We start from the raw sequence: 72,089 nt of genomic DNA on the forward strand, positions 1-72,089 counted from the left end.
ATGAAAATTCACCAACTGTAGTCCAGTGGGTCTTTTGAGCACTTTTGAGCATTGCTGCTTAAAATCATATTGATTACAACCATTGCCTTCGACGAAGTCTATTTTTCCACTGAAATTTGGAAATTTTGGCTATTTTTAAGCACTTCTCGGCATAAAAAATAATCCATCATTGGTGACCACGGGATAGGGCGACTCAGCCCATCCAATCCCATGAACAGATCTGCACATAAACACAATCACAAAGAGCATCAAGTTGATACAAAATAGATACACAACAAAACACATCACAACTCTTACCCTACCCCCTATCAAAACCAAGGCATGATTCCACGAGGACTAGATCTAGCATAATCTGGTAGAAAACCCAAGCGAGTCGCTAACCGACTGCTGCAACATAGCCAAGCTAAAAAGAACTATCAAAGAGGTCATCCTAAAGTGGTGGTCTGAACTACCTACCTAACTAAGGACAACTCAACTAGGAGCTTCTACTAGGCGAAGACTCCTATAGCCTGATCAAAAAATATTATATTTTAGCACATTGTACTTTAGCCTCTCATTTTCCATACTCGGGCATGTAAAAAGGAGGGAGCTGAGCGTAGTGACCCAAGGAGAACAAGGCATCCGCCTCATGTACAGTCTCGGTACCCAAGAACCTACTAGGCCCTTGCAAGGCGACACTGAATCCTTTTCTAATGCTCACTTTTATTTTCACTCCAACCTTCTTGTATTCCTTGTTTTTCTAGCTAGAAGCCACCCCTAGGAAGACAAGGCATTGGCCATGGGTCTTGTCTTGTCCCCAAGAACCTATCAGGCCTTCATGAGGCGATAAACAACAACTCAAGGATTTTCCTTTCTTTCCTTTTTCTATTTTTATAGGGGTTAGAACCCCATTTTACACACCTCCGTATATTCATATATTGTCTTTCTGATATTTAGGGTTTTGCCTGTTTTCCATCATTATTTTAGTAGGCTTCTCTAACTGCCTCACAACTAATAAGAACTCCTAAGACGGCCACCTAGCAGGTTAGCAAAACAGGGTCACTAGAATTGCCTTCTAAAATAGGTCTTTCAATGCTTGACAATACCTTTGCAGGAGGCAATGACTACTCAGATCTCCCCCAGACATACAGAGCCTAAACCTTGGACTTCATGTCTCGAGTGCCGGTTCCCAACAAACAAAAGAAAGTAACCCTTACATGCACATATATCATTACTTGCTTAAGGAAAAAGACTCGGAAGGGTACGAAACCACATGGAATGGCCACAAGAAGCTCCTCCGCAGCAAAGGCTTCCTCTAGCAACTTCGTCAACCTGTATGATGCAATCACTACAACAAAAAACCATTAACTATACCTGCATCAAACAAACATGGGGCCCTCTTGGACTAAAGAAATAGCATATTTCAGTGCAAACTAGTTGGCCCTCTTGGCCTAAAGAAATTAAACATGACACGACGAAACTAATTGGCCCTCCTGGCCTAAGGAAATAGATCATTAAAACCTTAAAATAATTGGCCCTCTTGGCCTAAAGAAATCAAACAAACCAGCTCATATAGATCCCTCCTTGAAAGAAGGCAGATATACGAAAATACACTCCATTCCAAGGGAAAAAATAGGGCTCTCACCCCTAAACTAAATGCATCAAGTTGTGACCCATACCTCCTATATATATAGCAAGAGGTATACACATAACATGTCGTCTGATCAGCCTATGGATCTAGGATAATAATGGTAGATGGGTCTTGGCCACTCTTTGTATTACCCATATCAACCATCACCTGCCATATAATTCGTGGTCTGATAACATTTCCCACAAGCGACCAGGTCCTGTCTCATTATCAAGAGTGACATCCGGACTAGGACCACAGCTGAAGAAGATGTCCTCTTTATAAGAGAAATTAGCTAAGGAATTCGCAAACTGATTCCAATAACATGGAATGAGCTGAAGAGATACGCTCTCAAATTCATCAAGTAAGGTTATAGCAGTTTGATGATACATACAAAGGATGGGATTCCATACTATATATGTCTCATTAAGTTGATTTAAGATCAGTTGGGAATCCCCCTTTACCAACAACCATTGAATACCACCTTTCCTAGCAATATTCAGTTCCATAATCAAGACTTTATACTATGTCATGTTGTTAGTGAATCCTACCTCGAGATAAACTACTAATTTCATTGCAACCCTACGTCAGGGATCTCGGATAACTACTCCAACACTCCCTTTTTTATTAGGCCCCCGAGATGCTCCATCAAAATATAACGTATACGCCCATAGTGGGTTTACATAGCCAACCATCAAGAACTCCCCTATTTGTAATTATGATAGCCAAAATTCAATATATTTAGAGGATGAACTAACGACTCCATCCCACCTTCTTCATTAAACTTAACAGGGTTGCTTGTCAAAATTTGTAAACAGTGATGGCAAAAAACTTTGATCTCCCACACAAAGGCACCGTCTTATTGCTCAATCACTTTGTATCCCTTGCTTCACCAGATAAGCTTCCCCTGATGGTATCTTTGCTCGAGATATGGGTGCTCCAAATAAGGGATTAACTATCCCATCAACTAGTTTAAGCTCTCCTGCAGGTCTCAAATCAACCCCAGCATTGACCTGCAATGCATTTAGCGCGTTAGCATATTCAGAAATAATAAGGTTTAATCTTATTAAGATTAACCTTATTCTTATATTCCACTCCCTGTAGATCAACTAATAAAGACGTGGACTTATTTTTACCTAACTGAACTATCTTGTAAGGGCCATCCCATCTAGGTTCTAGCTTTCCTAGAAATAGCTCCCTACGCGCATCGTAGCATAGAACTAACTGCTCTTTCTTAAAAGTATATTTCTTCAATTTTAGATCATATAACCACTTCATCCGATGTTTAATCACCTCCTAGTGCAACAGACTCTGCAATTTAAGTTCATCCAAGTGGGCTATAGTTGTAAACCGCTCAAATAGGACATCTTCATCACATAAAGAATGATTGATTGTGAATCTAATGGTCAGAAACTCAATTTCTAAGGGCAAGACACACTCCTCCCCATAAACTAATTTGAATGGGGTGTGACCAATGGATCTCTTAAATGTCGTGTTATACGCCCAAACCGCCACATATAATTTTGTATCTCAGTCCCGCTTATTTTCGGAGACTATTTTGGATAGGATACCCAGAAGCTGCTTATTGATACTTTCAACTTATCCATTGGCTTGCGGATTATAGAGGGTCGTCTTATTATGCTTAATTTTCCATGCTTCAGTTAGACTTTTAATTATATTGTTCAAAAAATGGGTTCTACGGTCCGATATTATTTCCTTTTGGTGGACCAAAACGGCAGATGATCTGCTCAAGTAGGAAATTGCCAGTCTCTTTTGCATTGTCCTGCCTCATCACTCGTGCTTTTGACCACTTTGTGAAGTAATCAGTTGCTACTATAATGAATCTTTTCTGAGTAGTAGACGACAGGGTAATAGGTCCCACAAAATTGATGCCCCACTTCTCAAATGGAAGGGTAGCCATAATCGACATAAGTGGGCGCTTCCTATTCTCTCTATTGTCATGTCTTTGCCATGTATCACATCTCTTGACATAGTCAAATGAATCCTGGAAGATGGACGACCACGAATACCTAGCTCTTAAAGCCTTCTATGCTGTGAACCGCCCAGCAAAGTGCCCTCCACAAGCGGAGTCATGGAACTCTTCCAGTATAAATGGAACCTTGTTAGGCATCACACATCGGTGATAGATATCATCAACACCCTACCAATATAGTGTTCCTGCGATCAAGGAAATTTTTAATGCCTACTATTTAATTTTCCTCTTCTCCAATTTTGATAAAGTAACTCCAGTCTCTCCCGTACAAAGATAGTGCGTTATAGCAGCATACCATGAGGGAATAGACGCCGTATCAATCTTGAACAAAGTTTCCATATCACTTCCTTTATCCGAGACCTCTTTTGGCTCTCTGAAATTCACAAGACACTCTACAATGCCCTGAAGCTTTGGTGGCTTGCTCTTAATCTCGTAATCAAATTCCTACAAAGTGATTAACCACTTTACTAAACGATCAGGCAGCTGTAACTTATTCAACAATAATCGAAGTCCTTCCGCCTTCGTATAAAAAACCATTTTCTCATAAAGAATGTAGTGCCTGAACTTTTTGGTTGAAAATACCATCACAAGGCACAACTTCTCCATATAGGTGTAGTTAATTTCCAATATGCCCAACTTTTGACTAGGAAAAACTATAAGATAGTACCACTTCTCCTTCCAAATTTGGGATAAACAGCAACTGATACTATACATGGTTACTCCTAAAAATATATAGAACTTGGCAAGCTCTTGCTTCACATCATCAAAAGATACTTTGCAAGCATCATTCCATGCAAACTAATAGTTAAAGGACAATAGGTTCATCAGTGGCAATGTTCTTTCTACCAAGGCATTGATACACCTCCGATAATACCCTATCGATGACAGAAAGCTATGCACTTCCTTTGGAGTATGTGGCGGACTCATGGCGACTATGAACTTGATCTTTTCAGGGTCGTCGCAATCCCTACGGAACTGACCACATGGCCTAACAATAGCCTATAAGGCACTCCAAAGATGCACTTCCACGAGTTGTTGAGAGCTATGCAAAATTATCTGCAATGCTCGAAATGTTGAGATATCGAGCTCCACTCGTGATATGCCAAGGTGACCGTTGTGCATTTATGTCATCGACTTGTTAGTTGCAAATGCGGTTGGTACACCGCCCATGAATAATAGCTAGATGACAGCTATCCTTATCTACTCTAGTTCGTGGCTCAATTAGTATTCCACCTTAGTTAGTTGAGTTTGGTTTGAGACCCATATATAGGGTTCTTCTATTTCTATGTACTTGAGTTATTTTTGGCTTACACAACTAAGAAGAGGAAAACTGTTTTTAGCCTCTATCTTTGTGTGTATTCCCCCATTGTGCAAGCAAGAACGCTACAAGTGAGACTCCTTCCTTCTCTCCCACAATCTTGACATGGTATCAGAGCCTTGTTCCTGGTAAGGAGCTCAAGAAAGCAAACCAAGTTCACGGTATTCTGGTAAGAGGACCAGTGTTGCTTTCATTTTTCTATTTTGGGAGCAAGTCTCTGCAGGTAGCACATCCGGAAAGTGCAAGAGTGCATTGTCTCAGATTGAGACGCCCTTCGCGGTGTAGCAAGAGGGCAGTATATGCTACGAGAATGGGGTTTTGCCCTCGGTTGCTCTGTTTTTTTTATTTGAGGCCATTTCGGGGCTTGTTTTGAAGGGGGAAGTTTTCTGGACGCACTCAGGAAAATGCCTTGTTTTATGCTGTGCGACCACTGTTCTACAGGTTGGTGAAAAGTTACTATAGAAATTGCATCATATGCCTGTGCGCAGAGACATTGAGAGTTACAGAATCATCCTTGTTGCCTGTTGATGCAAAATCGTCACTAGGAAGTGACTGTGTGGTCAAATACCACTTTCGTCAGTTTTGCAGATTTGCCCTTGTGAGGCTGAAGCTGTGTTCTTTGTAGTGACAGAATTTTTTGCAGTATTCTGTAATGGCATCTGATTCTCTTTCACAGATTGTCACTGAAAATCTTGACAAGAACAACTTCCAAGCATGGAAGTTCAGAATGACGAATTTCCTTATGGGAAAAGGATATTGGGAATTCGTTGCAGGAAATGAAGAAGAACCAGTTCTTCCTGATGTTCCCAATCAACAGCAAATGCGGGCAGTTAAAGCATGGCATGAGAGAGCCAGGAAAGTTATGTACTGGCTGTCTATCAGCATTTCAGACTCTATGATTGTGCATATTCAAGATGCAAGTACGCCAAAGGAGGCATGGGATACTTTGTCAAAAATGTATAGCACAAATATGCAAGCCAGGAAAATGCAGCTCAAGCAAGAGTTGCACAATGTGCAAAGAGAAAGTATGAGCATCAATGACTACCACATGAAGGTGAAGAAGATTGCAGATGCACTTGCTTCCATTGGGTCACTAGTGGAAGATGATGATTTAGTTTCTATGACCTTGAATGGTCTAGGAAAGGATTATGCACAGTTCCGAACATCCATTTCCGTCCGTGAAAGATTTCCTGATTTTGAGGAGTTGATTGCTCTTCTAATTTCTGAGGAGCACAGAAATGGTGGTGCATCTTCTTCAGGAGGAACTTCAAAAGAAGTTGTCTTCTACTCAAATGTTGGAAGAGGTAGAGGAGGCCGATCTAGAGGTCGTGGTAGAAATCAAAATATGCAGCAAACTTAAGAAAACCAGTCCTATGGAGGATGACGTGGTAACTCTAGAGGCAGGGGGAGCCAAAGAGGTCGTCGTGGATGGCAAAGATGCCAAAATGTAAACAGCAATGTTGAATGCTACTACCGTGGTAAAATGGGTCATATGGCTAAAGACTGCTATAAAAAGCAGAATGACATCATGAATGGAAAATTGCAACAAGGAAATTATGCATATTCTAGTAGACAGGGTGATGACAGAAATGAGCATTTGTTTATGGTGTAAAACATGACCAATTCTGTGACAAGTGCAGAAGAAAGCAACGATGTGTGGTATGTTGACTCAAGTGCATCAAACCACATGACAGGTCATGTAGAATGGATACAGGATGCAAGGAAAATGGAAAAACCAGGATTTGTGGAGACTGGTGATGATACGGCACATCCTATTGTGCAGATTGGAAAATTTCCTTTGTCTATGCAGGATGGGAAAAAGAAATACCCGTCGGATGTATTTCATGTTCCGAATATCACCAAGAACCTAGTTTCTGTTGGTCAAATGGTTGAGCAGGGCTTGCAGGTCATATTTAATTCTCATGGATGCTTTGTTGAGGATATGAAAAATAAAGGTCACTTGATAGCAAAAGGAAAGAAGAAGGGCAGAATAATACGTTGGATGTAGACATGCCTGAATTGAATGCAGCAATGTTTGCACATGGGACCGGTGTAGTTGCAGATATTGATATCTGGCATAAACTCATTGGTCATGTTAATGTACAGCGACTTAAATCAATGCAAGCCCAAAATATTGTTGCAGGATTGCCTAAATTCAAGGTTGCAGAAATGCATAAGGTATGTGAAGCCTGTCAATTTGGAAAACAGGCAAGGAAACCATTTCCTAGACATGTTCAAGAGAGTAAGAAGCCATTGGAATTAATCCACTCTGATGTGTGGACTACTAAAGCTGCATCTCTTGGAGGCTATCATTATTTTGTCACTTCTATTGATGACTATAGCAGAAAAGTTTGGGTGTATTTTATGAAAAAGAAAAGTGAAGTTTTTGGGCATTTTAAAACTCTTAAAGGTATGGTTGAAAAAGAAACAGGCCTGCAAATAAAATGCCTAAGGTCAGATAGAGGGGGAGAGTACCTCTCAAATGAGTTTGCAAGGTTCCTGCAGGAGCATGGCATAAAGCAGCAATATTCATGCAGTCATACCCCACAACAAAATGGAATTGCAGAAAGGAAAAATAGGCATATTGGAGAGGTATCTCGTGCCATGCTCAATGAAAAAGACCTGCCATATTTTTATTGGGTTGAGGCAGTTGCTACAGTAGTCTACATAATGAACAGGACTCCCACTGCAGCAATACATGGGATGACTCCAGAGGAGAGGTATACTGGTAGGAAACCAGATATTTCTCATTTGAAAATTTTTTGGTTGCATTGCCTATGTTCATGTGCCAGATGAATTGAGATCCAAGTTGGATCCAAAAGCTAAGAAGTGCATATTTATTGGTTACTCTTTGCAGCAGAAAGGGTATAGATGCTATAACCCTTCTACTCGTAAGTTTACAGTGAGCAGAGATGTTGTTTTTGATGAGATGAGTAGCTAGTATAAACCAGTAAATGTGATTGATAGTGTAGATGCACAAAATGGTAATGCTGCAAAGAATTCACAACAGCAGTCACAAGATATTAGTGGACCTGGAGCGTCCTCTAGCAGTGGTTCACATTCTTCGCCATGGACAGGCAGATTGAGATCAGGAGAATCTTCTCAAAGCAATGCAGATAGTGGTATGCAAGTATCACGAAAAGGAAAAGAGAAGGTAGATTAGTCCATGTTTGATGTGAATGCAGGTCACTCTTATGTGGATGGTGAATCCAGTGGCTCAGAACAGAGCATCGATGATGAGTTGGGTATTCCTTCTATTGCTACACCTGGAGTAAGGAAGACCATGTATATTTTGAGAGCACCTGTGGGTAAACCTACTTTGCACAGGTCTACCAGAGCTAGGTATCCTGTGGATAGGCTAAAATATGATGGATTTATAGCCATTCACTATGCATATATGGTCAAGGTGATACAGAAACTAGAACCCACTTCTTTTGAGCAAGTCATGGGAAAAGAAAAATGGGAGAAAGCCATGGATGAAGAAATGGATGCCTTGGACGGTTTATAAGGTGAAACACAATGCAGATGGTTCTGTGAATAGATACAAGGCAAGATTAGTAGTCAAGGGATATGCACAAACATATGGCATTGATTATAAAGAAACATTCAGTCCGGTTGCAAGGATGGCAACCGTAAGAGCAGTCGTTGCTATGGATGCATCAAAGGGATGGTATTTACATCAGATGGATGTAAAGAATGCCTTCTTGCATGGTGATTTGCAAGAAGAGGTCTATATGGAGCAGCCACCAGGTTATGTGTATGCTGTTCATCCTGAGTTTGTTTGCAGGTTGAAGGAAGCCTTGTATGGCTTGAAGCAAGCACCTAGAACATGGTCTGACAAGATAGGACAGTATCTTGTCACTATTGGCTTTCAGATTTCCAAGGTAGATTTCTCACTTTATGTGAGAAAAACAGAGAAAGGTATTATGCTACTTGTCATTTATGTTGATGATTTGATTATGATAGGTGACAGTGATGAAGATATCCTTCATGTGAAAATGCTATTGAAGCAGAAGTTTGAGATGAAGGATTTGGGAGAGCTGCGTTATTTCTTGGGCATTGAGGTGATTAGATCACCAAGTGGGATATGGCTCTTGCAGAGGCAGTATGGATTGGATATGCTGTCCAAATATGGGATGATAGGCTGTAAGCTTATTTCAGTTCCTTTGGAGCAGAATGTGAAGCTAAGCACAGATGCAGGTGAGCTTCTGGAAGACCCTACTATGTACAGACGCATAGTGGGAAGTTTGATTTATATGACTATTACCAGGCCAGATTTGAGCTATGCTATTGGATTGGTAAGTCAGTTTATGCACGCTCCAAGGAAACCGCATTTAGATGCGGCTAGACGCATACTCAGGTATGTGAAGTCCACATTGCAGTATGGACTATTTTATGAGACTGGGGTTTAGATACAGTTGCATGGATACACTGATGCTGATTGGGCTGGTAGTATTTTTTATAGACGATCTATCAGTGGATATGTGTTCTCTTTTGGGAGTGCTGCAGTCACTTGGAGCAGCAAGAAACAGCCTACAGTTGCCTTGTCGAGCACAGAGGCTGAGTACAGGGGCACAGCAATGACTGCATGTGAGGTAGCTTGGTTGCATAAGCTACTTTATGATATGCATCAGCCTACAGATGGGCCAGTTGTCATTTATTGTGACAACATGAGTAGTATACACTTGGCAAATAACCCAGTCTATCATGCTAGAACAAAGCACGTTGAGGTGCATTATCACTATGTGCGGAGAGGGTAGGTCTTATTGATCTAGTTTATGTCAGCACAGAGGATCAGATAGCTGACATATTCACAAAGGCATTGGGCACAGAGAAGTTGCGCAAGTTCAGAGACCTGCTTGGTGTGCAGGAATTGGGATTGAGGTCGAGGGGGAGTGTTGAGATATCGAGCTCCACTCGTGATATGCCAGGGTGACCGTTATGCATTTATGTCACCGACTTGTTAGTTGCAGATGTGGTTGGTACACCGCCCATGAATAATAGCTAGATGACAGCTATCCTTATCTACTCTAGTTCGTGGCTCAGTTAGTATGCCACCTTAGTTAGTTGAGTTTGGTTTGAGACCCATATATAGGGCTCTTCTATTTCTATGTACTTCAGTTCTTTTTGGCTTACAAAACTAAGAAGAGGAAAATCGTTTTCAGCCTCCACCTTTGTATGTATTCCCCCATTGTGCAAGCAAGAAAGCTACAAGTGAGACTCCTTCCTTCTCTCCCACAATCTTGACACGAAACACTTCCACAAAATAATCAACGTCCTTTCTCTTATGGTGACTGCCCCTAGGTCATCAATGAATACTTTCAACTCCTCTGGGGAGATGTCACCAAAGGTCTTATCCCGCTGATCTTTGCCACGAACCAGGTGCATTACATAACCCAAATGCCATCACATGGTATGCAAAGGTACCAAAGATAATGATAAATGTCATTTTCAGCTTGTCTTGCTCAGCAATCACCATTTGGTTATACCCTACAAAGCAATCCATGAACGAATATATTTCCATACCCGCCAATTGATCCAAAATTTGGTCAATAAACGGCAATGGATAGTAATCTTTAATAGTCTATTTATTTAGCTCTCTAAAGTCTACACAAAGACAAATTTGATTATTATTCTTCTTTTTTATCACAACTGGTGAACACCATTCAGTATATTGAACTGGGAAGATCAAACCCGCCTTCCACAACTTCTGAAGCTCTTCAAACAGCTCGTCTCTTAGTTCAAAAGGCATACGCCTTACTTTCTAACGTACAGGGCGGGTACATACCTATAATAAAGGCTCAAAGAAGAATCCCTTCACTTTTGCAGCATCCCTCCCTTTTCTTCCTCACACCCCTCTCCTCCTTCTTTGTGGATGGTGGCAAGGGTGGCTCTCTCTCTCTCTCTCTCTCTCTCTCTCTCTCTCTCTCTCTCTCTCTCTCTCTCTCTCTCTCTCTCTCTCTCTCAGCTTTGAGCTCTCTCCCACTCTCTTTCATTTTCTTTCACTCATCTACTCTCAAAATGTCACACTCAAATTTTCACCATTTTTTTTCTCAGTACGTCATCACTATTAGCATCGAATAGTGACACTATTTGCAACTCTGTCAATTTGCATAAAAAACACATGATATATCTTCGTTTCCTTGTAGTGAAAGAGTGAGAGGGTATATGAGAGAGTATATGTGTATTTGAGGGAGAGGAGAGAAAGGGTAAGAAAGAGAGACGAGGAGGATAGGAATGAAAAAAGAGAGTAAGGGATAGAGAGAGAAAGAGAAGGAAAGGGGGAGAGGAATAGAGAGAAAGGGATAGTAAAGAGAAAAAGAGAGAGGAGGGAGATGGATAGGAAGAGAGAGAGAGAGGAAAGGTTACACAGAAAGAAAGATAGAGAGACTATGAAAGAGAGAGAGAGAGAGAGAGAGAGAGAGAGAGAGGAGCAAAAGAGAGAGGAGAGGGAGAGGGAGAGGAAGGAAGGGTGAGAGAGAGGAAGAGTAAGAGAGAATGAAAGAGAGAGAGAGTGAAAGAGAGGAAATGTTAACCCCAACACGAAGAAAGCAAAAGGAAATAAAAAAGACGCAGGGCAAAGGCGGAAAAAAGGTAGCCTGACTGAAGAAAGAATAGGAGAAAAGGCCAGAAGCGCAAGGGCAACCTTAAAAGTCCAAGGCAAATGCAAAAGGGGAAAGGTGCATTTTAAAATACAAAGGCGCTCCATGAGATCTTGTAAAAAAGTGCCAGGCGGTGGAAAATCCAGAAAGCCAAAACAGAAGATAAAGACAAAGGCCAAGGCAAAGAGAAACGGAAGACAAAGTGCACGAGGAAAAGCGCAAGTCAAACATCATTGAGAGGTACTCTCCCCCTCCATCTGACCTTAGACATTTTATTTGTAGGCCTGTTTCTTTTTCAACCATAGCTTTAAGAGTTTTGAAATGCCCAAAAACTTCACTTTTCTTTTTCATAAAATACACCCAAACTTTTCTGCTATAGTCATCAATAAAAGTGACAAAATAATGATAGCCTCCAATAGATGCAGCTTTAGTAGTCCACACATCAGAGTGGATTAATTCCAATGGCTTCTTACTCTCTTGAGGATGTCTAGGAAATGGTTTTCTTGCCTGTTTTCCAAATTGACAGGCTTCACATACCTTATGCATTTCTGCAACCTTGAATTTAGGCAATCCTGCAACAATATTTTGGGCTTGCATTGATTTAAGTCGTTGTACATTAACATGACCAATGCGTTTATGCCAGATATTAATATCTGCAACTACACCGGTCCCATATGCAAACATTGCTGCACTCAATTCAGGCATGTCTGCATCCAACATAAACATTCTGCCCTTCTTTTTTCCTTTTGCTATCAAGCAACTTTTATTTTTCATATCCTCAACAAAGCATCCATGAGAATTAAATATGACCTGCAAGCCCTGCTCAACCATTTGACCAACAGAAACCAGGTTCTTGGTGATATTCGGGACATGAAATACATCCGACAAGTATTTCTTTTTCCCATCCTGCATAGACAAAGGAAATTTTCCAATCTGTACAATAGAATGTGCAGTATCATCACCAGTCTCCACAAATTCTGGTTTTTCCATTTTCCTTGCATCGTGCATCCATTTTGCATGACCTATCATGTGGTTTGATGCACTTGAGTCAACATACCACACATCGTTGCTTTCTTCTGCACTTGTCACAGAATTGGTCATATTTTGCACCATAAACAAATGCTCATTTCTGTCATCACCCTGTCTACTAGAAGATGCATAATTTCCTTGTTGCAATTTTCCATTCATGATGTCATTTTGCTTTTTATAGCAATCTTTAGCCATATGACCTATTTTACCACAGTAGTAGCATTCAACATTGCTGTTTGCATTTTGGCCTCTTTGCCATCCACCACGACCTCTTTGGCTCCCCCTGCCTCTAGAGTTACCACGTCCTCCTCCATAGGAGTGGTTTTCTTGAGTTTGCTGCATATTCTGATTTCTACCACGGCCTCCAGATCGGCCTCCTCTACCTCTGCCTCTACCTCTTCCAGCATTTGAGTAGAAGACAGCTTCTTTTGAAGTTCCTCCTGAAGAAGATGCACCACCATTTCTCTGCTCCTTAGAAATTAGAAGAGCAATCAACTCCTCAAAATCAGGAAATATTTCACGGACAGAAATGGATGTTCGGAACTGTGCATGTGTGTGTGTGTGTGTGTGTGTGTGTGTGTGTGTGTGTGTGTGTGTGTGTGTGTGTGTGTGTGTGTGTGTGTGTGTGTGTGTGTGTGTGTGTGTGTGTGTGTGTGTGTGTGTGTTACTAGTGATGTCATAAAAAGAATTTCATAGATTACTATCTTCTTGTCATTACTGATTATATATCACAATTTTAAGAATAAGAATTCTTAAAACATTATGCATCTTTCGTATGAGTGCCCCTTAGACAAAGAATTTTCTATCTTGCTTAGATCCACATACTAAACTACTTGCATTTAATCTTTCTCCACCAAATTTAAAGTTTTAATCGCATTGAACTAGGGGTAATAACTCACCTACTATCATGATTATTATGTTACCCAAAGCCAAGTAAAATTTTTGAGTATTTCATTTATCATCACCATCATCACTCAACATAGGAAGTCAAGAGTACATGTCCAAGACCTCTTCAACAACAACTATAAGAGTACCTCATCATCACTTAACATAGGATGTCAAGAGTACATGCCCAAGACCTCTTCAACAACAACAACTATATGTATCATCTTAAACAAAGCATCATCTTATCATGAACATCATAAGAGCATAAATCTATCTAGATATGTACATCAAAACCAAAAGAGCTAAATATAAGCCTCAATAATAGCTCCAACTACAATCACTACACCCTCTTTGCACATCTAGAAGAAGGACCTAGCAACTCTTGCTATTTAGGACAACAATATCCTATGGCCTGCAAGCATAGATGTAGGTGGTGCTCCTCATATCTAGCTTGGTAGCCAGTTATTAAATGCAAGAAAATAGCCCGATGATACCGAAGAGAATAGTGTGGCGTGGTAGTTTGTCTCCTTTGTATCAAGCTCTAAGTCCCAATTTAGGGCATGGTCATGCTTGTTAGCTCCCTTATGCGACACTTGCTGAGGGGACATTGATGAAACATCACCCAGTGTTCATCTAAATTTGGTCATAGGCATCCCATACGAACAAATAACTCCTCTTAATTTTCATTTAGATGCAGACTCAGGTGGCATCAATAATTTTATATGATGGCAAGGGCCCTTTTTTAACTCTCAACAGAAGGAAGAGTAGGATTGGTATACAAGCACGTGCCCAAACACATAACACTAATGTGATACACATCCATAAACACAAATATTATATTATTCTTAGATTCAATGTAAAGAAAATCATAAACCAAATTCACTATTTACTAGCTCTCTAAATATTTAATCACCCATAATTATATAATGACAATACAAGAGGCTACATTTGACATTGACCAAAAACTACATTCACCTCTTGTTCTCTCACACATCACTTCGATGAGGAGGAAAAGCCCAATCTCTCACACTAATACCCATCAGATGGGTACCTTCTTGACCCTCATGCTTTCCTATCCAAAACGTGCTTTCATTGATGAGCAATGTGCTCTAGGAATGAATGCAATGATGTCAATCTTACTACTATATTATTTTGGTTGTAGGTTCAAAAAGCCCCGATCCTCCAAAGGGCTTTTTGAACTTTACCCCTTCCCAAACCTCCCCTTTTAAATTAAAGCCCCCTTTTTCTCACGTTTAATCACACACTCTCTCTTCCCTCTCCCCTTTTTAATTAAACCCCCTTCTCTCTAAAGTGTAGGTCCTCTCTTGCTCTTTTCCCTCTCCCTGTTTAAATTAAATCAAACTTTTCACAAAACATATCTTTCTTCCTCTTTTTAAATCAAAAGTTTCTCTCTCTTCTCCTCCTCTTTTAGTTAGATTAAAATTTTTAGTTTAAACTTCACTCTCGTTTTTCCTCCTCTTTTAATTAAATATTTTTAAAAGCTTTTTTGAAAAGTCATTTCTTTTTTAACTAAACGCTTTTGAAAGCCATACTTTGAGAGGGGGAAGGAAGAGAGAGAAGAAGAAGAAGAAGAAGAAGAAGAAGAAGAAGAAGAAGGAGAGAGAGAGAGAGAGAGAGGAAATATAAAATTTGAAAGAGAGAGAATAAAAATGAAAAAAGAGGAGAGATAAAGAGAGAGAGAGAGAGAAAGAAAAGAGAGGAGAGAGGGGGCAAAAGAAAGGGGGAGAGAGAAAGAGAGAGAAATAGAATTATAGAGATAGAAAATATAAAAACTTAAAGAGAGAATGAGGAGAGAGAGAGAGAGAGAGAAGCAAAACAAGAAAAAGAGGAGAGAAAGAGAGAGAAAAGGAAAAGAGTGGAGAGAGGGGGGAGAATAAAAGGGGGGAGAGAGAGAGAGAGAGAGAGAGAGAGAGAAGAAGAAGAAGAAGAGAGAATTATAGAGAGAGGGGGTGATAAAATTTAAAAGAGAGAAAATAAAAAATTTCAAAGAGAGAATGAAGAGATATAGAGAAGAAGAAAAAAAAAAGGGAAAAAAAGAACAGGGAGAGAGAAGGAAAAGAGAGGAGGGAGAAGAAAAGGGGGGAGAGAGGGAGGGAGTTAAAAAAGGAAAAAAGAGGAGACAAAGAGAGAGAGAGAGAGAGAGAAGGAAAAGAGAAGAGAGAAGGGGGCAAGAGAGAGGGAGAGAGAAGAAAATCAGAGAGAGAATGGGGAAAAAAAAGGAAAAAAGAGGAGAGGAAGCATGTTTAATCACTCTCTCTCTCTCTTCCCTCTCCCCTTTTTAATTAAACTCCCCTCTCTCTCACGTATAAGTGATTTCTCTCTCTCTCTCTTCCCTCTCCCTTCTTTAATTAAATCAAACTTTTCACAAACATCTCTTTCTCCCCCTCTTTTAGTTAGATTAAACTTTTTAATTTAATATTTTCTCTCTTTTTTTCTTTTTTCCTCCTCTTTTAATGAAATATTTTCCTCCTCATTTTTTTTCTTTCTCCCCCTCTTTTAGTTAGATTAAACTTTTTAATTATTGTCCTCCTCTTTTAATTAAATATTTTTAAAAACCTTTTTAAAAATTTATTTCCTATGCATATGTCAAGCAAGTAAGAACATAAGTTGCAAGTACATATGAGTTTCTTGCAATTTAATCTCTTTTATAATCTCTCTCTCTCTCTCTCTCTCTCTCTCTCTCTCTCTCTCTCTCTCTCTCTCTCTCTCTCTCTCTCTCTCTCTCTCTCTCTCTCTCTCTCTCTCTCTCTCTCATTATATACTATGTGTATCATTTTAAAGACCACATGTATAATATATTACAATGCTACAACCAACTAAACATCACTTCCTCCACAACAAAGGACTCCACTTATAATTTTCATACTCTATCACATGCTTAAGGGCATTATTATTACCATAAATGATAGAATGAACACCTCCTAGTACAACTACTTTTAGACCAAATTTAAATTATACACAATAGTAGAATGATGTCAATGAAGTTCTTGGTATGGGTCCAATGAAGAAAGCTAGCCTCATTTTTTATCATTTATGCTATCAAGTAGCATAAAGAGGTTTATCTTACAATATTTTGATATTGATGTGTGTGAATACACTTGGGATTGTTTGTACACTTTTTTCCCTCTTTAGGAGGTCTTTTTTCCTCAATCTTATATATATACCTATCTACTTTTAGGGCACACTTAGTCTTGTAAAATCTTCTCTATTGATACCTCTCAATATACTTTGAGTTGTGCTCTCTCAAGATTCTTCTTCTCCAAGTTGTGTACTTGCATTCCTACAACCCTAGACCCAACAATTTGTATCAAAGTAGGCTTTGACCTCTAGGGAAAAGTCATTAACACCCTTTGCTTGATTTTCTCGTATTCAAATGAAATTTAAGGAGCTTTCACAAGTTAATAAATAGTATGGATAGAATCATAAGGGCTTGGCATTGCCAGATGTTTGATTTGGGTTCATATTTGCCTCTAGAGATTTGCACTATTATCGATATTGCATAGGCTATTTCATCCTTCTATGAAAATTTTAGAAATCAATCATTTTTGTAGATAAGAGACCTTAATTATGGTATCCTTATACTGTACTACATAGCATAGGTTGGTCTTGTGCTTTCTTCTATAGAGAAACTTTTGTATCAAGTACAGTTAATGGCCATAATTAGAAACAATAATATATTCTATATATTGGCTATTGAGGATAAGTTGGATGGAACCAACTATTCACAATGGCCTTATATAATATGTCATGCGTTGATTGCAAAGGGGCTTTCAAACATTGTGCATACAATTCAAAGACATTTTGGTGGTGTTTCAAAAGCTACAAGTGCAACAAAAGCGACAGAAAGAGGTGATGTTGAGGATGCTTCATGTCTAAGTTTTACTCCAATTGATGCTAAAGTGCAACCATGCCTACTCCTGAGCCAATTCATTGAGAAGGTAGAGATGCAAAATCTCGTGTTTTGATTGTATTGTTTGCGAAAATACACCACGATTCCATATATTCAATTATGTAAGATAACTAAGGGTGCTTGGGATACTCTTGCACATTTAAATGGAAGAAATGAGACTCGTGTTGCTTACTTGTGTAAGCAATTGGAAATAGAATATATGGATGAAGGTGACTCCATGGATAATTTTTTTATAAAGATCAAAGATCTTAAGGAGCAATTGATTGCTACCTATGGAACTTTTTCAAACAGTTCACTTGCGTAGACTATTCTCAATGGTCTTCTTGATTTTTATCAGAGTTTTGTATCTACCCTTCATTTGATAATGAAAGTCAATCTGAATGCTTTGTCATTTGATGAGTTGGTTTTTGTTTTTTTGCAAGAAGAAAAATTTAGATAAAAATAGATCTATTATGCGTATTGCATACCAAGCTTTTGTGGCTAGTCAAAGAGGTAAAGCAAAAGCTTCCTTTTTTGTTAGTTAGCAAAAATCTACAAATATCGTTAAGATAAAAAGGGCTAATAAGGATGAGAAGAAAAAAAAGAGTGTGATGTTTTGTAGGTATTGTAAGGTAAAAGATCATAAAGGACTGTATTAAATTGGATACAAAAGAGGCTAGTATGGTTATTGCAAATACCTCTCCTTCTAAGTTTGAATCTACAAATGTTGTATAGAATACAGAATGGGCATTTAGTGGGCAATGTAGTTATGATTATTCTTTACATGATTCTTGCAAGTTTATTGTGGATTCAAATGTATGATACTTTGATATTGGTGCCATGAAGTATATGACTTTCTCTATGTTGTTATGAGGCTACAAGTTTAGTGAAGGAAAAGCAAGAAAAAGACATCCATACACATATTTTGGATCTCTACTTATGGGATACATAAACATGATCTTTATAGGATTTTTAAGGAGCAAAACTGGTAAGCCAAAATAGTCTAAATTTCTAATATTAAGTTCTAATGACTTAATGAGAAGTTTAGATGGATCCGAATATATATAAGGACCTATCTTGAATAGTACAACATGTCCAATATAAAAAATATAAAAAAACAATGTGTTTTACCAAAAGTATCTTTTTTGAATTATCTGAGAGAATTTTTGCAAGTTTACCCACATTTTCCTACATACCAAGGTCGTTCTAATCATTTTGAGTACCTAAATGACTATATTCAGAGTTTGTATGACAAAGTTATAGCTAAAACAAGTTACAACTAGACTTAGGGCCTATAAAAAAACAAAAACAAAAAAAGTAAAAAGTGAAGTCCATGAGAAGTCAAAAGCAAGCTTTTGTGTTAGTTTGTAAATAAGGGATAGAATTGTATAAATGTAAGCATGGAAGAAGAAGAATGTATGAGCAAATTGGGATTTGAATTATTGAAGTGGGTCTTATAAACCAGCATTAGAGAAATGCTAGCCAGGTGCCTTGGCCTAGAAAGGCTCGCTCAACAATGACTTAAATTGGATTATTTTGTTTGGGTTTCTTTGTATGCTCTTTGTATTGTTGCAGTAGAGAATTGGGATTCACAAGTGGATGGACTTTGTGCCATCAAGAGTTGAGCTCAAGCTAATAACCTGATACATAGTTCATGATTTACAAGAGATATTTTGCAGTGTACGAAGATTGTATATGGTTTATTAATTCAATACAATACATGGGGTTCTTATTTTTTACATCTTATCTTTTGTCTTGTTTATTCTCAAGAATCCTCGGGGTTAGGGGCTTGACATAACCTCCTTGTGATGAAGTTGACGTGAAAGCCATGTCATTATTCAGCAAGATAAGAAACATCGATCATGAAGTGGAATCTATCAAAAATAGGAAATACAATAGAGGAAATGTCTTCAATAGGAATTTCAATGCTACATATATTCATATGACTCATGAGATCCATGACTTTATATGGACTTATAAATACATAAAGCATAAGAAAGCCATGTCTAAGGCTCTATAGGCTATTATTAAGGAGACAAAGTGGTTTGATGGCATGAACATCTCTAGATTTTTGTGGGTTTATCAAGATAAGCTAAAGTTTGTAAGTGTGGCAGTCAATAAGATGCTAGGGTATTTTAGCAGAGCTGTAACTTATAAGCAACAAAATCGCATCTAGACTTTGTACAAAAAATTATGGTTTAACATGGGTTGGCTTCAAAAAGACTCTAAAAGATTATTTTTTCTTAGATGCAAATCATGTAACAAAACAATCATTCTTGGAGTGAATCATGAAGCATGGTAAAGGAATTTTAATGCTACAAAGCTATAGTAGGATTTTCAATAAAGATGTGACTAGCTTAGTGCCATTGAGTAGGTACTTCTACTTCCTGAAAAGGTTTTGCTTTTTCTACACTGTACGGATCCTTCATTGCAGTTAGAGCTAGAGAAGTTTTTAGAAGATAATTCCATGAAGAATGGGCTGAAGGGAGATTGGACTGATGTATAGGAAGCACTTTCAAAGTTGGTAAAGGGACAATGAAGACATGAGCAATTGATGGCTCCACAACCTATGATTCCTCCTTTGCGACATGTACCTCCACCTAGATCTTAGTGTTATGTACAAGCTCCTACATAAGGTAAGGATGATATTATTGATAAACTTGTAAAAGACATGAGAGATTTGAAGATTAAGATGTCTTTGAAAGATTTTTGAGTTGGTTCTTCTCAGGCACCACCTAGGAGAGACTATGTACGTAGATGCATGTGGTGTGATAGCACATATTATAAAAGAAAGGATTGTGAAGCCTTTCAAGACACTATGAGGAGGAATTTGATATTCTAGAAATATGGAAGGATTTGTGCAAACATAACATGAATGCCCATTTGTACAAACTTTGGGAAATGAGATATGAATAAACTTTTAGAAGATTTGTATGTATAAACAACTTATGTAGCCATAAATGCAACAGCATATGGGTTGCAAATAAAGAGAAAGAACGTGGAAGCAAAGAAGATAGAACTATGGTCATTTGACAAGCAATATGTTTGGAGGAAAGAGAAAGAGTTGAGAAGAGATAGCTTATTATAGGATAACAATGGGTTGTCATGTATAGACACTATTGTAGATATTTCACCTATGCTAAAAGTAGAATTATAGAGAGGTTCCAGGTTTGTGCAAGTTCATTCTGTGAATACGTACCATGAGATTATTGATTCTATGCAATAAAAAGAAAACCGAGCTGAATTATTTCAACCAAAAGAGTTACAGAGGGCTTATGTATTTTAGCCAAAAGGGTCAAAAGTTAGTTCAACTTAGCAAAAAGAATTCAAGGTTGCTTTTATACAACAAAAAGGGAAGAAGACTGAATTATTTTAGCCAAATGCATTATAGGGAGTTGCTTTATTTTAGCCAAAAGAGTTGAAGGTTGATTCAGATAAGTGAAAAGAGTGGTCTACTAGTTTATTTTAGCAAATAAGGAACAAAGCTAATTTACTACAGTCAAAAGAGTTGAGTGTGATGATCATTCACTACAAAATGAGTTGTCTCTAATAGCAGAAGACATGACATATCTTAACAGAAGAGGATGGTTTGCTTAAGGAGCATATGCTAGCCACTGATGTTTTGCTTAAAGAGGCCACTAAGATTCTTAAGGCGGAGTCGAGAGAAGAATAGAAGAGTGGAAAGAGGAGTAAGAAGAGCAAGGACATGCCACTTTGAATGCATATCATACCTCATTTGAGGTTGTCCATATGCAAGATGTAGAAGAGTTGGATTATGTAGAGTTTGTGGATATAGATGCTATAGAGTTTGCGAATGCAAATAATATGCTAGTAGAGAGTTTACATGATACTTGTGTCCTATTCGATGTTTTACTAGTGTAAGTAGAGATTATAGTGAATCAAGATGAAAAAGAAGAGAATGTAGATGACATAAAAGAGTACAAAGAAGACATTGAGTAAACGTCTCTACTTATGCTTGTGCCAAAGACTTTCGAAGGTGTCTTTTCTAAATCAAACATAAAGATATATACTATGAATTTTAGTGCAGATTGCAAAGCTAGAGGAGGTGTCATTACTCTACCTATGTTACAGACTTGGATATTGGACTAAGCATAAGTATGCTTTTATGTATGTGCTAAAAGATTATATGGATTACAAGAATTTGAGCATATTACCAAAATGATATTGAAAATCTCACAATCATCTTATGATCTAAGGGGATCTACAAGGTATGACATGTTTGATAGGTTACATCTACCATTTGATCCAAGAGGACCTATGGATTCCACTAGAGTAGGATGCATGTGGATACATGTTACTTAGACTTGATCTTTTGATGCCATATGACCCAAGAGGATTTATAGGGATTGGAATGCTATAATTGATAAGTTATCATTACTAGGCCTGGATGTAGAGATCTACATGCTAGTTGGGATAATTGAGATATTGATACCTTATGATCCAGGTGGAGGTGTTGTATTAGATACATGATTGTGAGGATGATAGGTGTTTAGATTTTTGACCCCAATAGCAAGATGATTGTGTGCATGATATTGTGGGAAACACATATGTGGTCTTTCAATCAAGGTGGATTATACTATATGGCCCATTTTGAAGGATGCGTAGGTTTAAAGAGGGTGGATATTGTGCGGCTATAGGTTCAATGAATGAAAAGTAAGAAAAAGACATCCATACAAGTATTTTGGATAGGTGCTTATATGATATATTGTCTTCATTGCCTACTCTTGAGGCACTTAGAAAATGCATTTGCGAAGGATGCTATTGGGTAAAATGTAACATGCTTGATTTTCAAAAGATGGATTAATGAGATTATTGGCAAACTATAGCTTATACAAGTGTTTGTGGTCCAATGTAAACATCTTATAGTGACTACATGCACTTCGTGACTTTCATTAATGACTACTTTAGATATGCATGGGTATATAGTGTAAAAGCTAAGGCCAAAGTATTTTGTGCTTCAAGTAGTTTGTTAGAATGGCTAAAAATTTCTCAAAATGAAAAGCACTCTCCGATTCAATCGAGAGGGAGAGTATATATCTAAGGAATTGAATGCATATTGGGTTGAACATGTGATAAAAGACCAATGTACAATGCCAACCACAAGAGAATTGTATAGCAACTGAGAGGAAAAACATATCACTCATGGAGATTGCATAATGTATAATGAAGAGTCAAGCTTTGCCACATAGTTTCTATCTTGAAGCTATTTTGTATGGAGCCTATGTACTTAATATGTGTTCCACTAAGGCTTTGCCATCTATCACTCCCTATGATGCTTGGTATGGTAAAAAAAACCATTTGTGACTCACTTGTATGTTTTTTATTTCTTAGCTCATGCTTAATTCTAGTGTTTTTTTAAAAAAAATAATGACCAAGCTATAAAATGTATTTTTGTTAGGTGTAGTAATGAAAGCAAATGCTATAAATTATACCATCCACAAAGTAAGCATCATGGTTGGGCATAATGTTGTATTTTTGGACGATGCTACTCAATCTCATTTATTTTCATGTGTGAAAAAGATTTATGTATGTTCAAAGGATCCCCATTACACTTTGTTGTCTCTTTTCAAGGTGGATGTGCAATCACATACAATACTAAATGATACAATTATTTGGCCTACACAAGTCTCTCATAATAATGTAGATCAAATAAACAAATGAAAAGGTATAGATTGAGCAATCTAGGACTATGCCAAGAATGGCTGGTGTAAACATTGCATGACAATTAGTTGGATACACAGTTTAGTCATACTCATTAGGGATCTCTTAGTGCCTCTTATGCATCAGATTGTTATGCGTTGGTTATTTCTAGTTTATGTGATGAGAATGAACCTGACTTTTGAAGGCACAAAATTTAGAAAATTGAATGGCTGCTATTCAATCTGAGTATAACAGTACTATAAAAATGATACTTGATTCTTATGTGTTTTGATGCTGACAAGAAAGCCATTGGTGGAAGTGGATTTGCAAGTTAAAATGCAAGCTAGATGGTAGTGTTGATTGGTACAAAGCTTGACTTGTGGCAAAGGATTACACTCACTAGAAGGTCATTGATTTTGATGAGACCTTTGCTTCCACTTGCCATATGATAACTATTCATAGTATTTACGTAATGGTTGGAATGTCTGTTAGTGAAATATTAAAATTGCATTTTTGAATGGTGATTTACATGAGGAAGTGTATGGTTTTCAACCTTGCGGTTTTTTGCAGAAGGGGCAAGAAAACAAAGTGTCTAAACTAAAAGAGGCTTTGTATAGTCTAAAGTAAGCACCTTGGGCCTGGTATGAGAAGATACATACATATTTTACTGCACATGGTTTTTAGAATAGTCCTAATAGGAGCACATTATATGTTAGACCACACCTTTAGGAATCTTGCTATCCAATGGCTTGCTAGGTGAAAATACAAAGTGTGCTGAACAATTACCTCTTCTTCAAGAATCTAGCCATTTAGCACGTCTTAAAATCTTGCGAACATGAGCCAAAGGTGCAACCGCTAGGCAATCGCCTTTGTCCCGACCATCATCTTTGGGACAAACCATGTGGGCTTTAGCTTTATCGTGTACGCGTATATCAGGCTGCTAATTTTCCGTCTTTTTGCTTGTGCTACGGCGACATCGGAGCCTGTGACTACCTTCTGGCTGGCTATCGGGCATAAACTCCTGGTAATACATTCAGACAGATTTACAAAGTTAGCATGCAAGACACTTGCCACCGTGCTGTGTGCAAGAGACGGACAGACACAAGAGAGAGAGAGAGAGAGAGAGAGATCAGAACAGATTTTTCACTCCATTATGCTGGTAGCTACATCCCTCTGCTTTCACTCGGTCTCCGTTTTTGTCAAAGAAACGACCTCCTTGTATTATCTGGGGGCAACCCAGTAACACTTTCACAAGAGCAGACAAGGGAGATAAATACTCAATGCTTTGACCTGAACCCTCTACACTGCAAATCAGAGGTACCAATGCTGCTGCAACTGTGTCAGGCTCCTCAGCCAATACATTGAAGAAGCGCCGAGATAATGGAGTAGAGTCTTTCATAAGCAAATCTGTTAGAACCATCCCAGGTGAAAGGTTGTGGACCCCAATGCTCCTGATTCCTGAAAACATGTTGACAGAGTAGAGAGTGGGCATCATGGCAAAGTTGCAACCAGAAATCAGAATCACTCATGTTGAGAACAAAAAGGAGGATCTGTTAATTGCAAACTACATTGTTGTTCCCAATCACGTTTACACTTCCAAAACACCCTACCCTTGCACACATAAGCATCACCGAAGGGACAAAGCAAATGCACCATCAATAATACAGAGATGCTTCTTATAAAATAATCGGACCAGTGCAAGATATGCAGCCGTTTGCCAATGAAACGCTCTTTAACCAATTTACAAACATCACAAAGAAACATGTTAACACTTTCATCTAACTTTCATCCCATCATTCAAGTACTTCCACCTTTCGAATGTGGGACTGCTGCCTCTGTCCCCCCCCCCCCCAACAACAGTTGGCATCAAAGCTACACATGGCTTCTATCTCGTCACCACTCAACCAATGTCACCCACATGAAGTCCAACAAAGGAAGAGGAGCTAGTGTTTGGAGGGAGGAGTTGTTTTGGAAGAGAAGATGATGTTTTCAGCCTACACCCAATCCTCAGCTCTGCCTGCCATTTTCTCAACCTCGCTCGTCATTTTCTACATATCTAAAAAACCTTGCAAAAACCCTACTCTTTGAATTTGGGGGTTTTTGAAAATTTCTGCAATTTCTCATCCATCTTGCTGGTCTCATTCCCCATTTCAAAGGAATTTTCAATTTCTCACACTTGGTGCCAAGAAATTTGGGGGTTTCTGATCGACTTGCTCAATTCCTAAATTTTCTTAAAATTTCTTAGAGGAAATTTGGGGCTTTTGCCCAATTCAAACTCGCATGCATGAATCTTCACCAAAATTGCCAACATTGCACAATTTCTTTCACATTGATATTTGGTGTGAGACACATCCCAAGATGAAGTCTAGTTGCCAGTTGTTTGTGTTAATCAAGAGGAGACATTATACCAAAATCTAAGGCTATAAGTATAAAGTGTTCTATTTCTTGAAATTTTGTCAAAAAAGTTTCGGGATTTTGCTTGGCACGTATCCCAAGGCAGCAAACAGGTATAACAACAGCATTCAATTGCTGTTTGGATCAAATTTGGCAGAGAAATGTCTGAAAATTTGATGATTTTCAGCATTAAATTACTGAAATTTGTATTTGACACACATTCCAAGGCAAATGCATTGGTACAGCAGCAAATTGCTGTGTATTGCAATTTTGGTACTGTTTTGTGCAATCTTGGTACGCATTTCAAGGCACTTGATAGTTGAGGACAATTTTAGTACTTGCATTTACACCCCATGTTGGGATCTCAGTACTTGTGAGAGTACATTTTGCACTTTAGCTTGGAAGTGTTTGGTTGCAGTTTGTGCATTTATTGCAGCAATGGCTCAGCAAGGTCAAAATGGCCATGGCAACATTTTGGGTGTCGTCACTCCAAAGGATAAATTGGACGGCACCAACTACTCCTTGTGGAGTTTTATGGTGTACAATCTACTTGTTGCAAAGTCCTTGGGATTTTTTGACTCGCGACGCAGCTTGACCAAGAGGGTTTGCACCTCAGACACCTCAAAGAAGGGCTAGAGGACAGCAAGTTGTCCTACTACCCATGTTCCTCCTACAAAAGAACATAAGAAATGGGATTCACAAGCTTTATCTTTGATTGCTCTTTTAGTGAAGAGGGCAATTATCCCTCATAACCAGTCATGCAATATACCTCAAACGTAGCTTGGATATTGTGGAACAGATGTTAGCAACATGCAATGAAGCTAGAATCTCTTACTAGAGAAGAGAATTGGAAATGCACATATGGATGAGGGTGATGCTATAACAGATCACCTCACCTACATTTAGGATTAGATAGCAGCTATTGAATATCGATGAGGTGCTAATAGATGATGAGATGATAAACATCACCTTAAACTCTCTTCCAGAGTCTTATCTTGGATTTCACACTTCGTTGAATTTGTAAGGGGGGCACAACAGCCCCATTCATGGAATTAACAAATGCTGCAAGAGGAACAAACTAGGAAGAATGTTGCTATGTGTTGAAGTGATGTGGCCATGCTTTGCATATACAAAGGGAAAGAAAAAGCAAAGCAGCTAGTGAAAAATCAGCCAAGGACTGATGTGGGACAGCCATCTTACATTGAAGAATGGAGAAAAAGAGTGGCCAAGGAGAAGCAAAAAGACTCTAGTTGGGCTGTCAAAGAGATATCCACTACTCCGTCTTCAGATGGGCATGCTACAACTAACTTTGTTGAGGAGAATTAAGCATTTTTGACATGTATTTATGACAGTTCTATGGCTAATTCTGCATTTAATGTTGTTGAGATCCAGCATACATGGTACTTGACAATGGGGCATCGAAGCATATTACTTCAAGGAAGTGTCTATTTACATATGTGCATTCAATCCCTACAGAAAAGAGAGTTACATATACAAATAACTCTAACTATGATGTCTGCAGCATTGTTTAGTGCTGATTGATATTGCAAATGGATAAGACTTTATGCTTTTAGATGTATTGTTTGTGCTTGGAATTACAAAATGCCTCTTTATCAATTTCAGCATTCAATGAGCAAGGGTTTCAAGTCATCTTTCAAGATGACAAGTGAATTGGGGGAGACCAAGAGCTTGATTATACTCTTGTCAAGCACTTTGTATAAAGGCCTTTTCTTGTTGGATACATATGAGAGGAGATCTAATGATGCTTTTGTTGAGAAGCCCTTTATCTGTAGTTTGCATTTTGCGTTTTGCATTTATGGTTTCACAATGGACAGCCCCAAAAAGGGGCTGGGCGCCCACAATGGGGCACCACCCTACACAGTCGGCACCCTCCCTCCGGCCGCCACCCTAGACAATCTCTTGCCGGCACCCTCCCTCCGGCCGCCCTAGACAATCTCTTGCCTATTTATAGGCTGCCTTCGTCACTCATTCTTCACGGCTGATTCATTCAGTCCATCACCTCTTCTCTCTAACCTCTCCACTATCCCCCACACCTTGCATTTTGCGTTTTGCATTTTGCATTTATGGTTTCACAATGGACAGCCCCAAAAAGGGGCTGGGCACCCACAATGGGGCACCACCCTACACAACCAGCACCCTCCCTCCGGGCGCCACCCTAGACAGTCTCTTGCCTATTTATAGGCTGCCTTTGTCACTCATTCTTCACGGCTGATTCATTCAGTCTGTCACCTCTTCTCTCTAACCTCTCCACTGTCCCCCACACCCTTCAGGAGGACATTGTGGTCCCTGGATCATGGCTGTCTTTATCATCTTCCTTTTGCTACGGCACCCTTGTTCCCTTGTATCACATTCACTCCATGATTCAAAACTTCAACACTCCATTCATCAGAGTTTCTTCTCTCTTTTCTTCTCTTCTCAGTGACTTCCGAGTTCACTTTGTTTTCCTTCCCACAAACCCTAGTGTCTCGCTGGTATGTCGTCTTTTGAAATAGTATCAAAGCTGGATCTGCTCAAATAGTAGCAAAGATCCTCCACTCCAGTGAAGGCAAAGACCGATGGGGAGTTCAGCATCCACTCTAGACAAACTACCCAAGAAATTTTTCAATTTTGTGGAAAGTATAGTTTCCAAGCCCACCATGCCTACTTTCTATGAATTTGAATGTCAGTTGTTGCATTATGCACTGTTGTTCGATCAATTTCATATGAATACTATCTTAGAGAGGACTCTTGTTGCTCATTCTCAGAAGAGGCAACAAGGGAAGGGTAAACAAAATAAGACCACTCAAAAACAAAATCAATCCAGGGATTCACAAGGAAACTCCCAATCACAACTCAAACCTTGGTGGCAGAATGTTCCTAAAAAGAATAGGTATTGTCAACATTGTCAAAAGGTTGGCCAATTTGATAACGAGTGTCGATCAAAGGCAAGAGGCACAGCACCAAAACCTAAGTTTCAGACCCAGCCCCTCAATCGGGCTACCCCCAGCAAGGGAAGCACAGTGATTGCAAGGGGTAGTTTAAAGCTAGAGTAAATTCATCACAGGATAAAGATCAAACAACCATTATGAAGTCAGATGAAACTACTCAGAGATTTCTTCGAGACTGTGTGAACTGGTTCGAAATAGAGTTGCCCCATGAATGGCAACTAGTCATTTCTTCTATTCAAAAGAAAAAACTTCTCCCACCAAAAGTCATGAAGGTGCAGAATATCAAAGGAAAAACATTGCTACTTCCACAAAAGCAATTGCAGAATGATTCTTTGCCCTTGCCAGAACCATCTCCTCAAAGGTCAGTCATACAACAACCTTAGCTCAAGATCTCACCATCCCAAAGAGCAAATACCCTTAAGTTCCATACTCAGTTATGTAATCATGATCAGATTATTCAAGGAGAGTGCCAACATTACCGCAAGCTGATAGAAAAAGCTGATTCATCTTCAGGAGTCATAAATAATATCCAAAAATTTGAATATGAAGGAAACCAATATAAGGCAGCCGCTTATCTTCATCCGCAGGACAATTCATCTTGGACAGCAGAAATTCAAGCTGAAAATTTGACTCATCTTGCACTTACAAGCTTGATAGAAAAAATAGAATCTTTGCATCAAGTTGCTGACAAACTTCTTTATATCTGTCAACAACTACATAAAGCTAATGTTGTAAGGTCTATTGCAATACCCACTACTCAGACTACCACTGCAGTATTGCCCTCATAAACAGTTACAGATTGACCTACTTTTTCAAATAAGATATTACAAAAAGGATGGACATCTCATTTTGCTTCACCCTCCACGGGAACTCTCAATGCTCATCATGTTCTCTTTGCAAAAGGAAAAGAAAAAGAAATCATTTCCATAGGAGAAGGAGCTTCAAATGCAAGCATATCTGTTCCAACAGACAAGGATATGTACTGTTACGAATCATTTTCAAATATTGAAAATGATCAAGAATATGATCTGGAAAGCATTCTCTTAAAAGAAGTACAACAAATCTATTGCCCTATGATAGAAGATCTGGATAAAGAACTTCCTGACATTGGTTCTTCTTACTTTCGGAAACCTCTGCAGTCTCAGGGAACACTGTGACAGATTTAACAGATTATCTAGAGCTAATGTTCCCAAATTGGTCTGATGATGATTATCGGACAACATTTGATGATATTAATGAAAATGGCCTTGAAAAGATTCACAAACAAAAAGAACCAAATCAGGTATTAGACCAAAGGCCCTTATGCATTGACTATTCTGAAAAGGATAATGATGAGCTTACTCGTAGTTTACATAAAAGACTTGATTCAAGGATTATGGAGGAAAGCATAAAACAAAATCCTCCGAACCAACCATCTTCAGAATTGCCAGCATGGCATTACCATGACCAAGCACATTTTCAAGAAAGAGTTGCATTCACTGCATCTTCTTCATATGACGATGGAGATAGTGTAATTGAAGAGACATTTGTCCCTATCAATCCACACCAACAATCATCTCCTACTTCAATATTACGTGTCCAGATAAATGTTCACTTTTCTTCTGTAAGTAATTTTTCTTCCATGACAAATCTTGTCAATGTTACATCTACATCAACATCAAAATCAAAACCCTCTTACAATAGCTTCTATAAGAAAATAGGAGTCCCAGAAAATGTTGGATCTTTTCCAATATGGTCTATTGATGGTAAATCATCCGAAGAAATTAAGCTTTTTATCTACATGATGTATGCATGTGTAGAACAAAAGATGATAGAAAAACCACAAACAAATAGAATAGACATCCTAAATGCAATGACCCATGGATTTGTAGGCGGTCTTAAACAATGGTGGATATCCATTCATCCCCAGGTTAAGCTAGTCATTGTACAACATCAAGACCCTATACAAATTTTCTTTGAATTGTTACTAGGAGAACTTGTTGGAAACAAACTAGATGATACTTTAGAAGCTAGGGAAGCTTTTTTAAATCCAAACTCTGTGATCCTAGATTATACAAAGAATATCTTGTATATATAAGAGACCTTATGCATGAAGGTCTTGGAGCCCATGATAACTCTATGAAAGAACATCTAGTATATTCTTTTCCAAAACCTGTTTCTTTTTATTGTAAACAAAAAATGAAAAATGAAAACAAGAATTTCACTGATAGTGTTGGACAGATTATCCAAACTATTAAGCAAACTATCAAGGAAGTATGTCATCAACAGAAAATGACACAACTCAATCAAAAGTTTCTTCAATCTATCTGCAAAAGAGCCTCTAAATTTGAAGCTAATTTTGGATGTGACAAATATCACTGTGATATTTTTTACCACAACTACTATAGAAAGAAGAACAACCATCGGCATCAAAGACATCATGGATATCAACCAGAATATGAGCAAAGATCTTCACATGGCCATCAACTTCGTCGACGTTTCAGAAGATCAAGAGAAATCAAGAAAGATAAGTATCACCAAAAATCTTATTCCAAAAAAAGAGAAAAATAAGGAATATGAAAAAGGTTCAAAAACTAAGACTTGAAATATTTTCTTTGTGGAAGTACTTTACACTTAGCAAATAAATGCCCAAAGAAAAATAAAAAACAAACAAATGTAGCCAAGATCAACATGATGCATCACTATGATTATGATAGTTGTTATTCATATGACAGCTATTGAGATGATGAATATTCCTACAATAGTGATTATGACTGTGACTCTGAGACAGACACTTATGATGATGATGATGAAGAAACCAAGACAGAATCTTCTAAAACTAATAGCTCGAATTCTTCGTATACATCAGAGAATCTTTCAGATACATTGGAAGATACACCTTCCGATATAGCTAAAAAATCAGATGATGAAATACACCCTGATAGCTTTCAAGCTATTAATGCCCATAAAGCCCATTTTTCCTCTAAAGGAAAATTTATGGAAAATGCCTTTGCCTCCTCTTCGAAGATATTGAAGAATGATTTTTCAAGAAGAATGAAAGGATGATGATGATGATGAAGAAACCAAGACAGAATCTTCTGAAACCGATAGCTCGAATTCTCGGCATACAACAGAGAATCTTTCAAATACATTGGAAGATACACCTTCCGATATAACTGAAGAATCAGATGATGAAATACACCTTGATAGCTTTCAAGCTATTAATGTCCATAAAGTCCATTTTTCCTCTAAAGAAAAATTTATGGAAAATGCCTTTGCCTCCTCTTCAAAGACATTGAAGAATGATTTTTCAAGAAAAATGAAAGGAAAGAAACTTGAAGAAAGTTCATCAAGCCCAAAAGAATCTGAGGATACAAATACCTCATCATCAAAATACAAGAAACAGAAAAATAAGATTTGACAATAATTCTTTTCAAACCTGTATGATTTGCCTAAGCTAGATACTCTTGGCCCAAAAACTAAAGGACAAGTAAATCTCTTTATCCCACACAAATTGGAAACTTTACACCAACCCAGAACAGCATCCGAACTACTACACTCAACCTCTTCAGATACTCAACAAGTAGGACAAGATATGACTAATGCTTTCTTACAAATGCAACAGGAACTCCACTCACTCTGTAAAATCTACAAAAGGATCTTGCTAAGTCAAAAGGAAATAGCTCCAGCAGTTCCTAGGTTGTTTAAATTGGGTCAATTCTTCTACTCCAAATATAGTCCATTATTCCCAGGAACTTTATCCTCTGCTTCGAAAAGATAAATTCAAATGGAAACCTATGCACATAATAGCAATTCAAAATATTAAGAGGATTATCCAAAATCTTCCTCCCCTAAGATTGCCTACAGGTCTCCCATTGTTCCTTTACACAGATGCTTCTGACACTGGATGGGGTGCTTGTCTTTGTGAAGAAGAATCGTCAAAATTACATCCATGCAGATATGCCTCAAGAATCTTCTCTACTACCTAAAGAAACTACCCTTCCTACCAAAGAGAGATTCTAGCAATAATCAAGGCAATTAAAACTTTCAGAATCTTTATTGAATTTGTTCCTTTTACCATTCGCACAGACTTGAAATATGTGCCCGGGTATCTTACCAAAAAAGCAACCAATGAAATCGGAAATAAAAGGTTGCTAAGGTGATCACTCTTTTGAATGCCCTTGATGTGACTTTTGAATATATTCCAGGTATCCAAAACACTATTGCAGATTTACTATCCAGAAAGTCATCATGACCACTTCCAAAAAGATACTACTGTACAATATTCCTTTGTACCCTCATGATGTAAAGATAATCCCAAAGCACCTTTCTTTCCATCTCAGTCCACACTACCAAATGCTTCCTCATCCCTTTACACGAGAAAACTTTGAGCAGGAAAATGATTCTCAATCTCATAAGCCTATATAAGGCTTACCCATCTCATTGTAAAAAACAAGATAGAAAGAGGGAAGCTAGAGAGAAGTCCAGAGCCAAGCCCAGTTTCTTTGTACTCAATTCAAGCTTATTATACAGAGCAACTTTCTCACCATATCTTTTAAGTTTAAATCATTGAGTTCTTGGCAAGCAAGTTCTATTAATTCCTTTTCATAGCTTCCGTGCAAACTCCCGCTCACACTCATCTCTGCAAGAAGTCAAAACTTGCTGGCCAAGAACTCAATGATTTAAACTTAAAAGATATGGTAAGAAAGTTGCTCTGTATTATAAGCTTGAACTGAGTACAAGGAAACTGGGCTGGCTCTGGACTTCTCTCTAGCTTTTCTCTTTCTATCTTGTTGCCTTCTTATTGTTTTTTACAATGAGATGGGTGAGCCTTATATAGACTTATGAGATTGGAAATCATTTTCCCACTCAAAGTTTTCCCGTGTAAAGGGATGAGGAAGCATTTGGTAGTGCGGACTGAGATGGAAAGAAAGGTGCTTTGGGATTATCTTTACATCATGAGGGTACAAAGGAATATTGTACAGTAGTATCTTTTTGGAAGTGATCATGATGACTTTTTGGATAGTAAATCTGCAATAGTATTTTGGACACCTGGAATATATTCGAAAGTCACATCAAGGGCTTCATTGGGTGCTTTTTTGGTAAGGTACCCGGCACATGTTTCAAGTCAGTGCGAATGGTAAAAGGAATAAATTCAATAAAGATTCTAAATGTTTTAATTGCCTTGATTATTGCTAGAATCTCTCTTTGGTAGGAAGGGTAGTTTCTTTGGATGGTAGCAAAGATTCCTGAGGCATATCTGCATGGATGTAATTCTGACGATTCTTCTTCGCAAAGACAAGCACCCCATCCAGTGTCAGAAGCATCTGTGTAAAGGAACAATGAGAGACCTGTAGGCAATTTGAGGGTAGAAAGATTTTGGATAATCTTATTAATATTTTGAACTGCTATTATATGCATAGGTTTCCATTTGAATTTATCTTTTCGAACCAGAGAATAAAGTTCCTAGGAATAATTGGCTATATTTGGAATAGAAGAATTGACCCAATTTAAACAACCTAGGAACTGCTGGAGTTGTTTTACTGAATTGAAAGTGTCTGGCATGTCTATGATTTTAGTTAATACATGCTCCTGAAGCTTTATGCGTCCTTGGTTTATTTCTATACTAAGAAATTCCACTAATGGTTGAAACATCACTAATTTAGTGGGTGATAGTACTATTTATGCTTCTTCGACTGCTTTTGCAAACTGGGAAAGATACTCTACATATTCCTGCACAGTTTCTGAAAATACAAGAATATCGTCAATGTAGGTTAGGCAAAAAGAAAATTTGCCAAAGATGAAATCAATCCATTCTTAAAACTTTGTAGGGGCTATCTTGATTCCAAAGGATAGCACTGTCCATTGGTAATGACCATGAGCGACACAAAATGATGTCTTGTACCTATCTTCTTCCTTTATAGGTAGTTGCCAAAATCCTGATTTAAGATCAAATTTACTGAAGATATTGGCTTTTTTCAATCTCTTCAAAAGAAGATCCTTCAAGGAAATAGGATCACCATGTCCTATTAGATACTTATTCAAGGGTTTGTAATTGATCACCAATCTCTTTTATCCCCTTTTCTGTTCTCAATGCTTATTTACATAAAAAGCTTCACATGCCCACAGGGAGTTGGTTGCTTCTATTAAGTCTTTGGTCAAGATAGACAGTATCTCTTCTTTACACAACTATAAGTCTTCATCCTTCATTCCAGAATGGACTGCCTTGGTAGGAACTGCATTAGATTGGATAAGTAAGGATATTGCAAACCTTTGTCTTTCTTCCTTATAGACCATAGGATCATCATGCATAAAAGTCCTTATGTATTTCTGTATCTGAGTTGTAGCCTGTTCATGTTTCTTCACTTCTTTCTTTATCCATTGGGCTCTTGAACTATCTTTAGCCTCGGCATTTGCTTCTGCAATAGAATAAGCAGTTCTTCCAATTTTTGTGAGTAGTGTCATGTCAGCTTGTTTTCCATTATAGATCACTGTAAATATTCTAGCCCAAAAAGTATAGGGCACCAAATGTTGTAAGATGACTGTATCAATCAATAAGTCATACCTCATTTGTTTCATGAGTTGTATTTCTATTGGTACCTTGATTGTTCCAGGTTGTAGATAAGCATGTGTCACATGGATTAGTGTGATTTTTTTGTTATTGGATAGTTCTACTATAATGAGAGTAGAAACTTTTATACAACTTTTGGAAAAGAGTTCATAGGGAGCAATTGTTAGTAAAGATCCTGTATCCAACAATGCATCCACAAAAAGAGAAAATTGTCGCATATTTTTAACATGTACAAAAACCATGGAAATAGGTCCATCTATATCTAAAGCATTGAGCTTGTGGATTCTATTTTGAGATAATCTTACTTGGTTGACTCGATGGATAGAATCACCTGTAGTTGAAGATTGCAACTCTTATAAGATTGTTGTAATTCCTTGAGCTATTTCCATTTGACTTAGCAAGATCCTTTTGTAGATTTTACAAAGTGAGTGGAGTTCTTGTTGCATTTGTAAGAAAGCATCAGTCATATCTTGTCATGCTTGTTGAGTATCTGAAGAGGCTGAGTGTAGCAGTTCGGATGCTATTCTCGGTTGGTGTAAAGTTTTCAATTTGTGTGGGATAAAGAGATTTGCTTGTCCTTTAGTTTCTGGGCCAAGAGTCCTTTTATTTTTCTTAAAAAATAATTCTTCAATGTCTTCGAAGAGGAGACAAAGGCATTTTCCATAAATTTTTCTTTAGAGGAAAAATGGGCTTTATGGGCATTAATAGCTTGAAAGCTATCAGGGTGTATTTCATCATCTGGTTCTTCAGTTATATCGGAAGGTATATCTTTCAATGTATCTGAAAGATTCTCTGCTGTATGCCAAGAATTCGAGCTATCAGTTTCAGAAGATTCTATCTTGGTTTCTTCTTCTTTATCATCATAAGTGTCTGTCTCAGAGTCACAGTCATAATCACTATTGTAGAAATATTCATCATCTGAATAGCTGTCATATGAATAACAACTATCATAATCATAGTGATACATCATGTTGATCTTGGCTGCATTTGTTTGTTTTTTTATTTTTCTTTGGGCATTAATTTACCAAGTGTAAAGTACTCCCACAAAGAAAACATTTCAAGTCTTTGTTTTTGAATCTTTTTCATATTCCTTATTTTTCTCTTTTCTGGAATAAGATTTCTGGTGATACTTATCTTTCCTGATTTCTCTTGATCTTCTAGAATGTCGCGAAGTCGATGGCCATATGAAGATCTCTCCTCATATTCTAGCCGATATCCATGATGTCTTTGATGCTGATGGTTGTTCTTCCTTCTATAGTAGCTGTGGTAAGAAATATCACAGTGGCACTTGTCACATCCAAAATCAGCTTCAAATTTAGAGGCTCTTTTGCAGATAGATTGAGGGAACTTTTGATTGAGTTGTCTCATTTTCTGTTGATGACATACTTCCTTGATAGTCTGCTCAATAGTTTGGATAATTTGTCCAACACTATCAGTGAAATCCTTGTTTTCATTTTTCATTTTTTGTTTACAATTAAAAAAAATAGGTTTTGGAAAAGAATATACTAGATGTTCTTTCATAGAGTTATCATGGGCTCCAAAACCTTCATGCATAAGGTCTCTTATATATACAAGATATTCTTTGTATAATCTAGGATCACAGAGTTTGGATTTAAAAAGGCTTCCCTAGCTTCTAAAATATCATCTAGTTTGTTTCCAACAAGTTCTCCTAGTAACAATTCAAAGAAAATTTGTATAGGGTCTTGATGTTGTACAATGGCTAGCTTAACCTGGGGATGAATGGATATCCACCATTGTTTAAGACCGCCTACAAATACATGGGTCATTGCATTTAGGATGTCTATTCTATTTGTCTGTGGTTTTTCTATCATCTTTGTCCTACATATGCATACATCATGTAGATAAAAAGCTTAATTTCTTCGGATGATTTACCATCAATAGACCATATTGGAAAAGATCCAACATTTTCTGGGACTCCTATTTTCTTATAGAAGCTATTATAAGAGGGTTTTGATTTTGATATTGATGTAGATGTAACATTGACAGGATTTGTAATGGAAGAAAATTTACTTACAGAAGAAAAGTGAACATTCATCTGGACACGTAATATTGAAGTAGGAGATGATTGTTGGTGTGGATTGATAGGGACAAATGTCTCTTCAATTACACTATCTCCATCGTTATCTGAAGAAGATGCAGTGAATGCAACTCTTTCTTGAAAATGTGCTTGGTCATGGTAATGCCATGCTGGCAATTCTGAAGATGGTTGGTTCGGAGGATTTTGTTCTATGCTTTGCTCCATAATCCTTGAATCAAGTCTTTTATGTAAACTATGAGTAAACTCATCATTATCCTTTTCAGAATAGTCAATGCATAAGGGCATTTGGTCTAATACCTTATTTGCTTCTTTTTGTCTATGAATCTTTTCAATATCCTTTTCATCAATATCATCAAATGCTATCCGATAACCATCATCAGACTAATCTAGAAACATTAGCTCCAAATAATCTATTAAATCTGTCATACTATTCCTTGATTATGAGGTTTCTGAAAGTAAGAAGAACCAATGTCAGGAAGTTCTTCATCCAAATCTTCTATCATAGGACAATAGATTCGTTGTACTTCTTTTAAGAGAATGCTTTCTAGATCATATTCTTGATCATTTTCAATATCTGGGAATGATTTGTAACACTACATATCCTTGTCTTCTGGAATAGATGTGATTGCATTTGAAGATCCTTCTTCTGTGGGAATGATTTCTTTTTCTTTTCCTTTTGCAGAGAGAACATGATGAGCATTGAGAGTTCCTATGGAGGGTGAAGCAAAATGAGATGTCTATCCTTTTTGTAATCTCTTATTTGAAAAAGTAGATCAATCTGTAACTGTTTATGAGGGCAATAGTACAGTGGTAGTTTGAGTAGTGGGTATTGCAATAGACCTTACAACATTAGCTTTATGTAGTTGTTGACAGATATGAAGAAGTTTGTCAGCAACTTGATGCAAAGATTCTATTTTTTCTATCAAGCTTGTAAGTGCAAGATGAGTCCAATTTTCAGCTTGAATTTCTGCTGTCCAAGATGAATTGTCCTGCGGATGAAGATAAGGGGCTGCCTTATATTGGTTTCCTTCATATTCAAATTTTTGGATATTATTTATGACTCCTGAAGATGAATCAGCTTTTTCTATCAACTTGCGGCAATGTTGGCATACTCCTTGAATAATCTGATCATGATTACATAACTGAGTATGGAACTTAAGGGTATTTGCTCTTTGGGATGGTGAGATCCTGAGTTGAGGTTGTTGTATAACTGACTTTTGAGGAGATGGTTCTAGCAAAGGCAAAGAACCATTCTGCAATTGCTTTTGTGGAAGTAGCAATGTTTTTCTTTTGATATTCTGCACCTTAATCACTTTTGGTGGGAGAAGTTTTTACTTTTGAATAGAAAAAATGTCTAGTTGCCATTCATGGGGCAACTCTATTTCAGACCAGTTCACACAATCTCCTGAGTAATTTCATCTGACTTCATAATGATTGTTTGACCTTTATCCTGTGATGAATTTACTCCTTCTACAACCCTTGGTATTGCTAAAGACATACATCTAAAAACCATATGGTATTGTAGCTATAACATAATTGGGACGAAGTTCAAAAAAGATAGGACCATTTGAAAGAGATGAAACAGCGGCTCCTACTATCATATCATGTAAATTAATATGACAGGTGTCAAGAACTGCCGCCATACACGAGGCATTTAGGCCACATCTAAACATAGGGATTATACCTATTGCTATGTATCCTAGATGGATGTAAGGATAATCTTTTCTAGCTTGTTGCTTTTGTATTTTAGAATAAACAAAAGAAAGAAGATTTACATGTTGGTCTTGTGAGAGTGAGTCTCCTACAATACGTATTCCTTGATCCTTAATATACACAGTAAATGCTTGAAACTTGAAAATACCATTTTCACCATAGATGTGAGAAGCACCGATGTCTGGCAAGATCCATTTTGAGCTTGGCTGAGATTCATCAACGATGATGGTTAAATTCCCCAATGACTTATAGCGCTCAGAAAGATGTTTGAATGCAAAAGAGAGGACATTTCCACTTTGTTTTGAAGAAGCCATAGGACTTTACTGGACTTAACAAAGGATTTAATGCTCTTCAACGGCGAACACGGCAACACACGCCTCAATGCCTAATGAGCAATATCTCAATAGCGTCACTTACTACCTGTCTTCTCTCAAATCACAAATGGGAAACTAATCTGCTCTGTAGCTCGAGATGTCTGTAAAGCATGTCAGCTCGAGAAGCAGCTCTGTATCCCATTCCCTCAACAATCTACACATTGTGCTGAGACGCCTCTTAGATTGATTCATGTTTATCTTTGTGGGCCGACATCCACTGCCACCTTGAATGGCATACTGTACTTCTTTTTTATAGTGGATGATCATTCTAGATACACGTGGGTGTACTTCCTCAAGCATAAGTCAAATGCTTTCACATATTTTTTTGCTTGGGTATTGCTGGTTTATAACCAAACTGGACTCGTGTTGGTTGCATGAGGAGTGATAGCGATGGTGAGTTTTATCTCCCACGAGTTTTCTGAGTTTCTACAACAACATGGTATCTCTCGCCAGCTCACCTCTACTAACTCCCCCTCTTAGAATGAAGTTGTAGAGCGTAAAAACTGAACAATAATGGAAATGGCATGCTCTATGTTGTTCGCAGCAAAGCTCCTTGAGCATCTTTGAGTCAAGGCTATTAACACTTCAGTGTACTTCCTCAACCAATGCCCGACTACGGCTCTTTCTCAAAAGACCCTGTATGAGGCATTCTTTGGCTCTCGGCCTGTTATTTCCCACTTCAGAGTCTTCACGCGTCGTGCCTACACACACACACACACACACATGATGATAAGATAGAAAAGCTCACTCCTCGAGATAGTCTCCTTATCTTTGTTGGATATTCCTCTAAAGCCAATCCTTGGACAAATAAGTTGATCGTTCGGAGGAATATCGTGCAATCCTCTGTACTGGATTCCGATCAGATTCCTCCTTCCACGTCATTGAAGATCGTGCCTACTAAGCCTGGTCTACTTCCCGCTCCTGACATTCCTGCAAATTCTTCAACGCCCCCTCCACAGGACCCGTTACCGTGCTGGTACCAGCAAACCATGCGGGATTCGGGAATCCTACCACCGAACTCCATTCCGAAGGGACCTAGAAGATCTGCCCGCCTTGCTCCTCAGGCATCATTTGCGCCACTATTTACAACTGATTATATAGCGCATTCTAAGCCAGATACATGGCAGGAGGCTCTTCAGCACCCTCAATGGCAAGCTGCCATGGAAAAGGAGCTAGAGAGTATTCAACGAAATGAGACTTGGACATTGGTAGATCGTCCGAGCCACAAGAAAGTCATCGGAACAAAGTGGATTTTCAGGACCAAGCTAAAAGCTTATGGAACTTTAGATAAATACAAGGCTCGCCTTGTACTGCAAGGGTTTTGACAGAAGCAAGGCATTGATTATGAAGAGACTTTTGCCCCTAATGCACGGTTGACATCATTTTGATTACTTCTCATGCTAGCCACTCACCACGGTTGGCCAATATATCAGATGGATGTCAAGAGTGCCTTCCTCAATGGTTATTTGGAGGAGGAAGTCTATGTGGAGCAGCCACTAGTTTTTCCTTCAGGGAACTAGGACATTAGATAAGTACAAGGGTTTCGACAGAAGCATGGCATTGATTATGAAGAGACTTTTGCCCCTACTGCACGGTTGACATCATTTCGGTTACTTCTCGTGCTAGCCACTCACCACGGATGGCCAATATATCAAATGAATGTCAAGAGTGCCTTCCTCAATGGTTATTTGGAGGAGGAAGTCTATGTGAAGCAGCCACTAGTTTTTCCTTCAGGGAACTCGAGGGATAAGGTATTTCACTTGCAGAAAGCTCTTTATGGGCTGAAGCAAGCATCGTAGTCTTGGTTTCACAAGATGAATGAGTTCTTACAAACTCGCAGATACCATTCTATCCCTTATGACTTGTCTTGTTTCTTGGGGATGGAGGTAGTTCGATCTGGGGGCTGTATTTTTGTGTCACAGTAGAAGTATGCACTTCAACTTTGAAATAGCTCACTTCATACCTGCTACCCAGGATCAGCCTAGGTAAACCCTTCCCTACTTCAAATTGACGAGGAGAGGATGTTTTACTCTTGCTTTTTCTTCCAGTTTGAGAGGGGACGGCTTATTCTCTTGATAGTGCCAGTGATGATGCTTACAGTTTTTAGACATTCATTTATTCTTTTGTATTGTATTATGGACATTTGTAACTTCATCCGCACTGTCAGGATGATATGATTGTAAAAGGACGCTTGGGCAAGTGAACAATTCTCCTGCGAGGGCACTAACCAAGTGGCACCATTACATTGCATTTTGCATAAGCATGACATCTTGCATCTCCCTTTGCATTACCCCATGCATTGGCATTCTGTTCATGTAAACATGTATCTATGCACATTTATCCATTTTCGATCTTTTGGAGTGGTTGACTCTAGATCCACCATATTCGTGGCATTGCACATGGCAGTCTCCAAGGCAGATTTTCCCTAGCTTGTCTTGCTTGCTTCACATATTTGCTATACCCACACCTTAGCCATTTTCCTTCTTCACCAAAACCCAGTAATTATAGGGATAGTATGCTTGTTTTGTGAAGGTCCTGGGTCTAACCATCCCTTATCACTCTACCATATTGGGTCACGAATACTCAATAGGGCGAAAACTGATTTGCAACCCTCATTTAATACTAAATCTATCAAATCTACAAAGCCCTTTTAAAAAAAAGTCCGTAGTTGATTCCATCCACCTTTGTAGGGCTTGGCAGGCCATTGGGCAGCTGACAAGCATCCTTTGTCCGATGCTCTGTTCTCTCTAGGGTGATCACTTGGGATCCCTTGGTAAGATAACCATTGCCTCTGTAGTCTTAGTAGGCCACTGGGCAGCCAACGCACACCCTTTGTCTGATGCTTTGACTACTTTGGGATGGAAAGCCTTGGGGTAAAATATAACGAAAAAGGAGCTTGGCTGGCCTTCCTTCTCGTGGCATCATTGTTGGGCCTGAGAGGGGATATTGAGCTAAAAATGCATTAGCTTTACTAAAACAACCCCAAAACATGCTTAATTAATGAAGAAACCTTGTTTATTTAAAAGAAATGCGTTTCTAGAGAGTGTCTATGTCCCATAAGCACAAACCCACTTGGGAGGGCTTAAATTTTCTATAAATGAGTTCATTGCCCTCCATTCAGCCCTTAATCTCGTTTTTGCAAGTTTCAGGTTTTTTCAGCTTGTTGCCCGCACCCCTCTCGCGGAGAACATCGCAGACTCAGCTGTCCCTTACTATCATCGACAATCTGACGCTTATTTCCAACCCTCCACCTCTTGTTTGCTAGTGTTTCCAGCCAGGCGACTGCTGCTAACCACCTACACAGCTGTCGTACAGCCTGCCACGTCAACATACTGCTGCATTTGCAAGCCCCAACTGCCACCGGCACAATTTTCTCTCTCCTGACTGCTACCGCTACAGTTTTCTCTCTCCTATCTACTGTCACCATCATTTTCTCTCTCCTCACAGCCACGTTTGAGAGATTTCTCTCTCCTCAGTCTGTCGCAACAGATTTTCTCTCTCCACTACCTACGTTTGCCGTTTTCTCCCTATTGCAGCCTACGTTTTTAGTCTTTCTCTCTCCTCACCTACGTTTTTAGTCTTTCTCTCTCTTGCATTGTCATCTGCATCAGATCTAGCCTTCCTTGGATGTGTTTCCTGGTGTTCGACATCCGGAGGCTACCTTGCTCCGATTCGGGATCCGTTCGGAGTATGGCACACTCTCCAACTCATTACCCCTGCCCTGATCCTTGAGATACAGGAGTTCGAGGTTTAGTATTCATTCACTGCACAGTGTGTTTATTGCATGAGCATTGTATATTCAGTAGTCATATCATTTCATTTCATTTATTCACTGTGTTTATTGTCTCTAAGTCACCCTAACCCTAACTATGTTCTTTTATCAATCTGCGCTTTGTCATACGATTGTTATTTGTGTTTCTATGTTAGGGTATTTCTTTACACTTCTTGCTGATCTCTCCCCCTACAACCTATCACCAACTAATCCAAGAGGTCTACACCCTGGGTTTGCTGCCTGGCAACCCTTCACTAGCTCTGTTGCTGATTTAGTGGTTATGTTTGCACCTAGCAACCCTCTCCATATTACCTTTGGGCTAATCTATTGATGCCTAGCACTCTACCACTCTCTCGAGGCTACGTTTTGCCTCTATACCTACCACCCATGCTGTTGCCCATATCCAAACTCTACATTTGGCCACTTGCTCTCTCCTCTGCATGACACCAATTAAGCTTTCACACTGCTGAATTTGCTCCTGCCAAACATCTTCGAAGGCTGCCTTGCTACATTTCGAGATCCGTTAGAGTACAACAAACTCTCCAGCTCATTATCTCTGTCTCGGTCCTTGAGACACGAGTTCAAGATTCAATATTCATTCACTTCATAGAATACAACATACTCTCCAACTCATTATGTCTGCCTCGGTCCTTGAGACACAAGAGTTCAAGATTCAATATTCATTCACTGCATAGAGTATTTGTTGCATGAGCATTGTATTATTCAAATTCATTCATTTCAAACTATTCATTGTGTTCATTGTTTCTCTCAATTAGCCTAACCCTAGCCATGTTCTATTATCAGCTTGTGCTTTACCGTATGATTGTATTTGTGTTTCTGTGTTAGGTCATTTATTTACATGGTATTAGAGCTAAGTACTCTCCGAAGAAACATACGCCTTTGATCTCAAAGATCTCTGTTGCACCTCCATTCACATATCCATTAAGTGCATCTCACATATCTTAACATACCACACTGGGGGATCCTTCACCCTTAGGCATAGCCTTTAGGACCTCTTCTATCCCTCATCTAGGTAGTGTATCCATGATGGGAGCTCATCCTCCCTTTCATACACTTTCAAGCTTCTCGCAGCCTAGGATACCCTCCCAACAATTCCCAAGTGTGAATCACTTGGTACCACAATTTGCCTCCATGGCATTACCTAGTGGGCCTTTTGATCATTTTGTTGTGCCCCAACTGACATTTGGACAAGGGTCACGTGTCCCAATGCCTCCATCTCCATCGATACCTTATGAAAACATTCATCTTTCAGTGCCTCCGCATCAAATGGCACCCTTTGGACACTCAATCTATTTTTACCTACCCACCTCCTCCTCCTCGTCCTTATCCCCCTCCACCACCAACACCTCCTTATCCAAACTATCCTTCTTGCCCCACCTATCCAACATCTCATGGTTCTTCCTTCTCATCAGCCAAGCATACTTTCACTAACAAGACTTGTTTCAATGGGTCTAACTATACTACTTGGTCAAATCTAATGAGGAACCTATGGGATATTGTGCAAGGGTTGGAACCCCAACCCAATTCTGCACTAATTCCATACGAGGTTGTCTGCTCATGGAAGGCTAGAAATGTCTCTGCTATTGACGAGCTGATGTAGGGCTTAAAGCCTAAGTTTCATTCTCAGCTTCAACATTTCAACTTAGCATGCATTGGGCACACTTGACCCTATATACAAAATGGCCTAAAACGGCCCTAAACTAGACCAAAAACATCAAAACAAGAGGAGAAACAAGTGAAGCATATTTCAATAGGCGATACATTTCAGATCCACCGTTTTAATGCCACCTGGCCTTTCTAGCAGATCCTAAAATGTTTCAAGTTGGGTTTCAGTTCATATAATCCCATGTTGAAGCGTTTGTTGTAAAACGTTTTCTAAAACATGTTGATAGCTTTATCGCTTAAGTTTGTTGTAAAACATAACCTTTAATATGAACTATTTTTAAAATGTTAGAAGGCTTCATAAAATAACAAGTTGAAACCTCTGTTGCCAAACGTCATCTTTAATAAAAACGTTTTTTAAAGGAACAATTTGAATTTTATCATTTGTTGCAAAATGTTTTTTAGTCCAATGAAAAAACGTTTTACACATTTTGCTTATCGCAAAATGTTTACTTAAAAACGTTTGGCCTTGCCTCCATTATCAATTCAAAATGGCATTTTCTTTATCTATCTTCCAAGTTTCAACTTGCAATATTAAATTTGATCAATAAAGTTTCTAATACATACACCTTGAAATATTCTTAAGAAGGATAGTATGTGAGATGTACCCCTCCTATCTCCTTGATGATGTGGCATTCTTGTTCCTCTCTCACCCATTCAGAAAATTGATGTTCCCATTGTGATGTTTTCCTCAACTATGCACTTGACTAATCACTATGCATCTTGAGATAGACAATCGCATAAATCTTAACCATGAGCTCCAAAACTTTAAAGCCACTAACCAGAATAACTTGAAAGTCAAGTTGGCTGAATATTGGCAACTTCTCTCATTGAGTTATCTACCACAAGGGCTCCTAAGTCCTCTAATGATCAAGTCACTTTGTTCCTTAACAAGCTACTACAGAAATACTTTCATTCTGTGCAAAAGGTAATCTCATAGCCTACTATGCCCATATTCTATGAATTTGAGTGTCAACTACTATGTTAAGCTCAGTTGTTCGATCAATTTCATAGTATGACCTCTTCAAAGGGGACTCTCATTGCATCTTCTCAGAAGAGGCAGCAAGGGAAGGGCAAGCAAAACCAAAAATCAAATCAAAATCAAAAACAAACTCAAAACCAAAACAAAGCTATTGAGACCCAAGGGACCTCCCAAAGTCCTCTCTAGAACCCGAATTGCAGAATGTACCTAAGAAAAATAGATATTATCAGTGTTGTCAAATCTTGAGATAGACATTCGCATAAATCTTAACCATGAGCTCCAAAACTTTAAAGCCACTAACCAGAATAACTTGAAAGTCAAGTTGGCTGAATATTGGCAACTTCTCTCATTGAGTTATCCACCACAAGGGCTCCTAAGCCCTCTAATGATCAAGTCACTTTGTTCCTTAACAAGCTACTACAGAAATACTTTCATTCTGTGCAAAAGGTAATCTCATAGCCTACTATGCCCATATTCTATGAATTTGAGTGTCAACTACTATGTTAAGCTCAGTTGTTCAATCAATTTCATAGTATGACCTCCTCAAAGGGGACTCTCATTGCATCTTCTCAGAAGGGGTAGCAAGGGAAGGGCAAGCAAAACCAAAACTCAAATCAAAATCAAAAACAAACTCAAAACCAAAACAAAGCTAGTGAGACCCAAGGGACCTCCCAAAGTCCTCTCTAGAACCTGAATTGCAGAATGTACCTAAGAAAAATAGATATTATCAGCGTTGTCAAAAAGCTGGCCATTTTGACACATCTGGATTGAAGATGAGAGGCACAACACCAAAAATCCAAGACTCAAACCCCTACACCGCCGAACAACCCCCAACAAGGAATGTAGGGTGTTGGTAAACCCCAACAAGGGCAGTGGCAAGACCAAACCCACACTGCCACCGGTCAGCCACCACAATCTGTTCATTCTCAATGCCAAAGGACACGTCTAATTGGTTTGCAAAGGCCCACATCATCTCCTTAGAGACATTTGAGAATGTGAGTCTCATCCATATATGTGAGTTGCTTGCCAATGAGATTATTGCAGATGCCCACTTGTCACAACTAAGTACTTCAGGTACTCCTTATGATCCCCATTGTGGACATTTTCATCTCCCAAGCCCCTACAGCTAGGATAGTTGGCATTGGGAACAACTCATTTATCAAGATTCAAGCTCACGGTTGCATCAAATTTTCCACTAACCAAGGCCCAAATCTGGCTACATTGGATAATGTATACTATGTTCCCTAGCTTGGGGTGAACTTGTTTTCTATTCAGCAGCTTTGCCGATTGGGCCGAGTAGTGTTCTTCATAATAACCACAGTTTGAGGACCTTGACTCTCAGAATGGTTTAGCAATTGCTTGCGTGGTCAAGCACTGCCTAGTAGCCTGTACCGCATGATCCAATACCTTTCCAAGCTGACACCCGAGGGCTCACAGTTCCATCACTTCCCACCTTCATCCACCACACGAGAGCTCACAAACAATGCATCTTTGGCATTTTTGCTTGGGACATCTCGGATGCGACTCTCTTTATGAGTTTTGCATCAACAAATGATTGAGGACCTTCCACACCTAAAGCTATTGTGATATATCTACAAAGCTTGTCAACTCGGTAAGCAACACCGTACCCCATTCCCTCAACAGTCCACATAGCAAGCTAACATGCCTCTTAGATTGATTCACATTAATCTTTGTGGGTCAACATCCACTACCGCCTTGAATGTCACACTATACTTCTTTTTCAAAGTGGATGATCATTCTACATATATGTAAGTATGCTTTCCCAAGCACAAGTCTGACACATTTGCATATTTCTCTACTTGGGTACTATTGGTTCATAACCAAACTGGTCATCATGCAGGATGCATGAGAAGTAATATTGGTTGTAAGTTTACCTCTCATGAAGTTTTCGAGCTTCTACGGGAGCATGGCATCTCTCGCCAACTTACCTAAAAACTCCCCTTCTCAAAATAGAGTCATAAGTATAGGAATCAGACCATCATGAACATGACGCACTCTATGATGTTTGTGGCAAAGCTCTCTGAGCAACTTTGGGTCAAGGCTATTAACACTTTGATGTACATCCTCAACCAATGTCCAATTGCAGTTGTCCCTTAAAGGACTCTACATAGAGCATTCTTTAACTCTCGATCTATAGTGTCTCACTTTAGAGGCTTTGGGTGTCATCCGTACACGACACACCTAATGATAAGATAGGACAGCTCACTCCTTAAACTAACTAGTAACCCGATCATCACACATCGGATACGACATGTTGGTGTACACTTTCACTTCACCAAAGAGTAAGTTGAGCTAGGCACTATTTACCTTGAGTTTGTGCCTTCATTAGACAACTTTGCAAAGCTTTCCTTGGACTTTGCCTTCCAGTTTGAGAGAATGCTTAGGCAAGTAAACAATTTCCCTACGAGGGCATTGTCCAAGTGGCATTATTGCTAGCATTTTGCATGAGCATAATCACAATGCATTGCATCTTACATAACTCTTGTGCATCAGTATTCTATTCTTGTAAATACGCATTTGTGTGCATTTATTCCTTTTTAGTCTTTGGAGTAGTAGATTCTGGATCCACCATATTCGCAGCATTGCACATGGTAGTCTCCCTTGCTTGCTTCTCTTGTAAAGCTTGCTTCTACACTTCTTTCTTGCCCCTCCACATACTCACCATATTTGCTTCACACACTTACCGTATTTTCTTCGTCATCGCCATCTAATAGTGGTGGGGATAGTCTTCTTTGTATTGTGAACATCTTGGACTAACCACTAACCATCCCTTTCTCCCTTTGCAGCACTATTACTCAATAGGCTGAAAACTTTTGGAGAACCCTCACTTAATTATAAATCTTTTGAAAAACAAAACAAGTCCTCCAAAAAAACCAAACAAAATTTCCATTATGTTTCCATCCGCCTTTGCAAGACTTCATAGGCCTCTAGGCAGCCAACGAGCACCCTTTGTCTGATGCTCTATCCTCTCTAGGTTGAACACTTGGGATTCCCTGGCAAGATAGCCATTGCCTCTATAGTCTCAATAGGTCACTAGGCAGCCAATGTGCACTCTTTGCCCAATGCTCTATATGTTTTAGGGTGGAACGCCTTGGAAAAAAGAAAAGAACAAGGGTTTGGGCTTGTTTGCAGTCCCTTTCTATATTTCCATTTGCCTTTGCAAGACTTAGTAGGCCACTAGGCAGCCAATGAGCACTCTTTGTCCGACGCTCTATCCTCTTTGGGGTGAACACTTGGGCTCCCTTGGTAAGATAATCATCACCTCTATAGTCTTGGTAGGTCACTAGGCAGTCAATGTGCACCCTTTGCCCAATGCCCTAGATGTTTTAGGGTGGAATGCCTTGGGAAAAAGAAAAGAATAAGGGTTTGGGCTTGTTTGCAGTCCCTTTTTTGTTATAGTTTTGGACATAGGAGGGATGCTGAGCTTTAAAAAAAAATCATTAGTCTTAATTAAATAGCCCCAAAACTCAAGTTAATTAATGATTTTAAACCATTTCTTTTGAACATACGCGATTCTATAGAGTTTTTTGTCCCATATTTAGACACTAATTTGGGAGGCCCCAAACTTTATTTACATAAATAGGCTTCCTTCCCACTCAGTTCAATCTCGTTTTGCAATTTGAAGTGACAAAGCTTTGTAGACCACACCCTGTTTGCAAAGGGCATCTCACCCAAAGCTGCCCCACATTGTCTACCACCTATTAGTGTTTATTGTCAACCATCTTCTTCCCGATATCTTCCCCTACAATCTACTACCAGCTAATCCAGGAGGTCTACACCCTACCTTTGCTGCCTAGCGACCATTTACTAGCTGCATTTGCACCTAGCAACCCTCTACAGGCTGCATATGGACTCATCTACTACCATCTGGCACCCTACCACTCTCTTGAGGCTGCATTTTGCTTCTGTAGGTGCCACCTAGGCTGTTGCCCATGTCTAAACTCTCCATTTGCCTACTTTCCTTTACATATCTAGCACTAATCCTACTGTCACATTACTACGTCTACTACTACCAAACGGCTTCCAACACTACCTTACTACATTTTGGGATCCATCAGAGTAAGACACACTCTCCAACTCATTATCTTTGTCTTGGTCCTTGAGACACAAGAGTTCGAGGTTCAGTATTCATTCACTACATAGTGTGTTTGTTGCATGAGCATTGTATTATTATTTGTGTTTCTATGTCAGGGTATTTATTTACAAGATGGAGTACTACCTTGGTGGTTGTGCCTTCACATTCTTCAATAGCATAAAAACCATATCCTAATGGTTGAGTTTCAAGCGTGCCTATGATACTTGGTCAGAATTGGAGCCCTCTCCCAAGATCAAGTACAAGCCTATCCTAACTGCCTTGGTGGCTGACTCTTCCTTACTCTTCCAACTGGGAAGCATCACGTCTTCCTTCTTCATCCATTTGATCTATATGTATGGTGGACTACTATCTTGGCACTTTTTGACTAGCATAGAGCCCTCTCCCGAGGTTCAAATTCAGGCTTGCCTATGCCACTTGATCAACATTGGAGCCCTCACCCAAGATCAAGAACAGGTATGTTCCATATACCCAAATAGCTTATTCTCTTTTGGCTACTCCAGCTAAGGGATATCACATCTACCTTCATCATCAAACCACATTTTTCATTATGGTTCTCGGCACCACACAAAGACCCATATTAGGTTCCTCTTCCTCCTTCAATATCAACATCCATGGTTGAGATGGAGGTCCTACCTCTCATTGGTATTCTACATGTTTCAGCATTTTTATTCGAGATCAGCCTTCTTTCCATGTAAAAACCTTCCCTTTGCATTGCATGATGCTCATCATCTTTGTAAAAGGCCACTTGGGCAAGCGAAAAATTTCCCCACGAGGCACACTATCCAAGTGGCACCTGCAACATGCACATTCTTATCATTTAGCATTACTCAATCCTCTACCCTTGAGCATTCTGTACATTCTTGCATGCATTTACAAAATTGATTCATTCACTTCAGAGTTCTCTTTCTTCTCTATTTGTATTTGTATTTATTGTGTTTCGCATTTTGTATTCTGAATTTGCATTTATTGCATTACTTTTTGAGTTATTGTGTTTCAATCGTATTCATATATTCTGTGTTTTCTTTGTGCAAACCCTAGCATATCTTCACGGTTGAGTCAATTGCCAAGCCACATACCCCTACCAACGCTCCTTTGTCTCTTATCGTTGGTTGTATCTAGGGTTTTCTCTCTTCATTGCTCACATGACGTCTCCCCCTCGGACATCTTCATCATTGTAGTAGCCTACATATAGAAGTATCCATTGTGGTGAAAAGTCCTTGGTCAAGTTCCAACATATTGGGACAATCAAGTTTGACACTAACCAAGGCATTGTCCTCACTAAGCAAAGTCTTCCAAAGATCCTCCATACTTAACAAGCTTTAACTAATGAGTGACACTCTAGAGATAACCCACATAATATCTCTATATGAGTATGCCTTCAATGGTTTTCTCCTAATATAGGTTACACCAACAAAGTGAATCAAGAAGCACAAAAGGATTAATACTTTCTTCTTCCATTTTGCCCTAATCCTAATTATGTATCCATATTTTCTTTCTCATTGACTAATATTACTATAAATTTTTTTTCATCCCAGAGCACTTGAAGCGTGCCATGGAGTTGGCAAAACCATTGTCATGTCACTATGCGGACACAGTGTGAAAAAACCTAGAGTACATCATCATCCAGCTTTTTTATGAATCTAGAGAGTCAATGTCATCTTAGTCATTAGTGTTAGTGTCCATAGTATGGTTAGTTCCAAAATACGGGATTTTTAGACAAGTTTAGTCTATTTTTGATATTTTTGATATTATTTCTTGCAAATATTCTAAAAAGGTGTAAAAAACTTCTAGAATAAAATGGCATGCAAAAAGCAAGTGGCTTTTCAACCAGTTTTAGGAGATCTCATGCAAAAAGAGAGACTTCCGAATTCATGCGGTGCATGATCACAGTTGACAAGCAGCAAGCAGCACTCCCAACGGAGAGAAGAAAAAGGAGTAACCTAGGAGAATTCTGACCAAGCATCCTGGCGTTTTACCCCCCTTTCAGAGCATGGAACCATCATATTTGTTGTTTGCACAGCACAGAAGAAGCTAGTTTTTGTTACATGTTTTTGGTCTACCGGGGAGCTCCAGGAGATCTAATGCTTGGAGATTGCTTCCGAGTGGTTCCAAACAAGGATTTTGTTTATCTTCTCACATTCTATCGATACATAGTGCTTTAATTCATTGAGAGTTATCTTTATCTTGTGTACCTCCTGTCCATTCTTTTTCTTCTCTACTATCTCCTATTCTCTACATCCTTCTCTCTCTAATCCCCAGTGGATACCACCTTTCGACTAAAACCTCTCCAACACCATCTTTGAGAAGCAAAGCAGCAATGGAACCCCAAAGGTGAGGTTCATAGAAGAAAGTCCTAAAGATGTCCAAGGTGAAGCATCTAAGGTGGAGAATGAGAAGCTGCAAGGAATAAACTAGTACTTCTTGCTTATACACCTCTCTGACCTACACTTGACTAGAAGTTAGTGTTTTGTATGGGTCTCTTTCTCCCTTATTTGGTTTTTTCACAATAGTGAAGCGTTTCAAAATTTGTGGTCTTCATTATCTTTGTAAGGTAAAATAAAAAACATGATTATGGACTTCCACTACTGCATGTTGAAACTAACTGTGGTGATTGTTACCTGCAGCCTCTAGTTCTTCATTCAAGGATATTGTAAGCTGAGTCAAAGCAACTTTCGTCATTTTGTGGGTGCATGCTGACTTTGTAAACTTTGCTCCCCAGCGAGAGAATCCCATGTTAAATATGTGATAGACAGGCACATTGCTAGGTGGTTGCTTGTTCATAATTCTGATTGCTTCTCGGCAGCAAAGAAGAGAGCCAAGAACATTAGTGTTGGAGACACGCACAATCTCCTCTGATTCTATGTCTGACAGCAACCTCTTGGAAGTGACCTCTCCTATGGCAAGAAAGAAGCCGAACAACCAAACACCAATTCAAGATTTACACCTTTTAAGTTTTGGCAAAAGAGCCTTAGGCATTGAAAATAAGATACTACTACCTTTAGCAAAAAACAGCCTTAGGCATTAAAATAAGGTACTAACCTTTGGCAAAAGAACAGAACATAAGATACTGCAACCGTTGGGAAAAGAACCTTAGGCATTGAAACTTAGATACTACAAGTTAATGTTGATGCAGAAACATGGGTCACCTGCATTGTTCAGCCATAGTTGGACACTCCCTCTGAGTGCATCAGCCGAGAAGGCAGCAAACTCAGCTACATCGCGAGGATTGGAGACATCACAACACTTCCCAAACACTTGCAGAGATTGAAGATCCTTGCCAGCTGCCTGCTGATTCTGATGCAGTTGCTGCTGCAGTGCTGACAAGGCAGCTTGCAGCCTGGCCTCATCCCTTCCACACACCACCACGCGTGCTCCCTTTTGCACAAACTCGCGGGCAAGTGCATATCCAAGTCCTCGTGTTCCTCCAGTGATCACCACGCCGGGCCCTGCCGTTTCAACTGTAGTATCTGTTACTGCTGCTACCAGCACTGCCGCCACCGCCGCCGTGCCCAAGCGAGCATCATGGTTAAGGATTACCTTGCCAAATTGCCAAAGCAACAGAGGATACAGCGGTAGAAGCTTATTTACCCCGAGCGCTCTGCCGTTGGGGGACCGCCAGCGAAGGGAAGGAGGACGAACAAGGGGCTAATGCACCACCACCACGGCTGCTAGGCATTAACCAGCGCTGCTTCCAGAGTCGGCTCTTCTGGCCAGCGCCATGGCAAGGTGTCAGCTGGCCGAGAGATACACAGGAAACAGAAGGCACCATGACCATTAGCCTGCTATGTCGCGTAGATGAGGCTCAAGAGAAGCGTGGAAGGGATCCTTGGCCAACGAGCTGTAGCCCAACTGGGTTTGAGCGTTCGGATGGCAATACAGCTAGTGTGACTAATCTCAATCGAGGAAAAGAATATTAAAGATGCAATCAAAGAACTAGCGAATGGAGGCGAAGTGGCGAATGATCAACTTAGGCCTCCATGAGCATGCAGCAAATGAAATGAAGCCATTTTATGATTTGTCTAGTCCTTAAGGTGCTTAAGAATGACTTCTGATTCCTTTATTAATACACACACAAACACATTTTCACATTTTAAAAACAAGTGATTTGAGCACATGCATGCTTATATGTGTGTTTTCATGGGTGCATGATTTCAAACCATAAATTCATCAGTTGAAGCATCTTTCAAGGTTCATGTCTTCTCAAAAAATAACAAAATTAATAACAATAAGAGAACTTTTGTTAATATTGCCTTTTAGGGCATATGCTTATACAATTGAAGTAACGTGGTATAGATCCTTTAAAAATTACCCACTATTAACTTCAATTAGGTGGTCTACTTAGCTTTGAAATGTGTGGATATCTTTATTTTAGAAAATTAAAGAAAACAGGTGCTCTCTCTCTCTCTCTCTCTCTCTCTCTCTCTCTCTCTCTCTCTCTCTCTCTCTCTCTCTCTCTCGTGCAGCAAAAAAGGGCAAAGCTGTTGTGTGTGATAGTGCGCCCTTGTTAACTTACGGTTTATCATGATTTTAGAAATTAACCTTAATATACTCTCTATGCTACACACATGAGATCCAAAAGTTGTACTTCTCAACTCTAGCAAATTACCATCATGATGAGCATGCACACATCTAATACCACATAGTAACACTTCTCACTCCCATTGCAAATCAAAGAACAACAAGTAAATTGATCATCTAAATATTAGCATTGAATCCATTAGCACGAGGTTTCTCTAAGGTTAGGGGACATGTTGCATGTTGTTAAGGGATATTCTTAAGACAACGCATCCAACTTCAACCACATGCTTTTGGATCTCATGTGTGCAACCTCTCAAACATCAAGCTACACCTCTTTCAAAATAGTTTGATAAAGCATGCCCTCCTGCTCGTAAAAGTGAAACAACAATCTTGCATGAACAGGTGCATAAATGGAAGGAAAAATAGAGACATCTTTATTACTCACAGTTGTAATGGGCCAAAAAGGCGATACATCAAGAGGTTATTTCGGTTACAAGGCTTATCCATGGAATTCACATACATTGTTGACTTTATAAATTGTAGACTCACTAAAGATGTCTAAAGTTTTGTAATTAGAAAGAAGACATGAAAAAACATCTTTACAATAATTATTGTGGCATGAACATCCTAGAATGGCAACACACTCGACGTAAATAATTAGAGTCACTTGGTCATAGATGTAGTGGTTCTATTAAATCTTATGTCCACTTATGGAGGATAGGATTTAATTTGATTCTTTGGATATAAATTCTTTAATGATCTTGAGATCTTCCATTCATTTAGTTATCTTGAGGTTGTTTTAAATGTAGACGAGGTGGTCAATGTTTATGAATCAGTATACACTACTTCCCATCCAAACCACCACTCTCGATACAACAAAGAAGAATTGTGAATACACTCCAAGATCCACATAAAGCAATCTTTCCGATCAAAGTCTAAGGAGTGCAAAGAAGAAGTAAACATAGCCCAAAATCTATGAATATCTACCATTCTTCATCATTTTAAAAAATCTCATCATTAATTAGTGATATATCATTTTTTCCTAAGAGGTTATTAAGTCAATTATACCTTATACAAGCTTGCAAATAGTTCTACCTAAGATTTATAACTACAATTTCCTTTTCTACTTTGATACCACATGTGACATGCCTATCTAACAAACCCTTGATTATACGATTTGGTAATTGCAGTATTCGTCAATATATGGGCTATTTTAGCCCCTCATATCACTTTGGTTTTGAAGCCCCCCTTGGAATATCATGGACTTTGTTGTCTAGGGTCACTTGAGTCTACCTTGCAAAGGAAGTTCCACTCCATATCCATGAGGATCGACTTGAAAACATTGAACAATGTTCCTAAATAATTGCTAAGCTTGCCTAACATTTCATCTAGCATCACTTATGGGCAACTATTTGTGCACTTGATTCAAAAAGAGTGAGAAATGAGGGGGAGCTAGGCATTGACCCCTACACCCAGAAGTCAAAGTCTCATCCCAGCCCCCTAAAACAATCAACATTCAACTCTTCCTAATTTCTCCTAATCTATAGTTTTTTAGGGAAACCTCTTGGCTAACTACCAAGACCGCCCTACTATAGGATGGAGTCTTTGGGGATCTACCCTCCCACTTCTCTTTTTGTGATAGGTTTGCTTGGTTGTTTAATTATCTAGCACTTAAATAAGCTAGTAACTTTCTTTTTATTACATCACATCAACCGCCCATGTATAAGACTCCATCTAAAGGCTAGATACTACCAATCCACTTATATTATGGATTGTGATCGAGTAACTCAAGTACCTTCACTATATTGTGTGGTGGAGTCTCATTAGCTTTGATGCATTTGTTGTGTGGAGATTCATCAACTTTAACACCTCTTATTTATTCCCTTTTTTTTTTTCAAGGTACCCATCTTTCATTTGGGTCCTCCTTCTTTATGGCTACTCTTCTTCCCTATATAAATGGCTAAGCATAGATTAATGATGAAAATAAGTTCTTTATATTTTTATTTTTATACAATAAGGTATAATTTGTCAATTACACATAAATCATTATAATATGCACTTGTTGTGTTGAATTTTAATTTTTGGAACTAACATCATGTGCTTCCCCATTGCAAAGAAGGTATACCTCTCCTCTTCTCCTCTCAAGAGTGCTTGCAGCACATTCATCAAAGCAATCCAACTTTCTACTGCTCTAGCTTTCCATCTAGCGCTTTGAAAAGTTTACTAAGTGAGATGTTTTTAGCAAGTTTGCAACATGAGTGGAAGGGTCTACTATTTGATACATTCCCAACATATATTCTAGAAAACATGCTAGGTGTTTATGTTTGTTATATGGTAGAAAACATGCGAAGTCTATGTATACTGGAAACCATGTTGATTCTATATGTTTGGTATGTAGTGTCTAAGCACTATACTTGCTTGGAGATTCGCTATCTAAAGTCACAATGTACTTAGAATTCTTATAGACACCCATGTAGTAGTAGCTTCTAAGTTACTACTTAAAGTCTCAATCTTCTTAGAGTGCTCCTAGGCATCCATGTGGTGGCAACATCCTTAGATGCATTCTAAAGATCCTTTAGAATTTGTTGGGATAAAGGCTAGGTGGGCACCCCTTATACAAAGTATACATTATACAATCATATATAGATGAAGATAATGAAGAATAAGAGTATTGTAGTACCCACAAAAACCTGTTTGTGCTTCTCTCTCTCTCTCTCTCTCTCTCTCTCTCTCTCTCTCTCTCTCTCTCTCTCTCTCTCTCTCTCTCTCTCTCTCTCTCTCTCTCTCTCTCTCTCTTTGTTGGGGGTAAAGGCGCCTCCGCCTAGCCGCTCATGTATTACTACACTGACAGTCACTGCCACTGCACACTGCAGGTGGCGAGCACCCGTCACCGTCACTTTATTCTTTATTCTTTTAGTGACAATTTGAATAAAGGAAGGCCCGGTCACACATTGTGGCTGTTGGAGTTCCCATTTCTTGTCTCTCTCTTTCTTGCTCTTGCTCTCCCGCCATAGCTCTCGAGTGCAAGCTTCGATCCTTCTCACCTTTCAACTGGTATCAGAGCACGGCTTCCGACTCTTGAGCTTGGCTCGTGGCATTCTTAGCTTCCCATCGACTCCCCACTCGCATTGGGTCTCCTTTCCGGCAGCCATAGCTCATTCTCTTGAGCTCCCGTCACTCCCCAGCTTTTCGAGCTTCTTCCCGGCCTATTGAGGCAACATCAAGGCATTGACATTGAGGTATTGCTTCATTATTTCAAAGATTTATCTCAGTCCACAAGTCTAGGTAAACAAGGTTTTCACAGGTTGTGGGCAGCCATAGCTCACACCTCTTGGAGCTTTCTTCACCTGGATCTTGCTTCCAGCCTATCAAGGCTTACTGAGGCTTGGTGTAGGCCTTCTTTGGTTCCCATTTGTGCCCCCTTTGGGCCCCATTGTTGACACGTGGGACAGCAGACCCCCCCAGCCAGCTCGCGTTTTTTTTGTGCCTGTTTCAAAATCTGGCCCAAAAATCACTCTTTTTGTTATATCTTGGGCATTCGGAACCTGATTCAGGCAAAGTAAGAGTCTAAGTTGGGGTTTTGGCATGCTTGGACACGATGGTGATGTCAAATTTGCCAAATTTTGATGAAAGAATATTTTGCAACAGATTTCAGGTCTGAGACAGCATGTATTTGTATGCCTATGGCTTATGTGATGCTTCTACTGATGTCTATTGATATCGGATCACTTGTGGATGTTATGCCTCTTATGTGAGAAGCATTTGGAGCTGATTTAGCTCAGCCATTGACTATTTTGAACAATCCCAGATCTATCCAAAAACAGGGCAGCCACCTGTTACTTCAATTTTATGCTTACAGGTCTTGGCATTTGATGTCCGATTATGCCCGGTTGGTGCCTATACATACGGGAATGTATGCCTATAGTTTGCCTATGGATTTGAGCTTGGATTGAGCACTGATTTGCTCAGTTTACAGCGGTTATATGCTACTGGAAACTTCAGGGCTGAAGCTATTTATGCTACAATTGGGTTATGCCTATTGGTCAACGGGGTGCTCCCGGCTACTCGGTATGATGTCATGATGTATTTGGACTATGCCACATGTCTTGTTTATGCTCCGGAATGCTTTTGAGCTGAGATTAGACCTCGATTTGGGTTTGACTGTCACTTCTTTGCAGCTGGCATTTCATCTATGACATGGCTTATGCCTAGGCTACCTAGTATGGGTTATGATGTCTTGGTGAATGCTTTATGCTTTGGCTGTGGATGGCAGTTATTTGAGCTCATCTCGACATTCATTTGAGTATTCCCTTAAGCAGTTGGACATTGACTTCGATTTTTCCGTTACGACTTGGCTTTTTCCATTACGACCTTGGATGCTATTGAGGCATTGTCTTGGTTACCTGTCTTTGGTACTTTGACTTGGTTTGCTTGAGTTGTTGAGCTTGTTTATCCACCTTTTGAGCCAGTGGGAGCATCTTGTATGCTTGACCGACATTGAGCAGGAGGTTTATGCTATTTGAGCATTTTGCAGATACTTGAGACTTTGGGATCTCTTACACTTAAATGTTGCATGGTTCATGCACTGATATCTTGGAGTTGCTTTTGACGTGAGGTTGGGCTTTGCACTCTTGTGAGCATACACCTACTAGTGTTAGGTCTTGCCAGTGTTATGTATACTTTGCCTTATTGTCCAGGGGGTATGTCTACTCACATTGATGGATGCTTTGGTGACATGTTTGGGTGTTTGCTCATGGTCTTGATGACTGTTTGGTGCTGATTTATGCCCATTTATGGGTTGGTCATGTCTTGGTTGTCAATTCTTGACTTGGTGCAATGATTTGGTCAACAATTACCTCTCACAATACCCTACTGTCATTTATTATAGCAAGCATATAACTCCAGACTGACATGGATTTTTCATGCTGAAATATTATGAAATGATGTACTTTCACTAGTACTTGGTGGACAACAGTTTTGGTTACACTTTTCTCGCCATTTTCACTCGATTTTGGTAATTTTTTGGTCATTTTCTGTAGTAAACAGCAAGCAATTTTGAACTGTCTACAGTCTTCCAGCTTGCATTATGGTGAGTTCATCCACGGATCATGCTATTTTCAACATCACTAAGCTTGATGGTACGAATTACTCTTATTGGAAGAGCCAGATTTGGAAGGTGTTGGTGCAGAAATCGCAAATCAAACCATTGAGGTTCAGCAGGGCAACCTCTTGCAACCATGCCAGATAAGGAATGGTTTAAGCTTGATGAGTTATGCAAGTCCACTATTGTATTATCTCTCACAGAATAGGTTCATTACAATGTATTTGAGGAAGAACAGAGTGCATGGTAGTTGTGGGATAAAATCAAGAATCTCTATGACAAGAAAAGTCCAGCGAGTTAGATGTATTGGCTGAAGCAGCTTATGGATCTGCCACATGAACTAGAATGTGACCATGTCTGCTCACTTGAGCCAGTTCCATGCTATACTCAAGAACTTGACTTCGCAGAACATCACTTTTGCAGAGGATGTCACTCCTCTTTTCTTGCTTGGTACTCTTAATAAGTCATGGGATGTATTCCACACTAGAATGTGACCATGTCTGCTCACTTGAGCCAGTTCCATGCTATACTCAAGAACTTGACTTCGCAGAACATCACTTTTGCAGAGGATGTCACTCCTCTTTTCTTGCTTGGTACTCTTAATGAGTCATGGGATGTATTCCACACTGCATTATGTGCCTCTATTGCTACCTTGAAGTTATCTGATGTTGAGAGTGCTCATCTGCAGGAAGAGGTTAACCATAAGAATTTGGATGCCTCTCGTGTGTCACATGCTATGATAGCTAGAGGTAGGAATGATGGATATGGAAAGCATGGCAATGGCAGTGGCCGTGGATAGGATTCTCAGAAATCTCGGTCCAAGTCTCGTGGGAAGTCACGTAGCAAATCCGTGGCAGGAATGCAGATGTTACTTGTCACCATTGTGGGAAAAAGGGCCATATAAGGCCACAATGCCATGAACTATGCAATGAAAGGCGCAAAGATAAGGGGAAATACAAAGTGCAAGATAAGTCTTCTGATCGCAGCATAGTGTCTGCAAAGTCCAGTGTTAAAATTGAAGAGATCAATGTTATGCAGCCTGAGGATGTTGATGATGATTATATCCTTGCAGCTTCTTCTAGTGCTTTGCAGATGATAGAGATACACTCTATGTATGCACAGTGTTGGCTCTTGGACTCAGGTGCGTCCTTTCATGTGATACCTTGCTGAGAGTGGTTTTATTCATACTGTACTATTTCGGGTTCTATGCACTTGGGCGATGACAGCTCTCTTGATATTGTGGGCATTGGTGATGTTAGGCTGTAGTTTTCTTTTGGCAGCAGTTTTGTTATGCAGGATGTACATATGTACCTGCTTTGACATGCAATATCATGTCAACTGGACAGCTTGATGACGCAGCTTATCATGTATCTTTTGGATACTCTGCATGGAAGATCACTCGTGGCAGACTTGTGATTGCGAGAGGTGCCAAGGCTGGCAGCCTCTATCCCTTGATTGTATCCACTTCTTCCCTTTACCATGTTTTGTCTGTGGGTCCTATCCCACATGTATCTCTTTGGCATGCCCATTTAGGCCATATGTCTTTGAAGGGAATGAAAATGCTTTCTGGTTTGCAGTACTTACCGCCCCTTGATTATGCATGTTTTGATTCATGTGAGCATTGTCTTTATGGAAAACAGACTAGGTCTACGCATAAGAAGTCTGGTAGGCCACGCATGAGTGAGCCCTTGGCATTGGTACATTCGGATGTCTGTGGGCCCATGCCTTGTCAGTCTATGGGTGGTGCCAAGTATTTTGTCACTTTCATAGATGATTTTTCACAGAAAATTTGGGCTTATCCCATTAAGCTGAAATCTGATGTCTTGGCTGTGTTTCAGAGATGGCTTGCATTGGTTGAGAACCAGTCTAGGTATAGGCTAAAATGCTTAAGGATAGATAATGGGGGTGAGTATGTCTCGCGTACTTTTGAGCAATTATGTGATGAGAGGGGTATTAAGCGTCAGTTGACCTCCCCCTACAACCCCCCCCCCCCCCCCCCCAGAATGGTTTGGCTGAGTAGATGAATCGAACCATCCAGGAGCGTGTACGTAATATGCTTAACCATGCAGGCCTACCACAGAGCTTTTGGGCTGAGGCAGTTAGTATAGCTGTGCATATCATAAACAGATCACCTTCTAGTGGTTTGGATTTCCAGGTTGTAGAGGAGGTATGGACTGAAAAACCTCCCTCTTATGCGCATCTCCGTGTCTTTGGATGTGAGGCATTTTGCCATGTGCCCAGGAACAAGAGAAGTAAGTTGGATCCTAAGAGTGTCAAATGCATTTTCCTTGGTTATGGGGATGTAGGCAAGATGGGTTACCATCTTTGGGATCCGCAGGCGCGAAAAGTCATCCGCAGTCAACATGATGTAGTCTTCCATGAAGACAATATGCATTGGTAGCCTGAGAGAGTTGTTGAGATCCGCAGGGTCATATTTCAGGAGGAGCTGAGAGCTCCCGCACAGCCAGTTGGACAGGCTACAGTTGCAGCAGATGCTCATGGTCAGGGTGTTGGACATGCAGCTGGGCAGGCAGTAGAGCCGGCCGTAAGACAGTCTACTAGAGACAGACGTCCACCTGATAGATTTCAGCCCTTGATGCATTATGTATTGGTTACAGATGCAGGAAAGTCTTTCACTTATGATGAGGCTATGAGCAGGGGTGACAGTCACTCTTGGGAGAGGGCTATACAGTCTGAGATAGACTCCTTGCATAAGAATGACACTTGGGATTTGGTTTCCTTACCTACCCGCAAGAAGGCTTTGCCATGCAAGTGGGTGTACAAGCTAAAAGTTACCCCTGGACACCCCAAGCTGGCATACAAGGCTAGACTGGTAGCAAAGGGTTTTAAGCAAGAGCATGGTGTGGACTTTGATGAGGTCTTTTCTCCTGTGGTTAAGATGACACCTTGCGCTTAGTCTTGGCTTTGGTTGCTCAGCTTGACTTGGATTTATACCATATGGATGTCAAGACGGCTTTCTTACATGGGGACTTGCATGATGAGATTTATATGGAGTAGCCTAAGGGCTTTGTAAAACCTAGAAGGGAGCACCTAGTGTGCAAATTGAAGAAAAGTCTTTATGGCTTGAAGCAGGCACCTAGGGAGTGTTATCATAAGTTTGATGCCTTTATGCAGTCACAGGGCTATAGCAGGAGTGCTATGGATCCGTGTCTTTACACGAAGAAAGCCCGTGATGGTTCTTTATTGATTTTGGTACTCTATGTGGATGATATGTTGATAGCACGGAAAGCTCATGATGAGCTAGATGCTCTTAAGGCTCAGCTCAAGAAGAGCTTTGAGATGAAATATCTGGGATTGGCTGCTCACATACTTGGTATGCGCATCAGATGCAACAGGCATCAGGGACTCCTCTACTTGTCACAGAGGGAGTACATTCATAAAGTCCTTGATGCATGCAGGACGTAAAGCCCATTGGCTGTCCATTGCCTTCTTATGTGAAGGTATCACAGGCTAATTGTCCACAGATAGATGAGCAGAGGGCCGAGATGGCCAAGATTCCCTATGCATCTACAGTGGGCAGTCTTATGTATGTCATGATAGCCACTCGTCCAGATATTGCCTTTGCAGTTCGTGTTGTGGTGCATTATATGGCTACACCTGGCAAGAAGCATTGGGATGCCATGAAGGGTATCATGAGGTACCTGAAGGGCACTGCAAATATGTGCATATGCTATGGCAGCCAGGATACAGGAGTCATGGGGTACAATGACTCTGATTATGCAAGACATGCAGATAGTAGGAAGTCCACTTCCGGCTATGTATTCACCTATGCTAGAGGTGCTGTTTCTTGGATGTCCAGCGTGTAGAAATGCACGGCCCTTTCTACTATAGAGGCAGAATATGTTGTAGCCATTGAGGCTTGCAAGGAGGCCATTTGGTTAGGTCGTTTGGTTGTTGCTGACCTTGGTATTGATGCTATCCCTACACTGCATTTAGATTCTACAAGTGCTATTCAGTTAGCCAAGAATTCGGTCTTCCATGCGAAGATGAAACACATTGAGGTGAGGTATCACTTCATACGTGGGGTCGTTGAGGACAAGTCTGTTGATCTTGTCAAGATCTTGACTGACTAGAATCCTGCAAGTCTGCTCATGAAAAGCCTCTCTATAGAGCGCTTTGCCTTCCTTAGGAGGTTGATGGGTGTGGGATGAGATGATGTCTTTCCTCATCCTATTATACATGTGTACATGTTGTATTGTCTTTTTCTTTTTCTTTTCACTCCTTACTAGGGCAGATTCACCTTTAAGTGGGAGGTTGTTGGGGGTAAAGGCGCCTCCACCTAGATGCCCGTGTATTACTACACTGACAGTCACCGCCACTCACACTGCAGGTGGCGGGCGCCCGTCCCCGTCACTTTATTCTTTATTCTTTTAGTGACAGTTTGAATAAAGGAAGGTGCGGTCACACATTGTGACTGTTGGAGTTCCCATTTCTTGTCTCTCTCTTTCTTGCTCTTGCTCTCTCGCCATAACTCTCGAGTGCAAGCTTCGATCCTTCTCTCCTTTCACTCTCTCCCATCAACTGTGCATCCTACCATTACTTCCTCTCAACTAGTATTAGAGCACCATTTGTGAGATCTCATGGGAGTCACAAGTGAGAGGAGTCAAGGTTTACCACAACATTGCCACTTGCTATTTGGATTTGAAAATGTATAAATTTTACCATTGAACTCACTGAAAACAAGTACTTTGATAATAGAGTCACTAAGGCTTAGTTAAGTGGCTACCATAGCACGATTTCAAAGCGTTTGGATAGCCAATAATGGTTGGAAATAAGGCAAGTCAGTCAAGTTGTTGGATTTCTCGAGAAAAGTTTTGGTTCATGTATTGATGTATGCAAGTAGGGGGACCTACTTGAGCACAACGGTGACTTCTTCATGTGGAAAAACGGTATCATCTTATCCAAAAGCTCAATACCTACTTGCTGCCCAAGCATAAGGCCTACTTGTCAAAGTCTAAGATAGATAGAAGAAGAATGGTTTAACTTGCTTTGTTGTGGCTTCCTAAAGAGTCTTTGGGGGCTCCAATTCAATCATATGGAATAAGAGTATAAACTCAACTAGTTTGAATATTGCCAAGCTTGTTTCATCTCACATTGTCTAAAAAATGGTGCTCCCCTAGGGTAAATTAAAATCTTGTTAAGTTTTCAAATAAAGCTTTAACCTTGGTATGCATGTACCCCTTTCAAATCGAAAGATGACCATTGAATTGGTTTGAGGTCAGCCCCTTTCATACTGGCAATGAACTAGTTCAAAGTAAATTGATTCAAACAAGTTGGTTTCACACTAGAAATCTCTGAGCTAGATTAGAAAAGCAAGTTATTTTCATATTGATGTCATTTTGAACTGGTTCTATTTAAACCACTTGGAAAAAAGATTATGTTCACAATGTAAGAAGTTGAACCAATTACTTCTAATACACATGCAGAGGACTATTTTCACACTATGACGTACTTGAATTGGTTACCGTGAGTTAACTAATTTAGCTGATATATACTTAGATACACTACAAGGAAGAAAATAGGTTGATTGGAAGACATAAAATGCTATTTTTGTGTAATCTTCAAGAGCAGTTTTGTTTGGAAAAATTACAAAAAATTTGCAAAAATGTTATAGAAAATTAATCTACATGGAGAAGTGCTTAGACCACATTTTGGGTATCAAAATTTGGTTTTTTGGTTGTGTGCTTTATCATTACTTGGCCATTATAGTGGCATTCAAGTTGCAATTGTATTAGTCTTATTGATTTTTTAGTTGATATCATCTCAATTGCTTCTTGGTTCCATATATTGCAATGATGGATTTATTTGCTTCATAATATGCAATGCTCAATATTTGAAAAGTTTGATGGCATTCATTTCTCATATTGGAAGGAATAGATCTATAATGTTTCAGTGCAAAAAAGAAAGCCCATTAAATTGGAAGATATGAAGCCTAAAGGCATGTAAAGAAATGTTTGCAAAGATATGGATGAGTTTGCAAGGTCTACTACCATGTTGATACTCTCAAAGTTAGTACTTTAATGTAAAAGGCACAAATGGTGATGCATATGGAGTTTGGAAATAGTCAAGAAATCTCTATGAAAAGCAAATGCAATGCATGTCTTTACTGGATAAAGAAGCTCATCGATCTTTATATGGAAAAAGGGACATCCAAGTTCAACCATTTCAATGTGTTTAATACACTCTTCAACAAGTTTTCCACTCAAAATATTACTTTTGAAGTTTCCATCAAAGCCATGTTTTTTCTTTTGACATTCCCTAAAAGTTGGGATACTTTTAGGATTACTTTTAGTAATTTAGTACCTACTGGGTGCTTGACTAGTTTGAACGTTGAGAGCATTTTGCTTGTAAAAGAGGTCAATAAAAAGAATAATGCAAGTAATAAGGGCTCCAATGTGCTCATAGTGAGAGGGAGGTCAAATGCAATAAGAAATCTCATGAAAGTGGAAACCCTAGAAGCAATTCTTGCATAAGGAAATATGTGGAATGCTCTTAATGCGGTACAAAAAGTTACATAGAAAAGGACTGCTTTAAATAAAAAACCTAGAAAAAAATGCAAGCAAAAGAGTGATGAGGAGAGTAAAAAGAAGGAAAAACCCAAGGCAAAGATTGAATAATAAACCCTATTTGCAACAATAGTGATGATGGTGATGTCTTATGTGTCTCTACTCTTGGTGATTTATTTCTTGTTACTAGTGATGATGGTATATGACAAGATTTAATCCTTGTGATCAAGGACATACTTTCATGTTATGCCTCATAGGGAGTGGTTTGCTAGTTATAATGTAGGTAGAAAAGAATGTGTTTGAGTATGGTATGTGAGAATTTTTAATCATTGACCAAGGGCATCCTTTCATGTTACTCCTCATAAGGTGTGATTTGCCAATTATGATGTAGGTAGAAAATGATGTGTACATTTAGGCAATGACTTTGCATATTGTATCATTGGAGTGGGACTTATACATCTATCACTTTGCTAATGGTTCTTATTTTATATTCACAATTGTCTATCATGTGTTGGATGTAAAGAAAAGCTTGGTTAACAATAGACAATTATTTAGAGGACTGTGGTAACCTTGTTGTCTTTGATAGTCACTCTTGGAGTATATGCAAAGAGTCACTTATTGTTACTAGAGAGCCAAATTTTGGCACCATGTACTCTTTATGTGTGTCTAGTGTAAAGAATCATATTGTAGCTATGACTAAGAAACCATCTATATCTCTTTGGTCATGGGTCTATGGCAAGAATGAAAGTTCTTTCTCATTTGCAATATCCTCCTTCTTTCAACTTTTCAAACTTTGAGATGCGTGACCATTGTATGTATGGAAAGAAAACTAAAACATCACATAATAAGAGTCTTAATACAACAAAATCCAACCCATTGAAATGAGTGCAAAAGAGTGGTGTGTATGAACCCATGCTTATAATTTCATTGGGAGGAGTTTTTTTTCATTCATTGATGGTGCTACAAGGAAAGCATGGGCTTATTCTACTCACAAAAACAGTGATACAGTTGATGCATTCCAAAAGTTATTAGTTTATGTGGGAGAATTAGTTGAGCAAGAAACTCAAAGGCTTGAGGAATGATAATGTGGAAAGTATACTTCTCATGTCTTCCAAAGCTTTTCTAAGATGCATGGTACTAAGAGGGAGTTAACTTATTTTAAAAACACATCTCAAAATGGGTTGCTAAAAATATGAATAGGAATATATGAGAAAGACATCAAACTGACTGATAAAAGCCAGAATAGTCTTTCCATCACGTAGCCCATTAAAAGTACGAAATTTGAAATTTCTTTTACTTATCTTGGCCTCTTTCCTGATAGATTTTGCTTCAAGTGTTGCATCGATCGTACGTCGTATAACATCCTTGGGTTGCGGTCCATCTTGTTCGACAATAGATCGTTGAAGAGTGGCCAGTTGAGCTTGCAAAGTTTGACGTGCTCTTCCTTCCTCTTGAAGCTGCTTTTGCTCCGCTGTTGGTTCCGGTAAATCACCTTCGGCCATGAAATCTTCCATATTTTGATCGGTCATCCTGCAAAATTTCAAACAACCTCACACACTCGAAATCTTGTTAGCGGGATGAGCGTAGCTCAAAGTTGGGTTTACGAGGCTTGCTTCTGCTTTTAAAAAAATGACTTTTTGCGATCTTTTTTCTTTTTGTGGGTACGGAAGTTGATGGAGTCTTTCTTCAAGCAGGAAATATACTGCGTGTTTCAATTTGCGTGCTGGAAACTATCTTTGTCAGAGTACAAATACGAACAGGGGCTTACTGGATTTGCAAAACCGGTTCGAGATTGGTTTAGCCTATCACTCCTCTCTAGTTGGTCGTGTAAATTGTTGCCTAATTATTTAGGCTTTCCACTTTAACTAGCATTTCAAAAAATCCTCTAGGTCCATCATAAAATTCTTTGGCAGTGAACTTGCATATTATCATTTTAAATGTTGTCATTCAAAATGGAGGCCTTTAACTAGATTCAAAAATATGTCCTTTCAATATGTTGGCCAATCATTAAAATAGAAAATGATTGCCCTCTCATGGAAGTCAACTATTCATTATAGAATTAAGTTTGGACCTAAAATATCCACATGTTTCCCCTTAGGTAATGCACTTACTTGGTCCTCATTTATATTGTATTAAAGCATTGATTTGTGAAAGCATTTGTTGAAACATGCCATTCCTCTCCATAAGAAGGTCAACATGCCTTCACATTCTATAGTAGAGTATTTGAAAGCAAGCTCTTGAGGCATATGGTAAGCTTATGGTTGCATTAGTGATGAAAAACAAGCTCTTGAGGCATATGGTAAGCTTATGATGCTTTTCCTCATTTATGTCATTTTGACACTTATTACAATAGAGAAATCAATTTGACAACAACAATGAGACATGGATATTGCTATGGACCAAGAGAAAAATCCTAATTGACATTGTTTGCAAACACCTCTTGTGGCCAGCTAAGTGTCAAGCTAGAGGAAAGTGTCAAGCTAGAGGATAGACTATGCCCATGTAGTTATTTGTTAAACAATTGAAGTTATCTCTAGCTACATGGTGAATTGTTTAGGGGCTTGAGTGCTAGAATCTAGACATGTTTACTTAATTCTGTATTTGAGAGTGGGTTGAGATGACATGGACCCACATCATAGAACCTCCTCAAGCATCTGATGTATACGAGACGATATTAGGAGTGATCCTAATCTAAACATGTGTTGTAGCCTTGATATTGGTTGGCGATGAGGGCTATTGTAGATGATGATGGTTGTGATTACAAAGTGTAGGGTTGATTTGGCAATAACATTACTCATGTAAGCAAGATGGCCACAACTTCCCACTGTAAAAATTGTAGAAATAATATATATTTTAGTCTCAAACATTACAACATTCTTGTAATGAACATTGTCATTTGTTATTGTAATAAGAGTATGCTTATAAATTATGAAAGAGATCCCTAAAGTCTTCTGTTTGTTTTTTTAAATCACCAAATCATTATCAATTATTTTAATTTGTGTCTATGGAACAAAACTAGTGTTTCTTGAACACATGTGAGGCTGTAGGGTGTTAACCATAGTTTAATCATCATGTCATGTTAGAGGACACTTCAATTTCTTGCAATCTTTTCCTTTTCCTCTTATTGTTTCCTTTGTTTCTTTGTCTTGCAATAAATAATATTTGAGGGTAAGAGACATTTCTAGTTCTTTAATTGCTACCATATTGATGCATAAATCTTCAATATTTTAGGGAGTCTATTTAACTTATTTTTCATCACTTCAAAGAACCTAACCCTTGGACTTTGAGTTGCCACTTTCATTCTTGAATCTATTCATTGTGATTGGTCACAAAAGTAGTTGTAAGTGAGGTATATGGCCGAAACTCTACTTTTGAAGTGGTTTTTTTTTTACTAACAAAAATCCAAAAAACAACCAAACTAAATGAAAAACACTCCATACAAAAAGTTTGTAAATGTTTGAGTATTGTTTTTATTATTTACTTCAGCTTTGGCCTACATAATCACATACTTAATAGGGACTATGGTATAAGGAACATTGATCGAAGTGGTTGCTAGGATGATGTTAATAAAGTCTATGCTTTTGCTTTTCCTTTCAAGATAATCCCACTTGAACTAGGTGTAGGAGTGTGTAATCCTTGTTCTAGACCACTACAAAACTAACATATAAAATGATATTTCATGGAAGTATTGTATCTTGCAAGGTCACCATAAATTTGTTTGGAGTATTGTACTTGCCATTAGTTTAGTTAGCATTCTCTCACTCCTCTTGTCATCAAATTTGCTAGCAAGGAAGTATCATGACAATTCAAAGACTTTGTTTTGGGCCTCCTAGTAGTACAATGCGATCAACTAGTAGTGCAATGTGATTAACTTGTTGGAAAATCCTCCTAATATTAAAACTCGATTTCAATTGGTGTAAGAAATTTGGAGTTTCATATCTCCAAGGGTTAAAAACTAAAATAAAAATTCAGAGGGTGATAAAATATATAGCCATGTTGCTCTCTATAATGTAAGCTACTACTTTATATATTTAGTATCACATTGTTTGTAAAAGCAATTATCTAGGTCACAATTTACCCAAAAGTAGAGAGATCCATAAAAACTTACTCCTAAGCATGGTATTTTTCAATGGTATTAATGTCTCCTTTACTTTCTTTGACAAGAATCTTTAACGTGATTAGTAAGGTAGCTTGCATACAATGGATACTTGCAGTTGAAGAACTACTAATTTGGTCTCTCTAAAGCATATTTTGTAGCATCCATATGAACTTTAAAATCCACATATGGAAGACGCTACACCTTTTTATCTTCACTTGTGAGCTCTTTAAGAGCCAAAATAGGAGTAGTAACCATGAGAGCATCACTATCAATGAGAGAAGATTGTTGCACTTCATATATGATCTCACAAACCATCATCGTTGGTAAAGGAAGAACCTTAGTAGTGGAGTGCGAGATCATATGTACATTTGAAAGCATTTCGTGAATGAAAGAGGCACTAGTAACCACCATAGCCAATGCATCAAACAAATTAACAATAGAATGAGAGCTAATCTCTACTAGGAAAGCCAAAGTCAACATTGCGCTTGCCTTTTCTATCCACTCTTATTTGATTCCTTTAAGATGCTTTATGGGAAGCTTGAAGGAAGATAGTATTCACTACCCTAGGTTTGTTCATTGATAACTTGTTTAGGTATAAGAAGTTGCTTTCTCACTTCTTTCTTCATATATCTCATAACTGGAGGACACCATTAAGGCTTGAATAATTGCTACACGTAAGAATGCATGTGATTTTATTGTCAGGGGGATGGATTCATATTTGCATTTAGCATATGGTTTGAAGGGTCACATTATTATGAGGTACCTTTCCACCTTTTGAGAAAGTTATGTACGTGCCATTCTTTTGAGTGGTAATTACCATGTCTTGCACATTGCGGATTATTGAATGAAGAAAGATTGTTCTCTCTCATTCTTTTGTATGTGGTGGTCCATTTTTTGTGTGTTTTTTGTTCTTGGTTCGTGATGGTGCACATATTCACTATTAATATGGACAATCTTGTGGATTTCAATCTTGTCATGGGGTTGATTGAGGTGAAACCTATTGGAAATAAAGCAATATGACTATAATTTAGATTACCATAATCATGGTGGATTGAGGATGAAGCTTCAAATATAGGTATTCCATAACTAGTTATAGCAATTTGGTGCAATGGTTGCCATGATGGAGACATTTCATGTTTCAAGTTTCAATTTCAAGATTGAAGCTTGTAAGTATGGATTTGTATGGTGAAGTATCAATATGTGATGGGAAGAATTTAGGAAGCAATGTGTGGCGATTGATTTTACGTCTAATTTGAAGAAATGTTGATATTTAATCTTTTAAGGTGCAAGGTAAAGTTTTCGACTTTCATGATTGTGGTTTAGATTTGTTGTTAGGTACTTGATGTGCAAGGCTTTTAGGTGCTTGAAAGCATGTTTTTAGGTGAACATTCAAGTTTCCGTTTAGGATGTTCAAATGTATGCACTAAAAGTTTCAAATTCAAGAATATGGGGCTCTTTGGCATATACTTTCAAGAAGAAGCTCGAGGCACTATTTGTAAATAGATGAAGCAAAATATTGGACTAAAAGAGGTGCATTTCTGAAGCTAATGGCAACCATGCTTGGGATCATGCATTAAGGGAGATTAACATTGGTGTAGTAAAAAAATTCAAGGAAAAATAGTCACCCATGGTTTTTTTACACAATAGTCAGTAGTTAAATAAAAAGTAAATCACCTTACAATCATCATGAGGCCATCGGGTTGTTGCATAGTGATTTGCCTCACGTGTAATGGTTTAGCCCTTGGAATCCCTTGCAAGGCACTCCCATAACCCCTAGAGTTGTAAACGTGGTATGCTCCATCGTGACATGACCTACCCAAAATTCATATGATTAGAACGCACAGAAGGTACATAAGTATGCACAAGGGACCAACTTTGGGAGTGAAAGGGGCCGTGGGAGTGCCTTGGGAGGGATTCTAGGTTTGGACTATTACATAGTGATATGGTTATTGATACAAATCATTGAGATGGTGTGTGTTGGGTAGGGGTTGTAACATGTAAGCCACCCAACTTTTTTGAACTAGACACTTCTATCAATTCTGTTGCCTTTGGCACATTAACAACATTGCCATTCTCTCACTTGTTGGAGGAATTGTAAGATGTCCCTAAGTCAATGTGAAGAAAAAGATCAAGAAGGAGAGGCAAATGTCACCACTTGCAATCCCTAATTGTCCCCTTGTAACCTTTATGGTTGTGCTGATAGACCCCATCCTAACTAGTAAGTAAAGGGGGAAAATATTAGGAAGAG

At 39.0% G+C, this 72,089-nt stretch overlaps 1 protein-coding gene across 1 annotated transcript; it reads right to left on the reverse strand.

The window, feature by feature from the left end:
• Window positions 1-23,492: 23,492 nt before the first annotated feature.
• LOC148013474 (putative chlorophyll(ide) b reductase NYC1, chloroplastic) lies at window positions 23,493-53,492 on the reverse strand. The gene is made up of 4 exons (XM_087668480.1): window positions 53,185-53,492; window positions 52,743-53,084; window positions 52,215-52,490; window positions 23,493-24,462 (listed from the first exon to the last, which is right to left on the reverse strand). Exons 1-4 carry the CDS (start codon window positions 53,369-53,371, stop codon window positions 24,134-24,136), a joined length of 1,134 nt encoding a protein of 377 aa, XP_087524606.1. The 5' UTR covers window positions 53,372-53,492; the 3' UTR covers window positions 23,493-24,133.
• Between the last annotated feature and the right edge of the window lie 18,597 nt (window positions 53,493-72,089).

This window comes from Lygodium microphyllum, chromosome 26 (assembly GCF_053477565.2).
Source record: "Lygodium microphyllum isolate KBCC chromosome 26, Lygodium_microphyllum_v1.1.10, whole genome shotgun sequence".
NCBI lineage: Eukaryota > Viridiplantae > Streptophyta > Polypodiopsida > Schizaeales > Lygodiaceae > Lygodium > Lygodium microphyllum.

Excerpts from the sequence above, each read along its gene's own strand:
- LOC148013474 (XM_087668480.1), bottom strand. The coding sequence starts at position 53,371 with ATGGTCATGGTGCCTTCTGTTTCCTGTGTATCTCTCGGCCAGCTGACA. Across the intron at positions 53,085-53,184 it reads CCAACGGCAGAGCGCTCGGG|TGCTGGTAGCAGCAGTAACA; the intron begins GTAAATAAGCTT and ends CGGTGGCGGCAG. Across the intron at positions 52,491-52,742 it reads ACTATGGCTGAACAATGCAG|GAGAGGTCACTTCCAAGAGG; the intron begins GTGACCCATGTT and ends TTCTTGCCATAG.